We start from the raw sequence: 61,197 nt of genomic DNA, 5'->3' as shown, positions 1-61,197 counted from the left end.
ACGTAGAAAAATCAAATCATACATACCAAAAAAGAAGGATGGTAAATAAATACTAAAGAAAAAAACGAAACTAAAGCCGAAAAATAAAGTCCACGCAAGGACGAGTGGATAGTTCACAGAGCGGGCACGAAATGGACCTCAGCCTCTGGGCGCTCGAGTTGGGGGCTGCGCCGCGGCTCTCGGGCTCCGGCCTGGGGGCGGAAAAACCAAAATCGGGGTCGCCCGCCGACGAAAAACTCACTTTTTGGCACAGAACTTTCTCAAAAACCGGAGAGAGGACGCGGAGAGCGGTCTTGGGAAATGGTCGACGCGGAACTACTTTTCGGGCGGAGGGTCACCGGTATCTGATACGAGGGCGGCGGAGTGGAGCTCGGCGAGGAAAATCGATTGAGGGGGTGTGCACTGTGCGCCCTCTGGGCGGCGCTGCCGATCCGCCCCCCCCGCGCCGCTCCGAGGCGGGGTTTAAACGCACGGGGCGGCAACGTAGCGTCGGCCGCTGTTCCAGCTAGGGTTGAGACTCCCCGAAAGCTGAGCTTGGCTGCGCGGACGAGTGCGGCGGGTAGTCTACTCGGAGCTTTGGCAGGCGCAGCTCGTTGGCCCTCCAGCCGGCGAGGCGGGTCCCTCGCATGGATTCAGGTCGGTAGTTGCCCACCGCACGCACTTGCCTGCACCGCCGCACAGCGCTCTGCACCAAACTTCTCGTTGCACCCAGCCGCAGTTGCCCGCTCTCCCACTAATTATCGAAATTTGCATCCAGATCGCACAAAAATAAATTACTCAAGTTTAAAAACTGATAAAACACAGCCAGCGAGATTAAAATCCGATTGAAGCGTCCACTAAATATAATACCACATGGTGCGACAATTTAAAAATCCGCCACACCTCTCTCCACTGTTTTTTATTCTGGTTCAAAAAATTGTTTGAATACTATTCAATGACTAAATAAATGGAGCACCTAAAATACCGAAATTTGATTTTAAAAATCCAGATCACGCTCAAAAATTGAATACTAGACCGCAACTCAAGTTTAACAACCAAAACACAGACTTCGAGATTAAAATCTAATTGAAGCGTCCACTAAATACAATGACTACAGATGCGACGATTTAAAAATCCATCACACCTTTCTCCACTGTTTTTTGTTCTGGTTTTAAAAATTCTTTAAATAAAATTCAATGACTACACAAATAGAGCCCCTAAAATACCGAAATTTGATTTTAAAAATCTAGATCACGCTCAAAATTAAATATTAGACAGCAACTCAAGTAAAAAAACTAATAAAACACAGCCTTCGAGATTGAAATCCAATTGAAGCGTCCACTAAATATAAAACCGACTGGTGCAACAATTAAAAACACCCATCACACTTTTCTTCAGTGCTTTTCATTTTGGTTCAAAATATTATTCAAATAAAATTCAATGTCCTGGCGATTGGCATATAAAACACCGAAATTTGATTTTAAAAATAAGGAGCGTTTTGTATCATCAATGATTCAACTGCAGACAACATAGACACGCACCTCAAATGGGTTATTGCTAAAGTCAAAATTATAAATATTTATTTCCTGTGCGTGCTTCTCTCGGTAATTGTCCATTTAATCGTGTAATTATTTGTGAAATTATCATTCATTTTTTCCACGGACCAATAAGACATTCTACATAACATTTTAGAGCGGAATCTTTAATGGGATTCAGAAAATTCACTTAAGATCGTGGAAGGTCTCTTCTATCGCTTTCCGTAAAAATAAAAATACAATTAAATGCAATAAAGGTGACAGTCAAGAGTACAGATATAAAAGGAAGAAAATGAATAGAAATAAGTAAAATGAGAGAGAACGCAGATCACAAATCAGCGAGAAAATAAGTATTACGACAAGTGAAGTATCGCATAAAGTATAATGACTTCACTTTAGCACGTGTTATTTCACTTATTCAATCTGCGAGGCTGACTGACGTTAACGAGGACTAAAATTATCACAGGATGAGGAGGGGGAAAAAACAAAATAATTTAAAAAAAAAAATAAATAAATAAAAAAAAAACACGGTTAAGTGGTGTTTATGCAATTGAAAATGTTCACTAACAACCTCCAGACTTTTACAAATTATTAGTCCATCAGAGGATGATCTCCAACTTTTATTCATCGATTGATTATCTATGCATTTCTTGACTTTTTGGGATCGAAAAGCGTCGAATACCTCTCTTTGGACAAGTGCTTTAATTGCACAAGTACAGCAGATTTTAAGTGATAGCTTAAATTGCTTCGTACACGATAAAAGTGTTCTGGTGCGTATCTACAGGGTGTGCCGACAATTTCTCGCTGGTTATCATGATAAGTAAAGTTAACCTCCTTAATTAAACAATACATTTTTATTTCGCTCCTACTTTATTTGGTCAAGGCTGCAAATCGCAATGACATGTTTTCAATAGAGGCTAATTGGACTGCATTTTGCAATTTGGAGCTATAAATTCTGGCTCTTCTGGAAAAACACTTATGTGCATAGGGAAACTTATGGCACATACGTTGTTTTCAAATCGGGCTAGAAATTATAGTTCCAAATTGCAAAATGTAGTCCAATTGACAACCCTGCGCTGGTGCCAACGCCCCCGCGAAACCCGCTACGCACTCGCCTATAGTAAGAGCCCTTCCCATTCCGCTGTTCTCACGCGGTAACCCCCCCCCCCCCCCTCCCCCTTAACTTCCTCATTGATATGCGATAGATTAAACTGCCCTTTTATTTTAACCCTTTGTCGTCGCCTAACTAGGCGCCCGCTAGGCCCATTCAGGGAATATTGTTTTTTTTTTTTCACTGGCCATATACGTGCTTTATGAGAATTCGATTATGACCTAAAATTACGGAGCTTTAATGGTGGTCCTTTGTGCCAGTTTGAATGAGTTGGAGGTATTGAATTTTGATTTTATCATCAGCATCTGGAATATTTTTGAAAGTTTATACATTTTCTGTAGCGCTGAACGCCTTTTTGGATCGAAACTTTTTTTCAATTTGTAGGGGCGCGAAAAAGTTGAGGAACCAACTTTAAAAATAAATCGAGGAATGCTAGAACTGCAGAGTCTATGTAACATCGAAAAGGCAGCTTCTAAATCGTTCCTGTATTAGGCTTTAGGGAGTTTGCGACAAAGCATCAGAAAAGAGGACGAAACTGGTAATAATTTCATAATACATTACTAAGCGGGAACAGGGGACCGTCATAATCTTTTACAGACAGAATAGAAAATCGTCAAAATGCGCACCTTTACAGTACCTGAGTACCTACAAAACCTGTGTTTTTACAAATTCTTATTATTGAACTATTTTATGTCCGACACAAATTTCACTCGAGTGCGACAAAATACGTATTCAATATACTAGCATTAATCCCTTCTTCCGTTTTTAATTTTTACAAAAAAGAAAAAAAACACCGGGACATGAAACTTGCATTCCGTTAAATGCGTTTTTAAAAACAGAGTTACAAAATTAGGGACAATTATTTTAGTCAGGTAAGAACTAGTATTATTACGTCACTCGTACCTATTATTTTTTAAACAAAAATAAGCTCGCACATTCAAGGTGCTGCCTTACATGTCATTAAAAAGGCAATTCATTACTTAACATACTAACCATGACTATATTTTCAAAACTGTCGAGTTTAAAAAGAAAGATCGACGGAGAACGCAGATTTCATCTCAGTTTCCTTCCCTTAGATCTTACACAATTAGATGCGGTATTTAGGAAAGATAATTACTAATTGGATCGCATTTAGCAAGGAGGAACACTGGAAAAAAGTCGCTTGGATCTAGAGTCCAGACTCTTGAAAACAATGACAAGAAAAAATATTCTTGATTCAATCGGATCTGTGCTTGAATCAAAAGGAAATCCACTTAAACTAAGAGGCTTGGCTCTCGGTTTAAGCAAAAATCCGATTGAATCAAGAGTATTTTTTCTTGTCAATGTTTTTAAGAGTCTGGACTCCAGACCCAAGCGACTTTTTACCCAGTAAACCAGCACAATTACTGTGATGTAAAAATGTTGCTTCGTCATATTTTTCAAAAAAAATTCCCAGAATAGCAAATAGTTTTTGCTTCCCAACAAAAAATTAATAAATTTAAATGAGTATAATTGTGTACATTTTAATATTGTACATATATTGAGTATTTTTAAAAGGAAAGAAGACGCTGCGCGGTGTTGGAAACACTGTGCTCGCGCTGGTTCCTTTTTGCTGAATGCGATCCAATTATTGGCTATTCAAATTGTGGCAAATTGCCAAGTTTGCAAAAAAACAAGGAAACAGCAATAAAATTATGTCAAAATAAATCTCTTACCGTGTTAACAGACAACAAAAGCGCTTTGTATCCACACGTGAATCCTCACTCAACCAATATCCACCACGGGCTGACCCGAGAGTCAGAGACCCATACTTAGAAAAATATTATTGCACCCAGTGAGAGGTTGTCAAAATAACGTAAAAAGTCCCCGATACTCGACCCAAAGTTGCATAAAAAAATGAATCTGCGAACGACTCGGCACTTACGCTGTATTGAAATTAGCATAACGACTGACCACGCGACGTGGGCACCGCCGGGAGAAGGGACGAAGGGTGATTCGCCCTCTCACCCCGATCGCAACAAAAGCAGCGTTGCCAATTCGTAAAGATTCATCCGAATTTCTCGTATCCAAACGCCAAGATTCGCGAATTGCGACATTAAAACCGGCTACATTATCTACGAATTTTGCCGAAATTGCGTAGAGCTCCCTGCAATATTCTGTTAAGTTCTGCGAGGGATACGCGAATTGTGATGCACAATTTGAGAACCCTGCGATTCACGTCATGGCAACATGCGATGTGTCGATTGCACGCACCGTTTTTCTTTTTCTGACGCGCACCCTAGCTGCACTTTTTAATTAATCCTCTAAATAGTATTGAATAAATATTCGCCCTCGCGACGAATGGATGAGGAGTTTTGAACCGTGAAAAATATAATGCAATAAATGCCCTTCTAACAGATGTGACCTAAATTGGTTAGCGCTCTGTAAAGAAGAGGCATTCCTATCTGTCGAGGTTTTGCGCCGATTGGTCCGGTTTTTCTCATGCGATTTTTTCGATTTGGATGCATATAAAAAAGTCCTCCAATTTATTGGGGAGAGCCTGTTCTCCGCAATTACTTGGCTACTTTGTTAAAGTATTAAAATTGTTTTTCCATGTCAAAGTTGAAGACGCGACCGAGTTAGCATAGAGTCTATTTACGAGTCGAGTTCGACTATATTTCATTTCATTATACTCCAATATACTCTAAATGACTCTTGCTGCACCTAAAAGGATTGTTGACACTAAAAAACTTTGATTGCCCTTAAGTGAGGAGGACATTTGACTCGATTTACGAGTCAATTGACTCGTGATTTTTGTCTTTCATTAGGGGAGCAGAATAGTATTGATAAGACGGTGCAGGTGGACTCTCTCCAGATCTGTAAAGGTCTGGAGTCAGTTACTTTTGAGTTACTCCTCTCAAAGTATCATGCAGAGGAAAGGAGTGAAGGAAGATTATACATCCAGAAAATACCCCTTGCCTAGTTTAGCACCAAAAACACATCTACATTTGACCAAATTCTGCAGAGCGGACAAGCACACACCTAGAAAATTGTTGTAAGGATGCGGGGAAAGACTCATTTTCTCCTCTCAAGGGTCTACCGCTATCGAGCGGCTGTTTACGCTCACAACTTTTGGGGACGGTGGGGCCTTCTGGCTTTTTGGGACCCCCCCCCCCCTCTTAGGACCCTTTAGCAGTGCCTGCGAGAATGAGACAAACTTTTTGGAACTTTTTTTCGTGGGGTATCTTTTAGTGCCTACCCTCGAAACCTTCCCTCGAGGAAATGATGAAATTCGCGTACTGCGTTTTTACAAGTGAGGTTCAAACGTGTTTTTTCCTTTCTTCGGGGAAATTCAGTCCAAAATTATACTTTTTATTTTTCAGATCGACACCCACGGATGCGATAAAACATCTTAGAAATAAACATCTTAAATGCGCGTCAAAATGTGACAAGCAGTTGCAGCGTATGTAAACCTTTACCCAAGACTGGGTTAAATTTTTATGGAGGCGATAGGCTTTAGTGACTTAATGGTTCGAATATCGCACACATACGGAGCCACAATTGACGGGAATTCCATCGTAACTTCTTCAGTTTTTAAACTATTTTGAGAGCGATTTTTTCAAACAAAAATATTCCATATCACATTAATTTTTACAAGGGGAAAAAATCAATTCAAAGAAAGTTGAAAATAATACTAACAACAAAAATTTCCTCATGCATACGAATATACTGCTCTAGTCACGCTTTGCACACATTAAAGCTCCATAGAAAACTTTGATACATTTCAAATTTTTGGGGCAATTCAGCTTTTTTTGTGGGAGACCTATTAAGTTTACCCTAGGCTGAGGTCAAATAGAGGAATAGGCTGAGCTACTTCATAGGGGATTTCTACATTTAAGACAGTGAAAATTTCTTCCTCGTGAAACCACAAATAGATACGTCATTTCATTTTAAAAAAATATTAATACGAAGACGTTCGTCGAGTCCAAGTACTTAAAACACGTGTAAATGTCTCTGGTTGTTGTACTCACTGGGCCAACTTCCACATTTGTGTTATCTGTTCGTGCCTCTGAACATAATTAGCATGAGGCACTATCGGAAAAATTTCACAAAAACAGCGGAAAATATTCCGCAAAGGCTTTAAATAGCCTGTATTGAGGTAAAAAATCCTACATTTGTTTACAGTACACTTAAAACATAAGAGGGCAAACTTTAAAACATAAAGTTCAACGAAGCCTATATGGTGGACTTTCGACCTAGGCCTCCTAAAAACGGACTTTTTTATACATTTTGATTCGAATATTTTAGCGGAAAATATAAAATTTGCATGTACCAATTCGAATGAACACTTTAATTGAAGCAAGGGTTATGCAAGAGAAACAAAAAACCAACTTAGGCATACAACAAAGGCATTTTCCAAGCGATTGAAGTGTGAAAAATAAGGGGTAGAAATATCAAAATTTTACCTTCTCAACGTCAGCAGGCGGGGAGACATACTCGAAGTTCGTCATCTTGGCGGAGGATGTATGTCACAAACTTAATAATTACAATAAAATAAAGAAAAGTACGGACGAAGGTGTCGGAAAAAGGGACGAAGCACAAAGCCGAACGTGATCGCGGCGCGAAGACACGAGAGTGTGGCGACAGGCGGTCTGCAACAGGCGTCCGGATCGGTCACTTGCGGTTCAAGGTTAAGGATTCACCTGATATCGTGATCATCGTGATAACGCCTTCGCACGCTTCACCTGCATCGGGCTATCGGGTTTATCACCGGAGGAGCTGGCGGGAGCTGGTGGTCATCTTTCTGATTTGGCAGACAGCGCGGTGCCTGTCGGCCCCTTGTTGCCGTTCCGGACCAGTTATTGCCGAAATAAATTTTTCCAAGAAAGGAGGGGTAGTCATTAGAGGCCAAAATCGGCCCCAACCTAGGCCCAAAGTATCTGATCAGCTTTGGAATGCTGGTAACTCTATAGCGTTTTTTACAGTCGGAGGTTTATTCGTATATAACAAGAGAAAAAAAAAATTAGGCTTATCATTAGATCCTCGCAGTGAGCCATTTGGCCATAAATATGAATCTGGAAGCCGACGGTCATCACAGCCATGGCCGGATTTGTCTTTTATCCGCTCCTGTGTTGGGTTCTTCTAGAAACATCGCGATTTTTTTGGAAGAGGAACCAGCATTGTCGTTGCTGGAAGTTTTGGCGGGCTATTCTCCAAAATTGGTCTCCTCTGCCAACTAACAAATATCTAATACCTAATAACTAATAATTAATTTTTTTAAGTCTCTTCCTTTCCTCTACCATCTCCTTTTTTATCTTTTTGATCTAGGAGAGGGACAATTGCCCCCTTCTCCCCTAGAATTCAGCAGAGTGAGTTATACAGGCGTAGGCGTTGATGTTCGCCTCCCGTTATTTTTATCACTTAATCGGGATTCGAGCTCTGATCACCCGCAATCAGTAGCCTGTTTACATCATGTGGTTAGAAATATCTGAGCCAAAGCTCATCAAACCATCAGTGAAGAATTTAAATGTTATCACTGTGAGATTCTTGCTTTTTGTCAGTACAGGGGACTGGAGGATCGTGAAAGCTTTCGATGGAACACAATCCTATAAGAGATTGTGTTATTTTTAATCGGGCTGAGCTTTTCACCTAAAAATTGCATTGATGTAGCAATATTATTATGTTGTAAAATAGAATTTGAAAATAGAGAAGAAATCTTCGCAACGGTGCTAAATATACCCCCCTTTATATTCTTGCGTTTTTAGCTAACAAGTGTTTACCCTGAATGAGGAATTCAAATAAGGGTGAGAAACATGGGTGGATCTAGAACGTGGGCCGGGGGGGGGGGCGCTTGTTCCCTCGAAAATCTACTGAGCCCCTCCAAAAAAATGTGAGGTATTTTGCTAGGAAAGTATGTGACATATCTTTCATCTTTATAATTGTGATTGGAACAATTTTTCGGCGAGAATCGAAATTGCTCCTGAGACGACTCAATTTGTCAACATTTTCCCGGGGAGGCCTCAGACTCCCTGAAGATAGGGAAATCCTCTGCCCCCTTTTAGAGCTGGGAAAGTCCTACAGATCCCCTCGGTTCGTGGTCTATTAGTGCCATCCTCAGCCTCCCTTAATTTATTGATAATATGCCTCTCTGAGCCCCCACAAACATTTCCTAATTCCACCCCTTGTGAAGGATTATACAGTATTCCGAGGGCTGATATCGGCTGAACTCTTACAACAGAGGTATGAAATATGAAACGAAAATTGCAGAGACACACACTCAGTTTTTATGACTCCTCTTTAAATTGTCTTTCTTTTTTTTTTTAAAAAAAAAAGGTTCAATGACATCTCGTGAGTGCTTTTGCTTTCTCGAGGTGACAAATATTCTTGTCATCATCATTTATTTCCGAAATTTTCGTTGGACTGGTAGAGCAGTACTCGACGCTTCTCATAATTTTTGCGATATTGAACGCAACAAATTGAATCTATTTCATCTTATGCTGTTCCTCCTATTTTATACTTCATAGATAGCGAAGATAGTGAAAATGAAAGCGGCCTCGGAAACGTCACTCGGGTGGTCATGCGACCTCCAGGTCACAGTGGGAAGGCTAAAAGAGGTCACCTCTGTTTCGATGCCTCCTTTGAAACAGGTAAAATTGCATGGGTTTGCAGTAAATTGATTTCGAATTTAAGACCTTGCTTTAAAAAAAGGTATACACTGAGACGCTATTCACGAGTTGGCGAGCCTAGTGCTGCTGTATTAGTTTCTTATACCACGGTCTAGAATTCTAAGCAAGTGTTATGCCCCGTCGCACAGTGGATCGAGTCAATTAGAGAGGTCGGACAAAATTTTAAAACTTTAAACGGTTATAACTCCGTTTACACAAGACTTTGGGTTTCCTCGTGAAATGCTCCTTTTAAAGCACCCATTGAAATTTAAAATGTGACGAAATAAACATTAGAATTTGCAGTTTTAGGGGAAAATTTCATGTCCGACCTCTCTAATTGTCTCGATCCACTGTGCGTCGGTCAAATTCCCCGGTCCGCAGACTGGGAAATTTTTTTGGCCCGTCCGTAGATTAGCCATCCCCATTGCCCAGTTCGCGAACTGGCCGATGTTTTTGTCCAGTCCGTGGACGAAGTTCCTGGACTGATCGGTCTAAGGTTTAAAAATTATGCCAACGAGGCCGATTATCAATTTTAACTGCGATCCATTCGCTAATCAAAGAATATTCTCCTTTGACCAATCTATGGCGAATATTTGTCGAGATTTTTAACGAAACTTACAAATATCGAAATAAAAATCAATTTAGACAAATTTACAGGTTACATGAATCAAGGTAAAATCAATTTTTTTCAATTCATTTCACGAGGTTTTAATATAAATTTACGAGTTTTCCTACAAACTCGTTATTCGAGTAAACGAAACGATCAATAGAAATTTCCATTAGAAATATTCAAACATAAACAACAACATTTCATTTTTTTAATTCTCTATTAGAAGTATCTCCGAAGAGGCGAGAAAAGCGAAAGTGCCTGCAATTTTGAACACGCAACACGCATATCCATGGAACACGAATAGTTGCACCATGCAAGGCGCCGCAACCAACTCACAATCAGTGCAGTATTCGTAGGTTGACATAATCAACGATTTGAATCGGCTAAGTGCCAAAAATTATAATACGACAAAAACAGTAAAACACTTTTTAATAGACCCGTTCTAAATCTCACCTTGGTAAAAATTGGCGATAGGAGCTGCGTTTCAAAATATCATAGGAGTTCTTATAGCCGACTGAAGAAGGCGATAGAAAATCATATAGCTGGCTGTAGAAAGTGGAAAAAATCATACGGCCGGGCTACACGATGCGATAAAAAATTAAACAGCCGGGCTATAGTTCCTGTCGCCGGGCTTTACACTTTATCGCCATCGGCTATAAAAGGCTATAAGAAATTGTGTAGAAATTCGTGTGCTTTGTAAATCCGCAAGTTTGTACGGAATCACCATAATATTTACAAAACGCACATTATATTTTCCTTTACTACATATTTGTTTTCATCAATTAAAATGAGAATAATCCATACAGAGTGTGCAAACATTTCAAAGTCATGAGTTGAACACCGCTGACTCCACGAGATTAAATATTAGAAGCCTAACACAAAGCGGAGCGGCGGCGCACTGGCGCCTACAAACCTAACAGGGATACTTCACGCACTGCGCAATGCGTGAAGTATCCCTGTTAGGTTTGTAGGCGCCAATGCGCGTCTTGCGCTAGCTGCCGCTGCCCGCCCGCCGCGCTGCGCCGCAGCGTACCATTACCACGGCGCTTGAAGCAACTATTTCACACCAGAAATTGCACAGTATCGTACGACATTGAAGGCGCTCCAACATATTAGGAATGGCAGGTATCCTTCAAAAGTACGGAGCTTCCCTCGCAAAATAAATCAAGATACTACGGCCCAAAAAGAGAGCGGTAGTCCAAAAACTCACTAAGTCCTAGCATCCGTAATTAGTAACGGATAGCATACATTTTATTGGCAGGCTGTTAATCGCCATCGGCTAAAAAAGGCTATAAGAAATTGTGTTGCCGGCTATAGAAGCTATTGGAAATCTTACAGTCGGCTGTAGGTCTATGGTATTTTGGAACACAGATTCTACTGCCAATTTATACCAGGGCAGAGCTTTCAAATATTAAAGTGATGAATTAATTAATCACATTAGTATATAGTCTACGATTTAAAACAGGCCTATTATATATGATGTATAAGTATAACATATATAGATATTTTTGAAATTTTGAGCGAGATAGATGTACAAATTCACACGAAGCTCACGCTATAATAGTCAGGTTTTTTTCGCAGGTAACCTGGGGCGTGTGGACCTGATAAATGAATACGAGTATGATTTGTTCATCCGGCCTGACACTTGCAATCCTCGCCTTCGCTTCTGGTTCAATTTTGCCGTCGATAACGCACGCATCGACCAGGTAATAGTAATATCAGTACGTTGCCGGGAAATTGGCCTTCTGGGGCATAGTGAGCCATTCGGTAGTTAAATTGTGAAAAGTCTAGAGAGATTTCCATGCTTGTCCTCTAGATTGTATACACCACTTCCCGCGATCCATAGAGAAAAAAAAGGAGGTGTTTGCATTTCGGGCATCTTGGAATTTTTTGATGACTTGATGACGTAGGTGGGTACAGGCGACGTTTTTATCCTATCGATTTTCTTGGAAATGGTGTAATTTAAGGAAAAAAGTCATTCTATGAAAAAGTGCTTGAAATTATATAATGAGTTGATTTAAGTAAAAAAATCGGACATTACGGTCCGTTTTTCATATTTAGCTAAACGTCGCTGTACCCACCTACGTCATCAAGTCATCAAAAAATTCCAAGATGCCCGAAATGCAAACACCTCCTTTTTTTCTCTATGCCCGCGATCACTCATTTTTTTCCCTTCACAAGGACCATGGCCAGATTTTTACATAGGCCGTCGAGGCCACGGCCTGGGGCAGAAAATTTTTGGGGGCTTCACAAAATTTGGAAAGGTGAAAACTAAGATAGAGCATCGACATTGCCGCACCGCCTCTCCGGCGCGGCGGTACCAGAAGCATTATATGCAAAATTATGACTAATATGTGTGGACTGAAAAGTACCTAAGTGATACGAAAGGCTGAAAATCTGCATAAGGCAACCCCCCCCCCCCCCATCTTCTCCTCCGAAGTCGTGGGGACGGCAAAATCTTGACGGCATAAGGGCGGTATAAATAATATATACATATTTTAACTTTTACATGTTGCTTTTTTGTTTAAAAAATAAATGGAAACGCAAACGTTCGCAACCTGCAATGCAGTTACGTGTTTTCGGACAATCAATACTGTCAGCGCGTGTGCCAGCACCGTGCATCCGAGGAATGGGGCGTTGCATCACAACAAAGTCGGCGTTGCCAATATAGTCTATAAAAGCTCACCCCGCTTTTCCCTGCAATATATAATGACAGCTTTGATGATCATGAAACATTTTTAAAAAAATCAAATTTAAGTCATATCACACTTGTCGGTTCATACAAACTCAAAAGAAACGAAGCTAAAAATAGAATAAAATTCTAGAAATTCCCCCACGATTTTTCTGGCGCACGAACCGGCAGCCGCGTTGAAGACAGCTGACGCATAAGGTCAACGGCTGCGTAGAGTAGACAGATCAGCTGAGCGGCTTTTAGCGGAGGGTGGCCTAGGGTTGGCGACGGAAGGAGAGAGGCGAGGGGTCGGGGCTGAAGGGACTGCGGAGGGGGGGGGAGGGCTATCTTTTACGCGAGAACATGGCGGCGCAAGCTCGGACCCGGAACCGCGGGCTAGGGGTGGAGAGGGTGGAGTTTCGGCGGATTCGCGGTGCATCGCCACCCCCCCCCCCCCCCACCCCCTGCGGGCCACGATCCCGAGTGCAGCGCAGCATCCGTCTCGGGGCGTTGTCGGGGCATGGGAAACTGCGGAGACGCAATCTCCAATCTCAGGACACGCGTCCCCAACGAAGCAGTGGCGTGGCGTGAATGATCGATTATCGATATTCCCCCATTTGAATCCGTGGTAAAGAATCGATTATTAAAGTATTCGCTGCGAACACCCTGTGTATCGATCCTTTTCCACAGATTTAAATGGCATAACAATCGATAAATCGCAATTCACGCCACGCCACTGCAACGAAGAGCTTTTGCCTTTGCTGTGGTTTGCTCCGTGCGAGAAGGATCTTGAACCGATGCACTTTGAGAAACTATGCACACGTTTTTAGGTTTTTGAGGCTTCGCATTTTGCGTGTTAATTGACTAAATTAAATTGAAAAAAGAGAAAGTCTTGCCTTTGCACGCTATGTTGTTTACCATGTTGTTATATGAACTTTTGATGAACAACATAGCGTGCAAAGGCAAGACTTTCTCTTTTTTCAATTTAATTTTTAGGTTGATGTACGGATTCTGCAACTTCTGTCGTTATGAAATAAATTTGAGAGTCTAGACTGCCGTGCTTAGGAAGAACGCTGTATGAACCTAAAGAGGTTGCCAAATTTCTTTTGATAAAACTCGAATTTCTTGGGTAAACATATGAATATTTTTCTTCCAATTTTTCAGATAAGTTTGATCGCAATCTCGCCAAAAGTTCCTGAAAGTTTCAAGGGAAAATATTCGTAACTTCCCTCAAAAATAAACGTTTAATTGGAGGAAATTTGGCAACTATCGAATGTTCAAACGACGTTTTTCCTTAGCACGGCAGTCGGAATAGTCTCGATCTCACCACTTTCACTGCCGCATTATGAAAAAAAAGATTGAAAGAGTGTTACAAAAGAAATCGACTCCGTACGATAAGTTTACCTTTTCAAATTCGTAGTTTTTGTTTCTTTTTACCGAATTTACCGGGAAAAAATTGCCTTTCCTTGGCAAATTAATATGCCTTTGGTTAATTCGCATAAAAGATATCATCGATTTCTTTATTTCTATCGTACCGTTTTAATGATGGAAAATAATTTACCTACAACTCACAATACTTTTAACTTTCCTTTTCCTCATTTTCTCATTATTCCTAAATCCATTTGTGTACCTTCTTCATTTTTTTTTCCTTCTCCTAAAATTAGTTTTGTCCCTATCAAGGTTTTGTAGTGTACCCACGCACGTAACTCCACCAAATCTTTACATAGCATCGTACATAAATCAGATACCCTGAGCAATCAGGAACTGGTTTCAGTTTACCCAAGCAAATAAAAATCTAGGAAATGCCAGACTTTGAAGAGATGCAGAGACTACGTGGGTACTTATTTAGTTACTTACTTACGTACTTATTTAATTGCTGACACGACGATAATGAGACAATAATAGCGCACCATCTCTTCAACCAGCATTAAATCCCCTTCAAATCGCGACGATACCAAATTCGCTACACCTCGGTGGAACTATGAATTTGGCACAACAGCGCCTATCGTATCGTGACTTTCAAGGTAAATGATGTACAATATCTGCGAAAAAATCTCTCATAGAGTTCTTTCAATTTAAACTCTTCTCATATATCTCGATCAATAATATTTACCCGCTACTCTTTAGTATGATATGACATGAAACCGAGAAGCTCAATTACATTGTCTCAAACTTTTTCACAGCATCTTACGTTATTTTATAATGAAACGGACGGCAACCCTCATAAGACAAAGATTGGAGAAGAATCGTTTTCCGAAACAGTTTTTCAGTCGATTTTTTGCACGATGAACCACAGAACATTCGCAACGTACGTTGTATTACACGTGACACGTGATTACTTTTACGTTCATTTCCAGTCACTGATCGCATGGCTTCGTCTCCTTTTACAACCTCAGAAAATAGCTCCAAACGAGACATAGACACTGATTTAGATCGCGGTTCGTGTAAGCTTGCTTGCAAGATAGCTTTCGCGTTTTCAATCAGAGCTGTCAAGTTGCATTCCTTTCTTTTCTTCATTCTGAATACAATACCTTCTCGGAGCGGAATTGCCACAATGTGTACAAAACTTTGTCCTTTTTCCCACGCAAAATCACACAGTTTATTATTTCATTCAGCCTACATGGAAAATTTCCGTGATTTGATAATAATAATTTCAGAATAGATAGCGCCCACCATTGCGTTTACCGCCACAAAACTTGAGATTTCGTAAGTGTAATTTTTTACAGGAGTTTGCAACTACCTGACTCGTATGATTTATACAATGCTGTTTGAAAGAAGCCAATTTCCAAAAGCGCGAGGCAGCAGTGGATTTCAAGTTCAGTAGATTTAATCGTGAAATTTGTCTACTTCAAATGAACGTTTATAGAGATTGATGCATGAGATTCTTACAGATCGATGAAGGTGCATCAATGCTCTGCGTGTCTTAACTTGCGAAAAGGAGCACAAAGTCATGTTACCCGATGAAATTGCTCTAGCGTTGCGTACCTTTCACTGTCATGTGATGAGAAACAATTCTGCTCCTGCTTTTTAGTAGCAATTACGTGGGAGAGAGAGAAAAAGGTGGAAGCGATGAAGACAGAGAGAAATAGTTGAAGTATTCGACAGTTTCATTCCATTTTGTTAGGCTACATTTCAAAGACTGTAGAGAAATGATTGAAACATACTCGTAGACCGACTGATTTCGTTATCTCCTCTATACTTCATTTGCCCCTGTCAAAACTTGTGCAATTAGATCGGTTTGGTAGAGTGACATGAAGCCACAAACTTATTATCCTGTAACTATACAGCCAGGGCCGGATTTACCTACTTGCCGCCATGGACCGCCTGTCTTTGGCCGCCCCCTTCTTTTTCGTTTTGAAACATCCATAAAAACCATCACGTGAACGTGCCGGAGGAGAAGGAGTGCATAAGACGCGTTTACTTGTATTGGGCAAATTTTTGTGCAAGCCATGTGAACACTACACTGAAAAAAAAACTGCTAAAATCAACACACGAAATAGTGAAAAAAGGTGACAACTCATCAAAATAGATTAAGAACACCGGAGTGATTTAACTAATTTGGTGATTTGCCACCGTATTTTAGCAATTTTTTTTTCAGTGTAGCAAAAGTTCTTGGAACTCTGCGCGAAAATTAATTCCGTAAACCTCTCTCAGTGTGGACGAGGCCTTCCATTTTCTGATATGAACGAAAAATGTATGGAAGAACGAACATAAATGTGGTTTAATAATTTTAACTTCCATCGCCGCGCCGCACCGATCGCACAGTGTTTTGCGCCGCGCAATGCGTGTAGTATTCTTACAGTCTTGTAGGCGCTATGCGCTTCACGCCGCGCCGGCCGTTGCTGCTGACCTCACAATGTTTGACGCAATGCGTGAAGTATTCATGCAGTCTTGCAGGCGCTAACATGTGTTTCATGCCGACCGCGCGCCGCGCCGAGGGTTCCTCTTATTCATCTCAAGTCCTTGTCATCATTGCTTTCTACGCTGCGCCGTACCAGGCCAAATTGCGTGTTTGGTTTCTATCTTAACTTGACTAATTAAAGGGGCTGTCTTTTTTATCACTGAAAGACGACATAATTAGAAATTACTATACTTTCACTCTCAGAAAATGAGAGATTTTCTCGAGTTTTCTCGTCAGTGATTTTTTTTTCTGAATCCGATTTTTTTTTTATACCTACTTTTAAAAAAATTGCCGCCCCCTAAATTTGGCCGCCATGGGCCGCAGCCCATGTGGTCACCTCCTAAATCCGGCCCTGACTGCATTACATCAGCATACGCTTAAATCTCTGCGACGAAGACATTTAGGTGTTCCTCCAAATCTTAAGGATGATTTTTTTTTCTCAATAAAGGATGAAAACAATATTTTTCTTTTCATTCTACTGCTTCAATCTTTCTCACTCACATACTATTCTGTGCATGAACAATGACATAATTTACTTACAGAATACGACATTTGACCTGCGTGACTGCATTTTCCGATAGCTATGATTGTGACAACCCTCCGTTCATTCACGTCAGACGCGTAGTTTTTTCTCCACACATGTACCCATTTGTCATGATATGGTTAGCTTCTATAATCGGGATGTTTTTTCCTTTTTCCAGCATGTCATCTTCAACATAGTCAACATAAGCAAGAAAAGGAATTGTTTCCAGCTTGGTATGACGCCTCTAATAAAATCGACCAGCAGAAATAAATGGTTTGTATGAAATCAATTTTTATATTAGAATGTTTCGCTATTATTGAGTTGCTGTGAGGACTGTGAGGTTCGTCAATCAAATATCATAGCAACCTCAGCGTAGGATCTGTCCCTCCCATTTTATTTAAATGAAGTTTTCGCACGCGAATATGATTCCCTAAGTATGTGTACGAATCGCAGGTAAGGTAAAACGAGAAGCACTCCCCACGGATTGCGATGTCGTAATCCCATGGCACCGCAAGGAAAATTGGAGGAGAATCATACCTCATAAAAGCACCCTTGTCCTTTTTACTCTCTCCGTTTTGTTTTAAGAATAGCAACGGTGGAGAGATACTACAGTGTTTTGCGGTCATTTTAAACAGTTCGCCTTCAACATCATGCATAGGCAAAGGGAGCTGCTTGAAGCAGCAATCTCTCAATAGTTTGGCCATAATAACTCGGCTTCATTCGCTTCAATTGCAGTTGCCCATTACATTTCTCAATTGTTTGCTTCCAGCAAGTTTTGTTTACGGCGTCTCAACTAATCGCGCGTGCGTTTTTATGTACTGCCAGTTTTCGCTGCTGACGAATAGTTTCTCTTTGCATCATTACTTTTTACTCTACTCACTAAAAAATACCCTTGAAAATGAATATCTCATGATAGAGTGATAAATAATAAAAAAAAAACTGTTAATAAATCAAAACTTTAAGAAAAGAGGGAAGACGCATTGTGTACAAAATGTATCATTATTTTAACAATCCGTCAGCTTCAGAGAACGCTCGTGACTTTAAAATAACAAAGTAATGTTTGTTTTTGATTTTTATTAATTTCCCACAATGTATGAACTATTTTTTGGGTCGGTAGAGTGGCGTGCCTAGCGATATATCGAGGGATCTGACATTTAAACCTATGGAGGAGAATCGATGAGCAGGGTGTTCGCAACGAACGCCTTAATAATCGATTCTTTACCATAGTTCTAAATGGTGAAATATCGATAATCGATCATTCACGCCCCACTACTGAAAGTGCATATCCTATTGATTTTGGAAAATTAATCGTTGCTGTTGGATAAGGCAGAGAATGCCGAACAAGTTCGTACATTACCACCGGTCCATCTACCACCAGAACAATTACATCCTGTCCTTGATATTTGGGTTCGACCGAGAGGACGACAGCTACCAGTTTGCGCTTACGTACCCGTATTCATATTCCAAATGTCAGTTGCACCTGGAGCTAATTGAGAAGAGGAAAGTGCCCCACTTCACACGGGAGCTACTTGGCACATCCGTTGTAAGTTCCATGCTCAGAATTTGTCTTACAGTTTAATTTTTAAAATAAATTTCGGAATTCTTAGTAATCGTTGTACTAATCGGCTTAGAAACTAGAAAACCATGCATTTACGAGTGATCTAGACTTTTTGGATTTGACTACACTACTCTCATGTAAATTAACACAATAGCTCATAATATTACTTAACATACTTACTTTACATAAATCAAAATTTATACCCTGGAGGTGATAATTTTCGACAGTAAGAAGGTTGTTATTTTTTTGGGGAAGACTTAAATTAAGAGCGGAGGAGGGGGGGACCGCAACGTCATTATTAGGGGTCCCGAAATGTAAAATTGACACGAAGTTGGGTTCGGCATAATTTTTTTCATCTATGAGGGTGTGTACATGCATGGCGACGGCGTAAGTCTGCAATCACATATCGACGGTGAAACTACCAAACCACGTATCTCGTTTGCGGTGTTTAAAAATCTACGCTCACATTTTATTTTTTTGAAGTAGACCAAATTAATATCATTCCTTGAAATTTTGCACGGAATTTTCTCCGCACAAAGAGGAAAAATCACAGAAATTTTCAAGACTGGATGTTAAGTAGTTTTTCATTTAAAAAATAAAGTATGACAGGAAGTCTGCGACGTCGCAAACCGAGATACGTGGTTTGGTAGTTTCACCGTCGATATATCGTTTGCTGCGATTGAAAAACTCCGCTCCCATTTTATTATCTTGAAAGAGAACGAATTAATATCATTCCCTAAAGTTTTTGCAGAATTTTCTTCGCACAGAGAAGAAAAATCACGGCAGTTTTAAAGAATTGCCGTTGAGTAGTTTTCTATTTAAAAAATAAAGTATGATAGGAAGTTTGCAACGTTGGAAACTGAGACATGTGATTGCCGACTTACACCATCGATGTGGTCCTTTGATGAGCCGAAGAACGCTGTATTGAAGTAATGAGTGCGAGAGATAGCAAAAGTTGTTGTTCACTACTGCATTCGCAAAAACTCTGGGCCCGGCGGCGTGTGTCGTTGCATCTGTGTGATTGTTCACGTGACGAGGCTACCTCTTAACTCCCAATTTAAATTATGTTAGACTGGTCTGGCTCCCTCCTTTCCATTTTCAAAAAATAACGGAGGGAGTCCCTCCAGGAAATAGCTATTAATTTTTATATAGGAATAAATCATTTTTTTTTAAAAAAAGAAAGGAAGGCTCACGTAAGACTAGCCTTAAGCCCCCATCTCCATTCCTCTACCCCCTCGTAAGACCTTGCAAGACAACTTCAGAGCCGCTGGTAACTTATTTAATAAGGCCCTGCGTGTTCATGGTTGCCGATTTTAGTCAACCCAGCGGACTGTTTATTGAAATTTATGGACAAAGCTTTAGACAAAGAAGATATAGGGAGTATGGAACGATCCTATTGGTTGAAATGGGCGATTCCTATAGACAAAGGGAGAAAATGATGGACTAACTGTCGGGTCTCTAGTGGGTTGCCGTTAGTTAGTCGATTACCTACCTCCTTCGTCCATTAAAAGCACCCGCTTCCACCAATAGGATCTCTCCATATCTCTTTTGTCTCCTTTGTCTATAGCTTTGTCTATAGATTTCGAGGGCCGGATTAAGGGGGTGGCCACATGGGCCGCGGCCCATGGCGACAAATCTATAGGGGGCGGCAAATTTTGCAATTGTTTTAAATGTAAGTATAAAAACAATTCGGATTCAGAAAAAAAAATTACAAACGAGAAATGGCGACAAAATCTCTAATTTTCTGAGAGTATAGTAATTTCTACTTTTGTCGTCATTCAGCGATACAAGAGACAGCATCTTTAATTAGTCGAGTTAAGAGAGAAACCAAACACGCAATTTGGCCTGGAACGGCGCGACTTACCTAGAGAGAAATGATGACGAGGACTTGAGATGAAAAGGAAAAGCCCTCGGCGCAGCGATCGGCATGTAACACATATTAGCGCCTACAAGACTGCCCGAATACTTCACGTATTGCATCAAGCACAGTGCGGTCATTGCGAATACCTCACGCATTGCGGCAAACACAACGCGATCAGCGTAAGACGCATAGCGCCTACAAGACTGCGTGAATACTTCACGCATTGCGTCAAACACAGTGCGGTCTGCGAGGCGCGGCGGCGGAAGTTAAAATCATTAAACCACATTTATGTTTGTTCTTTCATAATTTTTTCGTTCACTTCTTATGAATGGAAGGCCTTGTCTCTACAGAGATAGGTTTACGAAACTTAACTTTCGCGCAAAGTTCCGTGAACTTTTGCTAGTAGTGTTGACAGGGCTTTCCTAAAAAATGTGTTCAACACCAGTGAACGCGTCTTATGCACCCCTCCCCCGCTGGCACGTTGATTTGATGGTTTTCATTGATGTTTCAAAACGAATGAGAAGGGGGCAGCAAAATACTAGCGGCCCATGGGCGGCAAGTAGGTAAATCCGGCCCTGTAGATTCCAATAATCGGCCCGCAGATCCGTTAGTCAAGTTGGATCATTTAATTTACTTATTCTAATATAATGGAATTTGAAATCGTTTCCATTTATCTTTTTTGCATTTAACTTTGATAAATTTTTCTTCCAGCAAAATCGAAGGCTGGATCTACTGACAATCACACACCCTAAAAACATGGTGGCAGCTGAAAAATTGAGGGTCATAATTATCTTGGGTAGAATACACCCCGGAGAATCGCCTACATCATACGTTTGTCAAGGTTTGATAATTTATTTATCCTGTCGATGCCCATTTCGGGACAGGAGAATCAATAACAGATTCTTCACGATTTCCAAACTTTAAAACTAATTCTTTTTTGTCGAAAATAGTCGCCATCGGAACACGCATAGTGTAATCAAGTTTAAGAATTAAATAGGCTAGAGGATAAAAGGCACATTACAATGAGATTCCTTCTTGTTTGACTAGAGACTAAACTGTTTCAATTTTTTCCTCCTTGTTTTTTTGTTGGGGGGGGGGGGGGGTTGGAGGATGAAGAGACTTTGACAAATACACGTTTTTCATTGTTCTTCGTAAGAAAGTTTTATTTTTGTAATAATTAAGCTTTCTTACAAGAGAAGTAACGGCATGTGACTTATTTTATGTGTCATTTGTTATTTAAATTTTTTTCTAGTTCGCAAAAGACGAACTTGTGGAAAATTTTTCTAATTTTAATCATATAATACAAATTACCTTCAAAAATGTTCTTCATGAGTTAATATGAGTCTTGTTTACTTCAAAGGGGTAACTGCAGACTTTTATGGGGGAACATGTATTAAATTTACGGTAATCTGCGACCTCAGCAATGAAATTTTCATGTTTTTGACTCAATTTTAATGTGCGAGTACAAAATTATTATAGCGCAGTTTTCATGGTTTCTGTTCACTCCGTTGTTCTGTTTGCAGTTTTTTGTTGTACGATTGTAATCAATTTTTTCAGGAATCATCGATTTCTTGATTAGCAACCATCCGATTGCGCAGACTTTGAGAGAGCATGTTGTTTTCAAAATCATCCCCATGATGAACCCTGATGGTGTCTTCCTTGGAAATTACAGGTTCGTTGTTTACAACTATTGATTCGATTTCATCCAGCATTACATTTACGGATGCGCTGATTTTAAAATCTCGCTAATTTTTTTCGTAAACTCTGAGAAGTTAATAACACGCTAGTAATTTGAAATTAATTTGCAGGTCAACTCTGATGGGCATTGATCTAAACCGAGCGTGGCATCAAGTCTCCGAGTGGATTCATCCGACTCTACACGCTACTCTTTCTTTCATCAATTCCTTGCATCAAGACAAGGTATTCACCCCCAACTCCTCTCTTTTAAACTAAATTTCATGGCATTCAGGAATAGCATATAGCAAGATAATATGCACACAAGAAGTGTAAGAAACATTCACCATCGAGCTTTATTTTTATAATTAGAAAAATAAGAAAGATTAAATGGGACTCAGCAGCACAAAATGTGCGTTAAAGTTGAGAAAATTAATTAATTACAAGGAGTACTAGCAGAACTATTTCATCGAAATGACAGACTTATCTTTCACTCGCAGGTGAGTTCTGTGTAACATTTTTAGTTTGGAAATAAGAGCTTTAATATCAGAAATCGATGGTTCATCTATTTTTCTATAAATCCCCATTACGAAGTAAATTTTTATTTCTTTGCCATGTATTTTTATACTCTCGCAATTTTTTTCTTTCCAGAATTTGGAATTAGATTTCATATTGGACCTGCATGCTCATTCAAGTTTGAAGGGCGTGTTTGTGTACGGGAACACATACGATGACGTGTACAGGTATTTATGTCGGCTTATAGGTACAATGTTTTTAAAGACGAGATGAAGAATCATCGATATAAAAAACTACGAGTTGAAACATTGAGATTGCATTTTGCAAACATTCATTAACCTCAAGTTACGAGGCAATTTGAGATTTACACCTCATCACGCATTATAATGACAGCGCACAAATACAATTAATTATTCGTGCGTTATGGATGTCTGTGTTGCGCCTGCAAAATTGAAGGCGCAACACAGATCTTCGGCTGTGTTGATTACGTAGCCTTTGAAGCACCACTAAAAATAAGACAAACGAAACCAACATATTATGGAAATGTAATAGAGCAAGGGAAAGGATGCCGGTTGATGACGGCGCAGACATACAACTATTCAAGCGTGATGGATGTCCGTGTCGCATCTGCAAAATTGAAGGCGCGGTGGTGCGAGGCGTAAACTCGCAATGCTCCACCCTATTCTACTGAAAGACGCGTCACTCAGATTCGGGAATTTTCCTCTTTTCCGATTAATGTTTGATTCTTTTTTTACGATGCATTTTAGATCTATATCTAGATCTCTTATGAACCGGTCCATTAAATCTGCGGTGCACAAGGATTTTTTAACACGCGGGATTTTCAGGAAGCCGCGGGTCAATTTGACACGGCTTGAGCATCTGGGGGTTAATTAAATGTGTTTTCGTTTTTTGAGCTCGTAGTCAATTCATCGAGAAGAAAGAAAACTCAAAAAATTTGCAACAGACCCTCTTAGTGTCATATATTTTTTACAACAAAGTTTATCCATTGATTTTTGCGAGATACGTATTATTGCGGGAGGATTTAATGCACATTCATGATTGTTATGTTTCTTCTCCAAACTTATTTAAATTTAATTTCATTGAATTCAAACGTGTCTTGCTTAATTTTAATATTAATTACTTCCCTTAAGATCTTCGACCATTTAAGTTCAAGGGGACGGGGTTGATTGTGTCATGAAAATGTTTATTCCTATAGGAAAAGTAAACTAAGACATTCCACGATACAAAAAACGGAACCCAGGTGAAATTCATGATTAATGGTGAAAGGTTGATAGGAGTGCAGAGGAAGGGCGTTCAGTCGTTTTGCGGTCTTATCTGTTTTGAGCGCACGCCAACTTTCCGCTTCAGTGGACTTCATTCTGCATGCAGCAATGGCTTGGATCAAAATTTGAAGGAAAACTTTAAAGATAAACCCGAATGCCAACATTTTTTCCAACCAAATTAGCTCAATCAAACCGTACAGAAAATAAATAAATAAGAAGCGATTTTTGCAGTTTAAAGTTTCAAACACTTACAATTTTAACATACATCGAAACTAAAGGGGTAAGAGCCAGAATTAATTGCACTGCAATGTCGCGAAGTTTTCACTAAAACATTATTATTTTATTAATCAATAGGGTCGTGTTTGTGTATTGGTTTCAAAACATTTTTGCCAAATGACAAATAAATAAATAAAAAAAAAAATTTAGAGAAAACATTCCTCCGCTCTTTCCGAGGGAAGGAGGTAGACTTGAGCGATGTTTCCGTTCGAATGAGAAACTTTCCTTAATTGTACAGAAAAATAAAAGCAAGTTGGCTAAAAACCAACTGTCCTGATGGCTTGTGTATTAAAATGGCCCATGATAAGCGGTATTTGTCCTGATGGAAAAGGAAAATTAAATATAAAATTTCAAACTTCCAAAGGTTTCATATTCTACAAACTTGAAAATAAGCTTGACAATGAAGGATATTGCAAAAATGTAAGACAAGATGATAGAGGCTAATCAAAAGACTCCAAATGTATGAACCTACAATTTTCAATTCACTCAAATACAACCCGCAATGGCTCTTTGGTCTTGGCTCTCAAAGGTCTCTCAACTCAAAAGTAAGAATCCCCATTGAAATTTAAGTAATAATATCATAAGATCATAGGCCAATCATAAGCCTATGTCTTAATATGTCTTTATTATTATCAGTTGCTAAAAGAAGGAAGAAAAAATCAAATCATGTAGTGTACACACGAGCGTATTGCTAAAACTTGATCTGTTCATTTTGCCATTATATTTTGAATAATTTGGCATCGATAGCGGAAAGTAATAATTTTACCTCACTTTATTTCCTTTCCCATGGAAAGTTTATCTGGAAAGGGGAGTCAAGAGCAATTTTCCTCGGACGCGTCACATTAATCATCTCTATTATTCATCCTAAAAGACCAAACTCGGCGAAGGGTATTGGAAGGAGTTTCTATTTTCAACGGAAGCGAATTTTAGAAGAGCAGGTTTACATGAATGGGACAAACAAAATAAGCGCACAGATGTTAGTGATTTACTTACCATAATATGAGATTCATTGATTAGAATCAGCATCATTGACCTTCATCGGCCTCAGACCATTATTTTCGTTACTGAAATTTTGAAACACCGCAATGGAGATACGTGGTTTCGCACTTCAGTCGGTGCGATACGGACATCCATCAAGTTCAAAAAAATGCATCAAGTCCCCGTCACCGCCGACCAACGCGTTTGTCCATCGAATCAACTACAGGTAGTATGAGCAGGGAGTCAAAACGCCTTCAATTTTTTGAACGCAATACGGACATCCGTGGAGGTTGTATAGTTGTATCAAGGCGCCGTAGCAAACGCGTCCCATTGTTTATCGTTACAGACGAATATAAGTTGAGAGAGGAAACTCATAATGCCTTCAATTTTATACATACTTATTTTGGGGCAAAATGAGAGACGACGTTCCTCCATTTGCGACGTTGTAGACTTCCTTCAAAATTGTATTTTCCTTTCGAGAAGCCGGTCAACATAAAACTTAAATTCTCCATGATTTTTCGTATTCGATAGCAGAAGATTTGGTTCAAAGTTTAAAGTTAATGGAAAGAGAAAGGAGGAGGAGAATAAGAAGAAGAAGAAGAAGAAGAAGAGGAGGAGGAAGATGAAAGAAAAATATGAAAGAGGTTGAATAGTAGTATCATCGTGAAATTGCAAGCGTACTCGGAACATTTATTCCAAAGGAGGACCTCAAGTCTTTAGAAAGTCCTGTAACTTTTGAACGATTTCAGACAAAGACTCGGAATTTTTCCGCAGTCCTTTGACCTTTACCACAGGAGCAGTAAGTAACCTTAGGGTGGTAGGTAGCAATGTAAAACACTCTCTTTTTTCTTTTTCTTATTCCTTTTTTTCTCCTTCTTAGTTCTTTTCTCATCTTCCTCTTTACTTATCTTCCTATTCTTCTTCTTGCTCGTATACTCTCATTCCCTCATTTTTTTCCATCTTCATTCTCTTCTCATATTCCTCCTCTTCCTCTTTTGTTCAACTCTTTTTCCTCTTCGTCAAGTTCTTCCTTCTCTTTTATTATTCTTCTTTTCTCTCGTTCCTCCTTTTCATTCCTCTTTTCTTATTCTACTTTCTCTATTCTTCTGTTTATTATTTTCCTCCAATTTTATCATTGTATGTCCACAGAGACTGTCGGACCATTATCGGAAAGATACCACACTAAAGCGTTTATGTTGCTTAACTTGAAAATTAAAGGCAAACGGACATGACGTTGAAAATATCTCTTCCCGTTTGATAAAAACTCTCATTCGTCTGTGACTCGAGTGAGCGTGCCATTTCATGATGATGCCACTATTCGACCACGCAGGAGCTTATGTTGCCTACACTAAAAATTGAAGACAAACTGACATGGCGTTGCCGCAAACTGCAACCTCTTCCCATTTGATACAAAGAGCTATAATTTGTACCTCAACTCGTTGCTATGAAATAATTTAATAATTTATCTTCTGCAGGTTTGAAAGGCACATCGTGTTTCCAAAACTTCTGGCACAAAATACAGACTGTTTTGCACCTCAGAATACTATGTTCAATCGGGACTCCAACAAAGCAAACACAGCAAGGAGGTGAGGAACTTGAGTCAGTTTGATTTCATTACCAATAAGCATAACCATAATTAAACCATTGCGATCTAATCCTCCTTATAGAGTATCCCGCTTGTCGTCTCTGTGTTCTTTCTTTTTATCAGATGCAAATCGTGTTCACGAGGTGCAAACTTATCTGCAAACTAAAAAAAAACTATAAATTTTGCTGTTATTTTCCAGGTATCTCTGCGACGTCCTAAAGGACAGTGTCAATTGTTACTCAGTTTTGGTTTCATACTACGGCTACAACCACCCTGTCACCAATGAACACATCTCTTTCACAGAAGAATCTTGTATCCTTTTATCAGTCATTCTTGAGTATCATCTCCCAGGTTAAAAATAGTTGTTGCTCAACTTCAATGTCAATTTTTTATCCTGTTGTCACAACGCTCTTGTCACATGCCCATGGCTCATGAGTTAGCATATTTTGGCGCTTAATTCCTTTTGATTTAATGTCAAATCCCTCTTTTCCATTTTGCCGAAAGGAATCACTCCCACTTTTACATTGTTCCCTACAGGGCCGGATTTACCTACTTGCCGGCCATGGGCCGCCTGTATTTTGCCGCCCCTTCTCATTCGTTTTGATACATCGATACAAACCATCAAGTGAACGTGCCAGAGGAGGAGGGGTGCATTAGACGCGTTTACTAGCGTTGGGCCCAGTTTTTGTGTCATCACTAGCAAAAGTTCACGGAACTTTGCGCGAAAATTAAGTTCCGTAAACCTATCCCTGTGTGGACAAGGCCTATGCGTGAAGTATCCCCACAGCCTTGTAGACGCTATGCGATTCACACGCCGACCGCTGCTGGCCACACTATTTTTGACGCAATGCGTGAAGTATTCATGCAGTCTTGTAAGCACTATGAGTTTCACGCCAACCGCTTCTGATCGCAGTACGTTTGACGCAATGCGTGAAGTATTCGTGGAGTCTTGTAGGCGCTAATATTGTTTCATGCTGACCGCGAGGGCTTCTCCTTTCCATCTATCTCAAGTCCTCGTCATCATTGCTCTCTACGCCGCGCCACTCCGGGCCAAATTGCGTGTTTGGTTTCTCTCTCAACTTCTGTCTCTTGTATAACCGAATGACGAACAAATTAGAAATTACTGTACTTTAACTCTCAGGAAATGAGAGATTTTTTCGCCTTTTCTCGCTTGTAATTTTTTTTCTGAATCAGATTTTTTTTCTTGATACCTACATTTGAAAAAATTACAACATTTGCCGCCCCCTAAATTTACCGTCATGGGCCGCGGCCCATGTGGCCACCCCCTAAATCCGGCCCTGGTTCCCTATGCAGCTTGCACGAGTCAGTGGCGAGGCGTGAATGATCAATTATTGATATTTCCCCATTTGAAGCTATGGTAAAGAATCGATTATTAAGGTGTTCGTCGCAAACACCCTTTTTATCGATCCTTGTCCATAGATTTAAATGGCAGATTAATCGACACATCGCAAAGTACGCGACGCCATTGGAGCATATCTCATATTTCACACGTCTCTAGTTCCTTTTAGCATAAATAATAGGTCCAAGAATCAGGCGTAAGTCATTTTCGTATCAGAGACCCAAGTAGCACAGTGCAACAAAAATATTGAAATTAAATTGCTATTTGATTTCAATAAAATTGTCATTTTTACCATTAATTTGCAATATTTTTACATTATTTAGTCAATTTTAAACAATCAACAAAATGAACTCAATGTGTCAGAAAGATAGGCAATACGCAGTGCGATGAAAAATTGCAACCTACTTCAATTTTATTGCAATAAGTTTCAATAAACGGGGCCCCTTCAAAAAAAAGCTGGGCAACATACACAACGCGCAGTGGAATTGCAAAATGCTTACAATGCAATTGCTACTTATTGCGATCTGTGCTACTTTGGGACAAGAGTTTCCATCTCTGCCGTGATAGCGAAGAGAGCCGTAAGTGCAAAAATGAAGTATAGAGAAAACGGGCTCAGAAGCCTCTGACAAGAACATTTTATTGAAAGAAGCCTCCGTTCTTTGTCAAATTGCCACTAATCGTCCGGAAGACTCCTAGAAATCGTATGGATGATTAAAAATCGACTGATTTTATTTCCATTACATAAAAAGGGTATTTTTCATTTTCATGCTAGGTTATCGTTAGGCAAGACAGCCGTAAGTGCTATCTTCTGCATGCTTTCGTGGTTGCGTTTTGGACGCGCAACAAACACATTTTCAGGTTAGAAATTGGCAGAAAAGGGCGGCACTTTACTGGAAAGAACTGTTCTCATTGGCTCTCATGCATCTACGGCTGTCTCGAAAAAAAATTGTGTCATTTTTTGCGCACTTACGGCTTTTACATACGTTTCGTTTCCATTAAATTAGGATGAATTTTGCTGTTTTAGCTGTCTCAGTAATTTCATCGAAAAGAGTTTGGTCGAATTTTGAAGAAAACTCGATTTCGAAAATTTTGCACTTACGGCTCTCTTCGCTATCACGGCAGATCTGCTAACCCATGAATTTTTTTCTTAACCAAGACATCAGACTATCGGCTCGGCCGTAACATCGTTCAAACCTACCTAGAATACTACAAAGTAACCGGCGTGATCCACGTGACGGAGCAGCCCAAGACGAAGGTCAAAGTTCGCAAATCCCCTCTACGATTCGGCCGGAGCTCGCACCGGAAGTCCCGGACGCGGAAAAAGAAGAGACACCTGAAGCCGGAACCGAAGAAGAAGGAAACTTCGGCGAGCGACACGAATGCGACTTCTGGAGACGAAAATGAAGCTTCCTGCAGCAGCAGCAGCGAGGATGACGGATCCCCAAGCGCGGTTCCCTGGCGCCCTGTTCCCCGCATCAGGCCACACACGTGTCTCCCCCCTCGACCCCCGAAAATGGAAGTCGAAGAGCCCCTGAGAACTGCTGAGCTGCCGCCTTTGTCACCCCCGAAATTGTCTATTATAGATTTCAATAATCTTACCAGGCTCGGTGTGGATAGGGCGAATGGGAGAGGCAAATCCAGGAAAAAACGCAAATGATCATGTTGCGAAATATAGTTATCAGGTCACTGAGAAAAAGCTATGGCTTATAAACCGATTAGTGGTTCATGTGGAATACCACTAAAAGTAGTAAAGACGACATAATAATAGCACGTTTACCTCAGTGATGGTATTTATACCTTAGTATAAACCTATTACCTATTTATACCTAAGTATGGTTCACAGGCCGAGAATCATTATATGTAGTTCATTTACGACTTCTATTGGTGTTCCATATGAACTACTAATAGGTTTACAAAGCCATAAATTTTTCTCCGTGTAGGGTACGCTCCAAATGGACCCGTTAAGCAGAAAAGAACCAAGCCACATCAACTATTGCCAAATTTAATTAGGCAATTTAATTTTTTTTCATGAAAATGGTTGTGCGAATTTTTGTGTAAATTTCAGTGAATTTTCTACATTTTTGAAAGCAAATCTATTAAAATTTCCGAAGGAATCCGTACAAAAATTACCTTGTAAAAAATGAAATTGCCCAGTTATAATTGGCAATAGCTGATGTAGCTTGGTTCTTTCCTGCTAAACGTGGTTCAAATAAGTTTGACCCTTTTTATAGCTGGGACGTCCACCATGTTGATTCTTGTTTTTTCTTCCAGCTAAACTGAGACTTGTAGATCCTCTATCCCAGTCTCAAGGTTGTTATGTACATTTATCGGTATGGACTAAAAAAAGAACTGACCGTCAGAGATTGGAACGAAATTCGTCGCTCCTTTGACGTGAGGACTTATCTCAATTTCCACGTAAGCCCTGGTTTAAATATAAATCCATGCTTTCTGGGGCTCACGTGCAAAATTGAGATACGTCATTGCGTAAGAGGAGCTACGAACTGCCATAATACGTAAATACAATGAAAATGGTAAACTTTTCACAATGCTTGATCGGGAAAATTTACTATACCAGTACAGAATATACCCACTTCATGCGTAAAATGAGTTTCAACTTAATGTGCATCTGTGATGATTAGTGATGATTATTATACTGAAGATTCACTGGTTGATCGAGTAATAGATGGTTCCTAGTTTTTAATAAGATTTTGTAAAAAAATCCCTGCAACCTAAATCACTCTACACTCTACAGTATGTCAGGCGTATGCATGTTTTGATCAATTTTGAATTAAATTAAGAAGTAGGTTCCAATTATTGCGAATCATTATTCCCTCTCGATGCACTATCGTAATAACTTTGGCCTTAATTTTAGAGTTACTTCAGATCATTCAAGCATCAGTTGACGTTAACTCATGATTTTTTCACTTTTTAAAGAGTTGTCCGTCCTTTGCGAAAATAATTTTGTATGTTTGTAAGCAACAAAGGGGGGTGGGGACTTACGTTTCTTCCAAATAGTATTAGTGAACTTTGATTAGTGAAGTGAAATTTTGTTTTTTTAAAAATACATCATGTGTTTTTTATCATGTCTCGTTATTTTTTTTATGCCTTGGAGATTCTTCGATTTTTTTTTGACCTAAAGCCGGCTGTAAGATTTCCAAGAGCTTCTGTAGCCGGCTGTACAATTTCTTATAGCCTTTTGTAGCCGATGGCGATTAAGCAACAGCCAGACGATAAAGTTTATGCTAAACGTTACTAAATACGGATACTAGGACTTAGTTAGTTTTTGGACTACCGCTCTCTTTTTATGCCGTAGTATCTTGATTTATTTTGCGAGGAAAACTTCGTACTTTTGAAGGAAGCCTGTCATTCTTAATATGTTGGAGTGCCTTCAATTTCTTATGATACTGTGCAATACCTCTGGTGTGAAATAGTTGCTTCAGACGCCGTGGCACGCTGCGGCGCGGCGGGCAGGCAGAGAGCGCGAAACGCGCATTGGCGCCCAACAGGGATACTTCACGCATTGCGCAATGCGTGAAGTATCCCTGTTAGGTTTGTAGGCGCCAGTGCGTCGCCGCGCAATGCGTGAAGTATCCCTGTTAGGTCTGTAGGCGCCAATGCGTCGCCGCTCCGCTTTGTGTTAGGCTCTAATATTTAATTTATTTAGAGTCAGCGTTTTTCAACTCATGATTTTGAAATGTTTGCACACTCTGTATAAACCATCTCATTTTAATTGATGAAAAAAAAATATGTATTAAAGAAAAATATAACGTGTGTTTTGTAAATATTAAGGTGGTTCCGTATCAAACTTAATGATTCCCAAAGCACACGAATTTCTACACAATTTTTTATAGCCTTTTATAATAGATGGCGAAAAAGCAACAGCCAGGCGATAAAGTGTAAAGCCCGGCGATAGGAACTATAGCCCGACTGTATACTTTTTTATAGCTTCGTATAGCCCGGCTATATGATTTGCTCCGCTTTCTACAGCCAGCTATATGATTTTCAATAGCCTTCTTTAGTCGGCTGTAAGAACTCCTGTATCGCCAATTTTTACCAGGGCGATAGGGAAATCTGTATTTTAGTTACGTAGGAGAAGCAAGCAAATCGCCTTTAGTTAGTGTCGAATGTGAAGAACACCATCACTTCATTCTAACCTCTGGATGCAACTGGTTGGGCTCCATGCTGCCATGCTAAGGAAGAACACCGTATGAACATTCGAGAGTTGCCAAATTTCCTCCGATAAAATGTTTAATTTTGAGGAAAGTTATAAATATTTTTCCTTGAAATTTCCAGACAATTTAGATCAAGTTATACAAACAAAATTATCTGATCAATTGGAAGAAGAATATTCACAAATTTTCCTGAAGACTATTGATGTGTCCGAGGGAATATGGCAACGCCTGAAGGCTCATACGGCGTTTTTCCTTAACACAGCAGCATGGATGCCCGTGTTGCATTCGGACACGGGAATGAAAGCGTTTTGGCTGTCCAGGCACGCGCCACTTCATCCGCCAATTGAGGGCTTTACTGCGAGGACCCATAATGGCAGAGTGCTTCCAATTGTTTGTTTGTACTACAAAAGATATGTCTTGACACGAATAGTTGCACGCTGGCGGAGGATATGAGTGTATTTTGTGTTTCATTGCATCCTTTTTTGAACCCTCTGTTTTTATCTTAGGGTAATATTTTGATGATCGTGTAAAATTATCTACGTCACGTCACTGTGATAAAATGGAATTAGCTCAATTGAAGTGGGCACTGGCAACATGTGAAAAATTAAAATTCAATCAAAATCAATTTTCTTGTTCATCAGTATATATCACTTAAATATTAGTCAGTGATTGTCTACTTCTGCATTTGCGCGGCTAAAAGTTCCTTAAAAACTTTGAATGCAGCACATATTCTCAGGTATGAGAAAGTGTATCTTCAGTAAATGAAGGCGCTTTTTATTCCACATGGCGACGACGACGCGACATAATGCATCGCTTCGTTGGATTGATCAACGCGACGCGACGTGACGGTGACACGAAGAACTTGCAGGTAGAATGTGATCTGTTGCTTTGCCTTTTAGTTTTCCATTCTTTCTTTTGTCGTAAATGAGAACGGATATTTTGAAACAATGCAGACAACATACGCGTTTTTCCATTTTCATCGTCGAGAGAAGATTAGACGCTCAACACTGTGTTAAGCACGGAATTAGTTTCAAGATTTATCGCAGCTCATCAATTACTAATAACATGTACTTTAAAAGCAAATACTGGGGTTTCCCAGTCTTTAACTGAAAAAGCGCCCGTATAAAAATGCGAAATGTTTTATAAATCTTTCGTCATGTTGAAATTTTTAAAGATCAACAAAATATGTGGACCTTTCCGATGGAAAAGCAGTACATACATCTTCGTTCTAGTTTCTAAAATCGCACATTTCTCTTTTATTTTTACACACAGACTATTACTGTTTGCGCTTATTTGTAGTATGTATATATATTCCCAGTTGTATTAATAATATTTTAAAGGAAGATCTCATAAGCCCGTTCGTTTTTTCATCTTGAAACTTCTTGAAGAACGTCTTGCTTTTTTACTTGACATAAGTTCTGTCATGTATGTACTCTTATGTATCTCAAAGCTCACAATTAGATCACATAGTAGTCCTTTTTGATTTAAATAAGGCCGAAAGTAGACTCACCGAGGCTCCAATAACTGTTAGCTTTCTCTGCCATTATTTTAAAAAATTGTACTGGATAAGTATAAGGGAAGAGAGTCAATAAGATTCAAGATGGTTTATGTTGTTTGTCCTGGGTCTCCCCAGCCTGGTGTTGCTGGAGGTTGATCGGTTTTTCCAGTTAAAGAAAAGAACATCAGTCATCAGCTGCCACTTAAGTTGTAGGTTTGTCGATTATTGTTGATTTGCGAAGTCCATGCCAAATTTCCGAAACAGAGTGCTTAATTTTGCTGTATTTATTTCTTTCGCATGCTAAATCACATTAAATTTTTATAGAATAGACGGCTAAGGAAAGAAAAAAGTGCCAATTCATCCTGGGTGATGATGTAATTTTTGTTGTAGAAAATCCTAAAAGATCCTCTCAATATCTAATGAAGTTTCAATGTGGCAGTATGATGTCATTGCAACGCAGCAAATATCCCAAGGCATCGTTCTGTGCTATCACTACAGAAAAAAAAAAATTACATACAAGAAATGCAGTGAGCAAAATTATTCAGACCGCTTGGAGGGGTCTGGATGCTGGCTGCTTGTGGCATGGTACAAACTTTTTCGTGACAAATTTTGATTTATTCTTCAAAATTTAAGTGCCGTAACGAGCTTTTAAAGAAACCCCCGAATTTATGAAATTATTCCGCATCAAAATTTCCGGTCATCAAAACTTCATGAGGAAAGAAGTCCAAGTAGGTACGGGTGCAGATGTGTTTTAGGCACGTTTTGCAGGATAATATTTATATGGTACGTATATAGAACTAAATAATCCCTGAACATATGTACATAAGATGCTTGTCTCCTCCCTGTGAAAGCTGATGCTGGGGAAGCATTTTTAAGTTATTTTTCATGCTGAGCAGAGGACGTCAACAGCCACTGATCTGAGACTGATCTGCATACACGATGTGCCTATTGTTCGGTATTGCCAACTGCTAATTGTTCGCACAATTCTCTAATTTTTTCCTCATGTTGACCGCAATTTTTTGTGAGGACGTAACTTTCCCGACATTTAACAGATGGTTAATTAACGATTTAAAGCTCCCAAAAAAAAACAATAAAAAAAAAATTGCTGGAAAGCTACTGGTTAAGCTTTCCTCTAACATAAGCAGAAAAACTAAAGGAGATTATGAAATATGTATAAGTGAGTTTTTTGTATTTCTTTGGTATTTACTTACATTTTTTTTTTACTTTTATTCTTTCGAGGTAACGGTGGTATTGAATGTCATGAAGTACTGATGTTTTAAACCCTAAAATTCTGCGGAAGGGGAAACAATTTTGCAGCAGTGACACATGTGGAAAGAGAAAACAACCTAAAAACAATACCGGAAACATGAAAGTCTGATCAAAAACGACAGCCCTGAGGCCTCTTTTAAAAAAATTGAATTTCAGGAGTTCCTTTTTTTTTCTTGAAACAATAATTGCCTCTAAATTTCTAATTGCAATAGCTGGTCTCTAAACATTTCAATTTATCAGTTAGAAAATCTCAGACTTTAAAAATGTCTAAAAAGTTACTCAGAATGCCGACAAAATTTGGATAAACCGCGGAGGATGTTCTCATTCATCAGTGCTTTGTATCAATTTTAGAAATTTTCCCTCGTTGTAGTGCCTCAGATGGTAAATTTTTTTTACCAAAACTGCGAATAGAATATTTTTAACTAGTTATTTTTCCTGCTTGCTTGCTTCAAACTAGTAAAGGCTACTATACGAAGTTATCCTCTGATGCGGAGAAAGTCAGGCGTGAAATTTTGAACTAGAAATCTGATTTTTACTTTTACAACCAAGCGCCTGGAGCGCGTTTCCTCCCGTCTATCGGCAAGGTGATTAGCTATCGAGAGAAGTGACGCCTACTGATCAAGATTGTTTCCATTGAAGAACATTCAATGCATAGTTGATTACGATTGGGTCAGGTGCGCGTTGCAAATTTCTTCGCACAGTGATTGGACAGGTAGTGCAAATTTAAACATTTTATTTATTAAATTTCAAAGAACCTATGATATCGTACGTAGAAATTTTCGGTGTGTCCCAAATATCTTTATCAAGATAGTTGAGTAATTGTCGTCAGTGTCTCGAGTGGTATTCCCTGCTTATTGGGCTTTGATATTTGTGAGTTTTGCGTGCTGAAACTTCAAGGTGCAAGTACCAAACCGTGTCTCGTTCGACAGTTTGGAAATGTATGCTTTTATATTTTATTTTTTCAAAAAGATACCGCTTAACATATTGCGCGAAATATTCAGAGAATACTATTGAAAGAACAAAGAAAAACCAAACGAAATTTTGTGCAAAACGATGACTAAGGCCTCCTCAAAAAATTCAAATTTGACAAGACCTTTGCAAACCAAGATACGTGGTCTCGTACTTATACCATCGATTTTAAATCCTAATTATTTTACATTTAAGTGCTTCACTACATACGTATTTACTCTAGCTTTGTTTTTTTAGCGTAAATTTTTAACGAGTCCATTTAATGTTACTATGACCTATTGAACGGTCAGTTTGTGCATGAAATATTTTTTTCATCTCTAACAAAAAGATCCCCCTCCCCTTCGCCACTTTAGTCCATGAGAAAGTCCAAATTGAGGAGTACGTAGAAATGTAATACATCCTCATAAATGGATTAGCCTTCAAATGAAGAAGCAGGCAAAATTAGCATTCACGGTGCAGCAATAGTGGTATTTCAATAATGAATATGAACCATGATAAATCCCAACCATGGACATCGTTCTGTGCAAGATGGATTCTTTTAACGTTTGGGCGGACTTTTTATTTTGGTTTTCAAATGTGTACATATGTATTCCTGTTTCTTTATTAGATTTGAACCGAAGACCGTTACAAATATTTTTAAGAAAGTTGAGCATATTCTTTTAACTTAAACTAAGGATTCATGAGGAAGATGTCTAATTACACGACACCAATGGAAGACAATGAGTTCATCATTGTAACTAACATAAACATAATCAACTATGGGGGAAAATCTGTTTTTTTTTTCGATGTATTTCAGAATATCGAAAATGTAGAAACAGTCCTTTATTAGGTACGTCCTAAATATTTCACTTTTTCTTTAGAGCCTTGTGAAATGTTACAGATTAACTGAAAATGAAAATTAAGTCTGAGTTTCATCCTGAGGCAAACTATTTTACATTTGCTCTGGTGTTAGCGTTTTATAGCATCTCCGCCAATGCAGCCGTAGAGTAAGTATCTTCTTATCACTTTAATTTTCTACGACATTATAAAATCCGAACGCTTATCATAGGGCCAGTATGTATGGTCAAGATTCAGGGCCGGATTTAGGGGGTGGCCACATGGGCCGCGGCCCATGGCGGCAAATCTAGGGGGCGGCAAATTTTGCAATGTTTTTAAATGTAGATATAAAAAAATCGGATTTAGAAAAAAAATTACAAACGAGAAAAGGCGACAAAATCTCTCATTTCTTGAGAGTATAGTAATTTCTAACTATGTCGTCTTTCAGTAATACAAGAGACAGCACCTTTAATTTGTCGAGTTAAGAGAGAGACCAAAAACGCAATTTGGCCTGGAACGGCGCGACTTAGAAAGAAATGATGGCGAGGGCTTGAGATGAAAAGCAGAAGCCCTCGGCGCGGCGGTCGGCATGTGACATGTTAGCGCCTACAAGACTGCATGAATACTTCACGCATTACATCAAACACAGTGCGGTCATTGCAGTCAGCGTGAAACGCATAGCGCCTACAAGCTTGCGTGAATACTTCACGCATTGCGTCAAACACACTGCGTTCAGCAGCGGTCGGCGTGAAACGCACAGCGCCTACAACACTGTAGGAATACTTCACGCATTGCCCCGAACACAGTGTGGTCTGCGCGGCGCGGTGGTGGAAGTTAAAATCATTAAACCACATTTATGTTTGTTCTTTTGTAATTTTTTCGTCCATTTTTGATAAATGGAAGGCTCTGACCACACAGCGATAGGTTTACGGAACTTAACTTTCTCGCAAAATTCCATGAACTTTTGCTAATAGTGTTGACAGGGCTTTCTGAAAAAATGTGTCCAACACGAATAAACGCGCCTTATGCACCCCTCCCCTCCCCCTACGGCACGTTTACTTGATGGTTTTTTATTAATGTTTCAAACGAATGAGAAGGGGGCGGCAAAATACAGGCGGCCCAAGGGCGGCAAGTAGGTAAATTCGGCCCTTTCAAGATTTGTGGCAGAAGCAAAAATAAAGTTTTTAAGGCGAATCACTTGTACAAAAGCAATTTTAAGAGAATTCTTCAGCATCATTTCTTCCGCCCCTATCATAAAGTAGGTACTATGCATTTTCTCATGCAGGGATTTTATTTACATTCTCATCCATTATTTCGCTCCTTTCTTTTCGAACCTTTTCCTTGGCGAAGTCTCTGGCCCTTTTTCTTTTTTTCCAACTTTGAAGCTCTCTAAGCCACTTGTTGAAATTGTTGAGGTGTTCATCTCTCCTGGTTAGCCAAAAAATGTGAAGTTGTTTGAAAAATCATCACTGCAGTAATTATGTAGACAAATTCTGACTAGATAACATTCACTTGTAATAATAGAGCATAATCTTACTCAACGAGTTGTTATTTCTTTAATCAGAAAGTGCATATCGATTGTGAAACTGCAAAAATGTGTTTCTCGCGGCTTGAGGCATTGTAGACTTCCTCTCACACTCCATTTTTTACGTGAAAAACTACTTAAAGTCACTCTTCAGAGCTTTTTTTATTTTTTCTATGAAAATTTCAAGCCTTGATAATAGTTCTTCTTGTTAAAAAAAAAAAAAAATTGGAGCGGAGATTTTGAAACATTGCAACCATGATACGCATTTCTGCAGTTTCAGCGTGGATATAGCGGATGCATGAAGGTATCTGCTCATCGAGAGTTGTTGGCGTAGGATCTTGCATTAAGTAACTTTAAAAAAAAAAAAAAATAATGAGATTTAATTTAAGATCCCGCATTTTAAATTCGTCGAACCGAAGGATGATTACAGCTCGCCCTGATTATATTTACCGTGACATGTTATATACCGATTGATTGGAAAATGTACAAAGTTAAGTCACATAAGGAAGCTATACTTGTAACTAATCAGATCGCTGAGGAGTGGGACTTGGGATTTCATTCATTAGAGAGAACTATCAAAATCAAGTTGTATTGAGAAGTTTGCAAAAAAAAATAATAGAAAAAATAGTTAGAAAAAAAAAATCACTAGCATAAGCCCAGCCCCATGTTCCGTAAAAATCTGAGATTATTGCTTAGCTGTATTCCAACATCAACGTTATAATTTCAAAAGCAGTCAGCCGGCTGTGTTCTGTCCTGTCCCCGCACTTTTTTTTACCTCCAGAGAGCGGAACAGTATGCGAGTCATTATCCGCCAAATTCCAAACGCGACGCAGTATCAGATACTGGCAATGCTATGCTGTGTTTACGAAGTGAGCTATTGACGCAGGAATGATTCGCTGGTTTGTATTGTAGAAACTTGGCTGCAGCTCTCTCATTTTGTGTTCTTTTTTCTCTCGGTGTCAGAACTCGAATGCATGACATGCCGTAAATTTTTCACCTAAAAGCTTGCCAATTTTTTCGATGCGGACCTTTTAATCGGGATTCCATGCACTTATCGACGCCCAGAAAAATGATTTCATCGTATTCACCCAACATCCGACAAGTAATGGACATGATGACCATTTGGAACATCGAATTATAACCACATTCGGGAGTTATGCTGCTATGCCCCTTGGCCGCTCCGCGGCCCAACCCCCAGTCGATCGTGATTTTATGATTGATCATGATCTGTTCATTTTCATCAATAGTAGATGGTCATATTTGTTCTCGGCCGAGACTGTTTTGTTGAAATTCAAGTCTCGCGCCACAGTTATAGCGTCGGGAATTAAAAATCTGCATTTCTCCCAATGGGGTCGGCAAGAGCATGCCATACAGCATACCTACGTTTTACTTCCCTCGGGGAGAGGCAACAAAAAGTGGTACAATCACAATTTTGGAAACGCACCTTGACAAACAATACATTCAGGGTTAGGGGACTCCAAAGCAATGAGTTTCAGGATGGGAGGGACAACAGGGACATATTATGAAGTCTTCTTAAGGGGACCTGTCTTGCAGCTCACCTTCCTGGCACGTGCCCCTTCAAACATGCCCCTAGGTCCTGGATCTGATTGTACGTGAAGCGTATCGCATCAATTAAACACGGTTTCAGGGACTCCATTCAGTCCTCCGATCGTCAGGTGCTTGTGACAAAAATAGTTTATCAAAATAAGCTTTAACTTGCTGGAGCGGCAATTTACGAAACGTGTGGTTTATTGTTGACAAATGGTCGACTTTCATTCACAGCAGTGACTTGTTACGTTAATGATGAACCTCCATGATTTGGAAGTGGGATACCAAAATGATGGCAACCTCCCGTGCCATACAGGTCGGTTAGGTTTGATAGTTCGGTTGCATGAACCGAGGGTATACAATTTCATGATTCGAACAAGACTCATAATATAAAACACCTGAACATACGACATTCCATAAGACATTTCATGAGACAGTTCATATGGACTACGTTATGCAATAAGGATGATATAAGGATTTTTGATATGGAATATTGATTCTGGCTCAGTGTTCGAAACTCACAGGCGCCAACGCGCCAAATGCGTCTAAGAAATCGGTTACGGCGCCTAAAAAATGAAGGCTCTGCGCCGTCGTGGCCCCTAAAAATTGCTCCCCCCCCCCCAAAAAAAAAAATCATAGTTTTTCTGTTTAGTGATTTTTCGAAATTTTCCCCAAGTAACAGCTACTGGTTCTGTAACTAAAACATGATGCGTTTAATTTGTCACTATATGCGTCGTGAAACATAGGCAACAAGTCAATTTGGCCCCTAAAAAATCTTCAATGGTCCCTAAAAATCGAGCTTGATGCGCCACATGGCTCCTGAAACTCCAAGGTGCGTTTCGAACACTGTATCTGGCTCATCCATAAAATCACCTAACTGCACAGAAGAACTAATAGCACATATGTTGCTTCTTAAATTGACTAAAAATTGTAATTCCCTATTACAAAATGAAGTCTTTAAAACAGAACTTTCTTTTCTCAGTGGAGGGTGGTCCAATATTATTGCAGATGGTGCATTTTATGATTATGTAAACTTCTAATTCCTGAAATAATTGTTACGTTGTTTTTCCCCCAAAAGTCATCAATGGACGTGGCACTGTCAAGCGGGAAAATGTGCGAAAACGCGGTTGGACCAAACGAACGCTTCCCTTAATATGGTTGGCCCAAATCTCTCTGAAAACCAATTTAGCATTAACGCCTGCAAGCTGGCCTGCGGACACTACAGCATTCTCTGGCCCAAACCCACAGGATACGTTCAGATCAGCTCAGAATTAACTCACATCGACCACAATAATATTTACTTCCAGAGCTTATCGGAGATGGGTGCGTAGATCCCTTATTTTCCACAATATTTTAACACTATGTGAGATCTTGATCCAATTAAGGAGAGAAGAGACGAGTGCGAGGTACCTTTTTAGCAGTTTCATCGCACAAGAGAAAGATTAGATGGAAACCCATTTTTCATTTTTTTCCACAATGAAAAGGGACGATTCTATTATTTTTTACTCAAAATTGTCCCATACCGAAAAGCCAATTAATGATAGAATATACACTAGAAAAAAGTAGCTTGGATCTAGAGTCCAGACTCTTAAAAACATTGACAAGAAAAATTACTCTTGATTCAATCGGATTTTTGGTTAAATCGAGAACCAAGCCTTTTCATTTAAGGAGATTTCCTTTCGATTTAAGCAAAAATCCGATTGAATCAAGAGTATTTTTTCTTATCGATGTTTTTAAGAGTCTGGACTCTAGATCCAAGCGACTTTTTTGCCCAGTGTAGGTCCAAGGGTGGACTAGTTCAAAACTTTCCAGGATGCAGGGACCAAGAATTGAAGCCATTCTTAATAAATGAAGAAAAGGTTCAAAAGAGGCCCTAAGAGGCTCTGCGAGTTTTTTTTTTTTTTTTTAAAAAACCAAATGAAGCCCCAAATTTTATCAAATGGGGTGATCGCACCCTAATGCCATAGGCCAATCCGCCTCTGAATGCTTATTGCACCCCACACATAAAAATGTGCTTGTAAGTAATACCTATTCTATTCCTTTAAAACTTGAGTTAATTAGCCTCCCTCATAATGCTCAGTGGCGTGTGCTTTGCGCCCACTGCACAGGAAAAAAAACACATTGGATCTGGAGTCCAGATTCTTAAAAACATCGACAAGAAAAAGTACTCTTGATTCAATCAGAATCTAGCTTAAATCAAGAACCAAGCCTCTTAATTTAAGCATATTTCGTTTCGATTCAAACAAAAATCCGATTGAATCAAGAGTATTTTTTCTTGTCAATGTTTTCAAGAGTCTGGACTCTAGACCCAATGTGTTTTTTTCCAGTGTGGTCAATAATTAAACCTACGTAAAAGGATAGATTATCAGGATGTTCACAACAACCACTTAAATAATCCATTCTTTACTCTAGCTATAAGGAGAGATTTATGACTTATCGATTATTCAAGCTTCAACGGTGATAAAGTTGTTTTATTATTTTAATTCAGTACCTGACTTTAATCTTTTGCAGATTTGCCAGCCGAGGTTCACCACCTGGTACAAGAGCTGGGGAAGGTGTTCATCAAGAATGTCCACGCGAATTTGGTGGGGAGGTCGCGGATCGCTGAAGGAGGTCGCAACCTCCACGTCTCGATCTCCATCCAGAACCCATCCGTCACCTCCTTCACCAACGAAGCCGACGAGAGCTACGAATTGACAGTCTCGGAGCGGGGATACTCGGTACGAAATGGACTGCATTTTGCAATTTGGAACTATAAATTCTGGCCCGGTTTAAAAACAACGTATGTGCCATTGGTTTCCCTATGCACATAAGTGTTTTTTCAGATGAGCCAGAATCTATATAGTTCCAAATTGCAAAATGCAGTCCAAATGTAATTTGGAGCTATCAACCTCTCGACGAGTCTTTGTGTTTGTCTACTACGTTTTCGCGAATTAACTTATGAGCACTAATATGTGTGGAGGAAAATTTCGTTTAGTAGATAACCATACCATGCCGTTGAAGGATTGATTCTCTATAGTTCAGCGCAAGGAACACATAAAAATGAAAAAAAATGACTCTTTAGCGGCAGTTCAAGATGCGAGGATGAAAAGTGGGTATTTTGTGAAAGCAGCTATGTTAAAATTTAAACATCAAAACGCTGTTGCCAGTCATATGGAAGCTGTTCCATCAACACTTACAACATCATTAAGTTGCAAATTATGGCTTGAAACTTTGTATCAATGTTCTACAGAGTATTGGAAATCAAAATAGTAAAACCGCACTAATTGGATCCATTTTTTTTTATTTTTATTTTTATTCTTTTTTAATTAGGTAAAGCAATTAGGGATATTTTAAGACGTTGCATTTCGGTGCAGTGACTTTCACTACAAATCATTTCGCTCATGCTATGCTTAAGCTTAACACGATTGATCGTGGCCATACTGCTGCAAGCAACTATATAATGCTCCCGAACAGCTCACATTGCATACTTTGATTGATGAAGGCGAAGTGGGCAGATCAAGTGCGCTGCTCAAAACATTGGATCATTCCGATGAAATTAAGAGAAATAAGTATGCAGTTTAACAAATAATGTTAAATTGTTTTATTTTTTTTTAAAAACTAAAATTTAAGAACCAATTTGCTCCTTTGCAAACCGAGGTGCACGTTTCACTTGTCTAGAAATTGAAGTTCTGCCTTGCTGACCACGCTGCTTACGGTGACTCGCCTGACAAGCCAACAAAAATAGCCTCAATTTTCTACTTTAATATTTACTATCTCTCACTTATTTTGCAACTTATTAATATCACATCTTAACGATAATACAACCACATTTCTACAGGTGGCTGCGACGATCAAAGCAGAGACCTACCTAGGTGTGCGCCATGGCACAGAGACCCTCTCGCAGCTGATCATCTTCGACGATCACGTGAAAGAGCTGATTATCCCTTCAGTGGTGACAGTGCAGGACCGGCCTGAGTTCCCTCATCGTGGGCTCCTCCTGGACACAGCCAGGAATTTCTTCTCCGTCGACAAGATCCGCCGCGTCCTGGACGCTATGGCCGCCTCCAAACTCAACACTTTCCACTGGCATATCAACGATGCCCAGAGCTTCCCTATGCAATCCGTCGCTTTCCCTCAACTTACCAAGTACGGTTCATACTCCCCGGAAAAGGTGAGTCATCGGTAGTGCTCCCATTCCATGACCGTCAAAAGTTCCGGGATTATTTTTAGAATTTCTTCAAAAGTTCCGGAAAATTTCAGGAAAATCTCAAAAGTTCCGGCACATAGGAGCATTCGTTTTTTCAAAAGTTCCGGGATTATTTTTAGATTTTTTCAAAAGTTCCGAAAAATGCAAAAGTTCCGGAATCATTCGGGAACTTCAAAAGTTCCGGGAAAATTCCAGGAAAATCTCAAAAGTTCCGGTACACAGGAGCATTCGTTTTTTCAAAAGTTCCGGGATTATTTTTAGATTTTTTTTCAAAAGTTCCGAAAACTTTCGGGAATTTCAAAAGTTCTGGGGAAATTTTGGGAAAATCTCGAAAGCTCCGAGACATGGGAGCATTGGTCATCGGCATTTAAATAAAAATTTATTTTTTACTTTTTTTTAAAAATAAATCTTATATCCTTCATTTTTCATTAAAATAATGAGTAATTTTAAGTCAACCATTCCGATGAACTGGCTTGAAAAAAAGTAACCGACACATCAAGCACGTCATGATTAGTTAATCGAGGTTGGTGACCTGCGCTGCGGTCAGTGGTGACATCTTCCCAAAAATTAATGGAAGAGGGATCCCTATAAATAGCTCTTAAAAATAAATACCTAAAAATGACCTCACATACATATATCCAGAGTTTGGAGGAATTTTCCGAAAAATATCAAACTCTAAGCTGTGATCATGTTCGGACGCGGTGAAGTAATGGAAACGAGATTTTGATTTATTTCGCATCTCCAAATTTTATACCTCTACAAAATAGGTAAAACTGGGTTAAACACGAATAAGTTGGATTGTTTGAGGATCCGGAGAACTCATGAATGTGTATTTACGCACGTTCTTTGCTAAAAATACATCATCTTCTCTCAAGCGATGTTGATCACACAATTCAGAGCTGAGTGGTGTGGGGAGCGAGAATGTTCGGTTCTTCGTTTGAATCACTGATCCGGTGGAGATGGAACCAGTTCATCCTGCATTCAAATTAGTTGACGCATGAAATTCGGATGTTAACACGTTCACGACGCGACGTAAAGCCGATCCCGCAAAGCTCCCTGAATAAAGCACGCTTATCCAGTACAACTATCTTTGCGCTGGTTCAATCCATAAAGCTAACTCTCCTCACACTTTAAAAGAAAAATCACGATAATTAGTTGATTCAACCCTCGTGTGATTAATGAAATACATTGTTTGCGGAAAATAAGCGTTAAATGTCCCGGCCGTCGAAACGCCAGCTTTATGAACATATATTACAGAAAAAAATCATGTTAGGTGAAAAATCTAAGGTTATTTTTAAAAATTACACAGGAATCTGCGAAACCCGCATCGTAATTTTTGGCGTGGGACTAGTGTAATTATCTCCCTTGGAAAAGTACCAAACGCGTGAAATATACCCAAAATTTCAGGTGTTTTTTTATGTAAAATATCGCAAAAACGAATGTTGGATTACCATCTCAATGGTTCTTTTGCCTGACTTTCATTGAGAAAAAAAGGAATGTTGGATTACCATCTCAACGGTTCTTTTGCCTGACTTCCATTGAGGAAAAAAAGGAGGCGTTTACATTGCGGACATCTTGCATTCTTTTGATAACGTAGGTCGGTGTGCGGACGAGTTTTATCATCGATTTTCTTAGAAATGGTTTGGTTTATGGAAAAAAGTCATTCTATGTAAAGTATTTGAAATTATATCATGAGTTGATTAAAGCAAAAAATCGAACGTTATGGTCCGTTTTTCATACTTCAAATTCCGGATTTTGCCGGCCAGGTTGTACCGACCTACGTTGCGGAGTAAACAATCCTCAAGATGCAAACACCTCCTTTTTCTTCTCTATGCCTGACTTCGTCACAATTTATGACCGATTTAAAGCCTCAGTAGAAAATGCTTACCATAAATTCTCTGGTTTTGTATGACAGGTGTACAGCCACGACGACATCCAGAGTATCATAGAGTACGCGAAGGTGCGAGGAATCAGGGTGATCCCGGAGCTGGACGCGCCAGGGCATGTGGGCGAAGGGTGGTCGCACCTCAACGACGGAAAACCAGAGCAGGACCTCTTGGCTTGCTTCAACGCCCGCCCTTGGCAGCAGTACTGCACGGAACCTCCCTGCGGGCAACTCAACCCCACCTCGGAGCGCGTCTACGACATGCTCCTCGACATCTACACCGAGATGGGACAGCTCTTCGAGTCCGATATCTTCCACATGGGCGGCAGCGAGATCAACATCAACTGCTGGAACTCCACGAACTCCATCGTCAACTGGATGAAAAAGAGGTACCTATACATTGGCGTAGCTCTAAGGAGTGGCGATTCTTGAAAGTTGGCAACATTGTTTTCTCTCTGTTTAAATGTACGTAAAATATCGATTCTTGGTGAGGCGGCTTACCTCAACAATCGATATTTCCAATGGAGTGAAATTGATGAAAAATATTGTTGCTAACTTTCAAGAATTGCCCTCTACTCTTAAGGGGTTAGGATGAACAAGGCTCCCCTCAGGGCCGGATTATTGGGATGGCCACATGGGCCGCGGCTCATGGCGGCAAAATGTAGGAGGCGGCAAATTTTGCAATTGTTTTGAATGTAGGTATCAAAAAAGAGAGAAAAAAATCTGATTCAGAAAATAAATTACAAACAAGAAAAGGCGACAAAATCTCTCATTTCCTGACAGTAAAAGTACAGTGATTTCTAATTTTGTAGTCTTTCGGTGATACAAGAGACAACACCTTTAATTAGTCGACTTAAGAGAGAAACCAAGCACGCAATTTGACCTGGAACGGAGCGGCGCAGCGGTCGGCATAAAACGCATAGCGCCTACAAGACTGCATGAATACTTCACGCATTGCGTCAAACAGTGTGGTCAGTAGCGGTCGGCCGTGAAACGCACAGCGCCTACAAGACTGCATGAATACTTCACGCATTGCGCCAATACAGTGCGGTCGGCGCGGCGGTGGAAGTTAAAATTTTTAGCCACATTTATGTTTGTTCTTTCATAATTCTTTCGCTCGTTTTTTATAAGTGGAAGACCTTGTCCAAACAGGGATGGGTTTACGGAACTGAACTCTTGTTAATGTTGACAGGGCTTTCACAAAAAATGTGCCCAACGCGAGTAAACGCGTCTCATACACCCTTCCCCCACCGGCACGTTCACTTGGTGGTTTTTATAGATCGTATTCGACAGATCACTCAGAAGAGATTATATTGATATCGATTGATTCAATATGTAACCACAGCCTCAAAAGTCAATTCAGAAATTTGAGGTAACGGGTCTTATGTGGTCGAATTTTTATTCTCTCGAGTACCAAATGGCAATGAAAAGTGAAATTGTCAGGAATTTTCTCATTTTCAGATTTTCTAAATTAAATCCTAATATGTTCTATTGTTTTGAACCAAACGATACATCGATCCACTGTCGAATACGATCTTTTGATGTTTCAAAACAAATGAGAAGGGGGCGGAAAAATACAGGCGGCCCATGGGCGGCAAGTAGGTAAATCCGTCCCTGGCTCCCCCAGAAGATCCTAGTCTTCATCCCAGTCGATGTAATGACTTTTCTTCGAAATAGTAGAATCTGGTTTCTTCCAGGAAAACTGCAAAATGTATAAAAACCTTGAAACCGGTGCATTTTCTCGTTTCAATGCATATAGTGATGAAAAAAAGGACAAAGTCGTGAAAAGTTTTTTGAGGAGAATTGGTAGAGCTGAATCTTTAGTTTCAGACGAATATATTTCGCGAAAGATTAGCCTTAAAATGCACTCGAGACAGAGAAAGAGGTCAATTTTCCACAATGTTTCCCAAGGAGGCCTAACTCCCCTTCCCCTGATGGTCCTTTTCTCCTTTCATAATGGAAAGAGCCAGATACCTCCCGGAAAAGCGGGAACTAGTTCATCCCTAGACAATTGCTCAGCAGTATCAGCATCAGAAGATCCACGTAACATAGCCACACGGAAAAGAAAAAAAAGGAATTCTACAAGAATGCTACATGAATGAAAAATTTTCAGTGACATTTACGAGATTGAATTTATAAAAGCATTGCTAAATACTGGTAATTTTATCTGTTCTTTCTAGCGGGTTAGGATTGAGCGCCGAAGATTTCTTCGAACTTTGGGACATTTTCCAGCGTCGCGCATTGGAGCGGTTAGAAAAAGCCAACCCGAGAGTGCGACATGCGATGCTATGGACTAGCTCTTTGACACTGAACCCACGGTTAACGAAGTACCTGGATCCTGCAAAATACGTAATTCATATTAACACCAAGGCATCTGATAAATCAATCGGTGATATTGTTGCAAACGGGTACCCCGTTGTCTTCTCCAATCAAGATGCCCTGTACCTGTTTTGCGGGTAAGAAAGAAGTAAACATTTAATGTATATTTACAAACGAACGCCAGAGCGAAACTAAAGATTTGTAACCCAAAATAAACTGGAAAAATGGACAAAAAGAGACAGTTGTCCTCGATATACTGCCTCACTGACCTTACACTCCAAAAGAAATGACTAAAAGCGATGCGTTGAATAGCTACATCCTCACAAACCAGAGTAATCCGCACAAGTTGCGGTCCGTGTGCGATTCAATTTCGCATAACAAGTGCGGTTTTAAAATCATGCTCTGTAACTTTTGAATGGACCCAATGGCGTAATGTATTCTGGTTATGATCGATATTTTCCAAATTTTATCCATTTGGTGATTTTGGAAAAATTGAAGTAGCAACCCCTTGATCAATTATTAAAAAATGCACATGCCAAAACTCAGCTTTCAATTTTTCCCTCCTTTTTTTCTTCTTTTAAATAAAGGCAAAAGTAATATATTAAACCATTGATATCGATACACTAAAGTATGTTGCAAGTTAGGGACGGTGCTTTTGATGTTATTTTCTTTGATTTCGGAGAGTAATTTTTGACACGAACATTCCTTAATGATTGATCTAGAGACTAAAACTTCGATATTTCTAAATTAATCAACCGAATGGATGGAATATGAAATTAATCGATCGTCCCTAAAATGCATCGAGCCAAAGCCATAAGAGAAAACTTTCAAGGATAATATTTCCTTGGTCGTCCGTTGCCCTCCAATATGAAAGCGTTGAACTGTCAGAATTTTCATTTGCGTTCTCCAGGGTGTTTTGGAGACATAAATCATGATGACTGTATTTACTAAATTCGGCAGACCTTTGAAATATTATTGGCCACCTTACTGACTTTTGCCAAAATTTTCATGCGTCGTTTGATTTATTTTATTCCGAGAGGCCGCTCAGGTTTTACGTAACACTAGCTGTTCTCTTGTCTTTTTTTAACGTTCCCGCTATTGCTTGCGTAACGTCCGTTTCGCAAATCCGATTCCCCCTCAGGAATCACGTAACGATGGATAAGCTACTCCCTCCGGTAGGGCTGCTATAAACTTTGTTAGAGGCGAATTCCATGAAAATTCCCTCGCAAATCACAAAGAGCGATCAGGCTCCGATGAGTCAAAAATGTACATCTTGCTACATCTTGTATCTTCTTCGACTGAAATTACCGCTTTGCTTTGTGATGAGCTGAAACTAGTCGGAGGATGATTAAAAAAGCGATTAAAACACGGTATTTATAAACAAATGTTTCATCCTAATAAGATAGAAATAATGTATCTTCGACGTGCACACTATGTTATATAAAAGACGGGTAACCAAAGTAAGCCCATTTTTGGGCTTTCGCAGCCCTAAAACTCAACGAGCTTAAAAAAGTATTAATGTGGTAAAGTATAAATAAATTAACAAAAATTCTCATTGAGAATTTTGGACTAAAGCCTCTTTTCTCGCCAGTAATCACCATCGTTCACACCTTTATTTTCTTTCTTTCTCTTCTTTTTTCTTTTTCTTGAAGTCCTTTCAAATTACATCGCAGAGTGGAAGCGAGTTACTATTTATGAATCGTAAGAAACTGGGATCACTGCGGAAAGTTTGTGAATAAAGGCGTCGCGTCGCCTACTGTGGTATACATTGAACATAATGACTGTGAAACTCCAAAACCACGTATCTCGCATGCGGTTTTTAAAAATCTGAGCTCCGTTATCATTTTTTGTTGGAAGAACAAATCGGCATTATCCCTTGAAGTTTTTTCAAGAATTGCTCCCTACAGAGATGAAAAATCGCAAAAATTGTTAATAGTTGACTTTGAGTAGTTCGCCATTAAAAAAAAAAAAAAAAAAAGAATGACAAGCGGTCTGTGACGTCGTAAACCGAGATAGTGGTTTGGGAATTTCACCGTTGATATTCTCCTATATCCCGTAACATTCATAATCTGAATTTCTTATCATTTTAGGGTTGGATCCAAGAGCGCCAAAGAGGGCGAATGCTCCCCTTACGTGAGTTGGCAGAAGATCTACGAGAACAACCCCTTGACGATCTTGAAAGAGCAAGGCGTGGACCCAGCAACCGCGAAGAACCTGACGTTGGGCCAGGAGATCTTGCTGTGGTCAGAGCAAACGGACGAGAAAGACATCGACGTGAGGTTGTGGCCCCGTGCGGCCGCTATGGCCGAACGCACTTGGTCTAACCCCCAGGAAAGCTGGAGAGTGGCCAAGAGCCGCTTTCTGCATCACAGAGAAAGGCTCGCCCAGAGAGGCTTCGGAACAGAGTCCATCGAGACCGAGTGGTGTTACCAGAATGAGGGCGCCTGCGAATTCGAGTGAATACCACCTTCAGAACGTGAATCACACCTTTAAAGAAATATTTATACTAAGACAACACCTCAGCAGACAACTTGAAGACGGTGGTTCTGTATTGTAAGGATACATCATTGGGGAGTTTTTATCGACATTTTGCAGACAATAATAAACGGCGCCTATTAATTTCTTTCACCTGCGATGATACAGAAATATGAGGCGAAGATTCCTGCAAACATCAACTTAGAAGAAGGAGAGGCTATAGTTAAATTTGAGGCACAAAACACCTGGAATAAAAAATGGTTCGATTTTGTAAATAGCTTTGTGAAATAAAATATTGTCATCCGTGTAAATAAATTAACCGATCAACTTACGTGTGCCAATCATCAGTGCCAGCCATGAATTATTATTTTTCAAAACGCATTTCTGGAGAACATCCGTGAGCATTTCACTCATGCATCGTGAATATACTCAGGTTGTCAATATACTGCCCCCGGATATTTTGATCATCTATGGATGAAAGTTACGAATATGAACTCATCAAAAGTGAGTTAGTTAGTTATTTTAATGATAGTGTTAAATGCAATGAGATCAAAGCATTTATTTGGTTCTAAGTGTCTCGAGATGTGAGAAATTTTGATTTAATCAGTCTTTCTTGTTATCCTTTGTCTTGTTAATTCGTGTTTATTAATGTCATGACTTGCCATCAATTTTTCAACCAAAAAAATAGTTTCACGATGGACGCAACATACAACGTCACATGTCAGATCGCAATTTTTGCATATTTCTCCAATGATTCTCGTTAAAAATTTCAGTAGCTTGAGGAAAGGCTGCGGGGTGCAAATGCTAATTCACTGTTGGCTCTTTTGACTAGGCACACGCAGCATTTGATTATAGATGATTGTTCGTCACTTCCGTCATTAAGTAGAGCTTAATTTCTATGTCAGCTCTGTCATTAAAAAGAGTTTAAAATATTCATATCAGAATGGGAAAAATCTTTCAAGAGGTTAGGTAGAACCATTTGTTCGGATAAAAAGCAAATTATCAGAGAAGAAAAGGAAGTTAGTTTCGTCAGTCATTAATACTTATAAAATTTATTGTTTTGTAAATTGTGCTGTATCTCATGGATGTAGTGTGGGAAATAAACCCTCAATAATGATCCAGAGTCTGGTTGGTTTTATTTGAAGGGGTTCGCCTTCAATTTTTGTATAGGCAACGCAAGCTCCCTCGTGTTCGAATAGTGGTATCGTCATTAATGGCACGCTTAGTCGTGACGCACACAAATAAAACCTTTTCATCAGTAAAGAAGAGGTTACTTTAAAGTCATGTCAGTTTGCCTTCAATTTCTAGTGTAGGCAATAAATGGTCCCACGTGGTCGAATAGTGGTATCATTCTTCCTATGATGAACAGACAGTCTCTGTTGGCGAATTCGTTGTAGACAAGGATAGGCTGAGAAGAGGAAGAAAAGAGGAAGGTGAAAAAGAAGAAAAAAGAGAGGGAAATAAAAAGAAGAAAATGAAAATGGAAAGAATATGTTATCTACTCGATCAAAACAGATAATCATAAACCGATCGACAACGATTCTATCTGGAAGTAAGAAAAACGGGTTTCATTATTTTTTTCTATCGGACTGAGTTGATCGAAACAATCCTGGTCTACACTGCCCCGGTAAATTTCAGTAATTTACTCAATTAATGAAGTGATCAATTATTAAAATTATAGTTCATGGTGAATCATCGAGACTTCAGGGCTTCAATCAGGACTTTTCGCTGGTAAAGAGATAGTCAGGTAAGAAATATACTGCACTTTCTCTCTTCGGAGTTGATTTTTCAAATTGTTACCGATATACAGGTGATGATATGGCAAAAAATTGCAATTTCTTCATTTCAGCGATCATGAAGAGCGATCATCAGCAAGTTCGAATGTCAAAGAAGTCAGTTTTGGCTCTCAGCGCATAGACAAAGTATAAAGGTACTGAACCACACACATGTATGAAAATACTGAATTCCATGGACCACATTTTGCAATTTGGAGCTACAATTTTTAGCTCACTTTAGAAACAACGTATTTGCCATACATTTCTAAACGCAGATAAGTGATTTTACAAATGAGTCAGAAATTAGTTCCTAATTTCAAAATGAAGTCCATATAAGAGTTAAAAACGATCCCTCTAATTATCCCTCCGAATCATCGTCATTTCCATCATCATTTCATCTAAATAATTTCCTCTAATAGTCCAAGAGCCCGATGGCATTTTGCGACAAACTCTTAACACAAGTTTTGACCACTTAAATCAATAGCTTTACTCCAATTGACACTGGAAATTATCATTGGCCACGTTGTGGGGTGTGCCAACACGTGGCAGACAACCATTTTCCGTGTCAGTTCAGATTCAAGAAGTCAAGACTTGTGTCCCGAGTTTGTCCCAAAATGTCGGCAGGCTCTCGGACTATAAATCATGTTAGCTTGCAAGGCTGGATTAAGGGGAATCTAGAGGGCTGCAAATTGTGCAATTTTTTTAAATGTAGGTATAAAAAAATATCGGATGTAGAAAAACAAAATTACAAACGAGAATAGGTGACAAAATCTCTAATTTTCTGAGAGTATAGTAATTTCTACTTTTGTCGTCATTCAGCGATACAAGAGACAGCACCTTTAATTAGTCGAGTTAAGAGAGAAACCAAACACGCAATTTGGCCTGGAACGGCGCGGCGCACTATGGTCCACAGACCCTATTTAACGGAACTTTAGTCAAATTTTGAAGGTGGGAAAAATTAAAGTTTGGCACTACAGTTTTATCATACATACTCCCATGGATCGTCACCTAAGTTTTCATCGACTAATAATGATTTATAAGATTGTGACGGACCCTAACAACAGAGCGCGCGACAGGTCTTCATTAGCTGATTGTGGGCCGCATTCGGTGGTGCGTTACAAGGTGTTTATTTTACCGAGTTACGCATCATCTATGTAAATTTTTGGGCAACATGGTTCCACCTGGTGGCAAGTGACTTCCTTTTCACCCAGTTTCATTAATTTTGAACTGAAATTTGTATGCTTTTTAACGCTGCAAACATACGCCAAAAAATGATAGAAATCAGTGAAATTCGTAATTTTTAGGAAGCTCCAACTTTTTTTTAATTCTAGTTAATGCTTTGCGGATTGAAAAATCTTGTTCTACATATCCTTAAGTTTAAAATGAGGCCAATTTAAATGTCGCCTTTTGTCGCCTAATGGTCGAAATGAATTTTTTTCGGAGTGCACCTCCGTGCATCAAAATGTGGAATATTCCATGCATTTTTGGCGTTTTTGCGACTGTTAAATTTTTTATCGGTACAAAATGAAAGTATTCCGATATATTTTGATCTACTGAGTCCGAAAATGACCTTGGTTTTTTCTTATAACCTCTCACTTTTCCGAAAAAGCGACTTTTTCCCGGGAAAATGAGCAAATTTGACGTATTTTTGCCATAATTGCAATTCATGTTGATAAATTATACTGGACCCGCGGTAAAGAGATTCTGTTATGTATATTAAGCTGCTAAATCCGAATATGACCTAGGTTTTTTTTTATCACCCTCCAGTTCTCCGATAATGCCGATTTTCCCGAGCCTTTTGGGTAAAACCTTTTCCGGACTCTAAGTGTGTTAAAAATACATTTTAAAAATGATTTCGATGTGCGATACATCGATTCTTATGCATTCTGACTTGCTAAACCCGAATATGGCCTTAGATTTTTCCTATCATCCCTCATTATCCCGGAAAATTCAATTTTCCTTGGAGAACGAGCTTTTCCGGGTAAAATCGGTTTTTCCGAAAAATTGAAGGGTAATGGACAAAAACGGAGGTCATATTCGGATTTACCGCCTAAAAATACATAAGAATAACCTAATCTCGACCGACAGACATTTTTGTTATTATTTTTATACATGTCAAAATAGGGTGGAAAAAATCTTCAATCTTAAAAGCGCCAGAAATTACATTTGAAGTTAAGTTTCTCGGTCAGGATGTTAATATTTTGTTTAACTAAGATGTAAAATGAAATCAGCGACCCAAAAATCATAAGATCCAACACCTTTTATGGCGGTGCAGTGCATTTTCGAATAAAGTTCCGTTAAATCCAGTCTGTGGACCATAGTGCGGCGCGAGAGCAATGATCACGAGGACTTGAGATGAAAAGGAGAAGCCATCGGCGCGGCGATCGGCATGTAACTCATATCAGCGCCTACAAGACTGCACGAATACTTCACGCATTGCATCAAACACAGTGCAGTCATTGCAGTCAGCGTGAAACGCATGGCGCCTACAAGACTGCGTGAATACTTCACGCATTGCGCCAAACACGGTGCGGTCTGCGCGCGGCGGCGAAAGTTAAAATCATTGAACCACATTCATGTTTGTTCATTCATAATTTTTTCGTTCATTTCTTCTGAATGGAAGGCCTTGTCCACACAGAGATAGGTTAACAAAACTTAACTTTTCTTAGTAGTGTTGAAAGGGTATCCCCAAAAAATGTGTCCAACACGAGTAAACGCGTCTTATGCACCCCTCCCCCGCTGGCACGTTCACTTGATGGTTTTTAGATGTTTCAATACGAATGAGAAGCGGGCGGCAAAATACAGGCGGCCCATGGACGGCAAGTAGGTAAATCCGGCCCCGTTGGCTTATAGTGAATTTCACCATTTATTCTGGAAACTTTGGAGAACAGCGAAAAGACCTTCAGGTTCAAGTGAAAGAGCGCTCTTCGAAACATCCCTGTTTTTGAGGGGTCCTCAGTTTTATTGTATCCAAATTTTAACAGCCTAAATTAATGAGGGAACGTGCACAGCGTGGCTATTCACCATTCACCGCACGCGTTGATTATAGTAATGGATACGCGATACATTATATAGTTGCTATCTCATTCATCAGTGGAGTACATCTCACAATCGCACCCATCGCAACTTATAAAACTGATGAACATATCCGTTTCTCATTTTGGAACACCGCATTACTCACTGAGTAAACCACACTAACGGCGGCTTAAAGAGGATGTATTATTTATGTTACATACTGTCTGCTTTTTTTCTTTTATCAGATTATTTATAAAGGTTTAAAAATTTATTTTTTTCTAAAAATTTATCTATTCTATTTAAATTATCTATATTATTATTATAAATTTATCTATTTATTTTTTTCTAAAGGTTTAAAAATTTATTATTTTCTAAAATTTATTTTTGACTCTAATTTTAATTTTTGGTATTTCTTGGCTTTGTTTCCCGCGAAATGGTGTGGACCCAGCACCATTTCTCCACCTTGTTACATACAGTTTCGGGCCACTTTTAGTGTTTAATTTTTTAAAGGTTTAAAAAGAGTAAAGATTCGTATCCAAAATGTACACTGCAAGTGTTGCTTTAAATTACAGTAAAACCCTGACTATTCGGCCTGAAAAGCGACATAAGCCTTGTCCTCTATGTATTCTAATGGATCTCAGAGCTCATGCTAGAATATGTATATAGCCCCTTTTGATATAAATGCATCCAATTTGATGTCACCATAATTACATATTAATTTGCATGAGACTTTATTAACTGACAGTGTTATCAATGTGACTTCATATTAATGAGGAAGATACACTTTACTGAGATGAGTATTTATGATATATAAACTATACCCTAAGTTGTCCGACAAAACCGACTTCTATTAAACCGCATCGGACTTTAGAACTTATACACTGCAAAAAAAATCTCAGTGTATTTACCAAGAAAAGGGTAAAATTACCAAGAATTCAGGGTTCTATTTGATACCAATTTTTTCTTAGTAAAATTACCATTTATGGAATTGGTAATTTTACCGGGAAATCTCTGTAAAATTATTAAACTTTCTCGCTAATTTTACTGGACCTCGGTAAAAACGCCAATCTTTTTTATCGACTGTGGTAGAATTACCGAGATAACATGGCAAAGTTACCGGGAATTGATTACCACTAAAAGTGGTATTCTTACCTGAAAAAAACAGTAAAAATACCGGTTTTTAGGTAAGCTTACCAGTCTGTCTTTGTGAAATTACCAATAATTGGTAAAAAAAAGTGAGATGGTAAAAGTACCAACGGACCTTGGTAAAAACGCAGAGAATTGTTTCTCAGTGTAACAAGACGTAATCTCTAATTTCCATCAGCTGATCAGAAGGTTTGCTTGACCTCCCGTGAGTCCCGGTGTGGGGTTCTATTCGCTGCGTAACTCCCCTCCCGAGTCTGAGATCCGACCGCTTTTTGCATGTATTAAGAATAAAAATGAAAAAATCGAAAAGAATAAAATTAAAAATACACCTAACGAGCCTAAAGGGACGGGAGCGGAGTTACCGAGGGGGGGGGGGGTAGAAATTAGTAAACCTGGCTCCGGTATCGGAGGCACGAGACCCTCCCCCGTGCGGACCCTTTTAAAATGCCAAGAGCACGAACAGCTGTGTCGCACGCGATGCGTTTTTGTCAAAAAACATACACTCTCGGAGTTTTTTCCCCCCTCGCTCCCCCCTCCGCGCGGCGGGCTCTCTTTTTTCCAGTAAAATGAAAATTTATGTGTCAATACGTATCTGGCAGAGCGAGAGAGAGGATTTCGAGGCAGTGGGTCTTTGTTAATCTCTCGGCCCTCAACAATAAGACCTTCCCCCTAATAACCGAGGGAAATTAAAAATTGTCCCCGCGCCGCGTCACTCACGGGTAGCGCGCTGCCGAATCGCGGATTCCCACCCCATTTTTCGTGTTGGTTTGCGCCTTCGATAGCGGGAACGGCAACACCGCGTGACTCCGGCGCCGCCCGCGGGAGGGAGGGGGTCGTCTGGGGGTGGCGGTGCGTTCTCGAGTGAGGGGAGGACACGAGCAATAATCTCCGAAAATATCGGTTTTGTGCAAAATAAATTAGTTGGGCCCGGGACGATGAGGAATCACCCGAGGGTTGCCGATCTGTTTTTAAACTATTTCTGTCTCTATATCCAATGTCAGTCTTCATCCCTTGTGAGGGTCTCGAGTAGTACGCTGGTTATTTGGGGACTGTCCAAGCGGTCACCTGAAGACGAGCCGCGGGGTATCACCTGTTTGATCTTAATGAGTGATAATAGGTTTGCTTTCACGGTTTCATCTGGTTAAATTTGTGAGTCGTTACCGAGTTTTTACATGTTTTCTTTCGCTCGGATCATTTAGTGGAGGGTATGGATTCGATCGACTATATCGATCGAAAAATGAAAACGTGAATCGATCGACATGAATCGATTGACACCGATTCGATCGAAAAATTATTAAAAACCGGTGTCGATTCGATCAACATGAATCGATCGAAAAACAAGAACGTGAATCAATCGACACCGATTCGATCGACAGTTAATTTAACAAAATCGGGGTCGATTCCATCGACATGAATCGATCGAAAAATGAAAACGTGAAACGATCGACACCGATTCAATCGACAACCGTGAATCGATCGACAAGCCCGTGAATCGATCGAATCGGTGTCAATTGATTCCCGTCGATCGATTAACGTTTTCATTTTTCGATCGATTTATGTCGATCGAATCCATACCCTTATTTAGTCGAGGGATCCACCAGATCCGCACTGAGACCTGAAACCGGATCTTCAGCTTTCTTAAGTACCGTAAAACGATCTAGAAATTGATGATTCCTGGGTTTAGGGACTTTTCTCCGAGAATCCTTGACCTCCACGTATCTCGTCGCTCCTCTGATGTAAGGGCAGAAGTAAATTTCCACGTACTGTTTCACACATAAATCCATGCTTTCTGATTATGCTCGTGCGAAAATCGAGATACGCTCTTACGCAGAGGAGCGACGATTCGAACGCAAAATCTGACCGTCGAAACACTCTGAAATAACTCTGAGAGTATGCGTCCAGAGTGAATATTCCAAATCATTTCGTCCGTCGCTTCGTGACATTCCACGGAGCATATACTTTCGGAGCCATTTCAGACTATTTTTTGGTAAAAGTTTGTGTGGAAGTGCCTGTTGTACTTAAGCGTGATGCAACATTCAAGTATTTTTTTTTTTTTTTTTTTTTTAAAAAAAAAATTATTTAACTTCAATAATTATCAATCGATTGAACAACTATCGAACTTCTTCGGCAAAGCGGAAAGTAATCCATAGTAATACATTTTGTAATAATTGAGGACTTTTCAAGTAAAAGAGCGTGTAAAGAGGCTTGCAATGTGGCTAAAATTGAGCAGTTTTACAATTTTGCATCCATCTTACAAGTTTTGCACTATTTGCTGAGCATTTTTAGTGGGAACCGTAATCATATGCAGTCAATTAATTTATTTTCACGAGAGAATAAGAGAAAATTCAGAGCTTATTTTGGTGAACGTGTGTAGCATAGTTTTTGGAATAGTCAGTCTCCGTAAAGAGGCAAGTTGTACAATCTTAACAGCACTGCAGGGCTTAGTACGCTCCTTTACAGGAGAAATCCTTGATTCCACCGGATATCTTTCTTTTTTTCTCTTTTTTTCCATTTTGACTTTAGGCCTCAAAAAATTGACCTCCAATACTGAAATCTGATACCCCATTTTCGTTATATTCTGTAACATTTCAAAAGAAGTTGATCTAAAGATGTGGAGTATTTAGATGAGTGCTTCTAAACTATTCAATGAAAACGTTCATAAAACTATCACTCTGAACACTTGTATTACAAATCGGAATCCGAGCTACCCTCCGGACACCCAGCGCAAAGCTGCAGCAGGGCCACGCTTCAGCAGCATCCCTCTCGCCTCACCCTCATTCCCGTTTCAAGGTGTTTTTTTCAGACCCCCGAAAACGCCGATGTCGCCGGGACGGTGCGACGAGTGAAAAATTTGTTTATGCAAATTCGCCGGGTCAAAGAGGTCGACCAAATCGAAAAACCGGGAGTTCGGAAAGAACTAATTGCTCGCGCGCTGTGTAACATTGTCCCGCGACAACCCCCCCTCCCCTCAGCGCCCTTGGCGGCGGCTTTTTTTGTCCGAAACGGGGAAACGGTCCCGCGTCCGTCAACCTGGCCCGACTCATAAAATATTCCCGGACAAAGGGCTCGCGACATCATATAAATAATTTGAATAAGGGTGCGATTTTGAATACGAGGGAGCGAGGAGGGTATGTCCGCGCACTTAAGACAAAAAAGCGCTCGCTCGCGAAACGCGTGTCGAAAACGGCGACATGCGCGCGCCGTTTTTCCCTCAAATTTGAGTTTCAAAGGCCCGCTGGAGAGGAAGCCCTGGGGGATGTGCGAAAGCTGATTGATTCAAATTAAGCGTTCAAGCCGACGTCAATCATTCCGAATTAGTGACCGTTTTTCGGGTTCTCGTCGGGAGGGGACAACTGACCGCTTGGTCGGTCCCCAGGCGCACTTCTTACGGTGAGGGTTGTCCCGGGAGCCCGGATTGCGCGATATTTCGCTTTTTTTCATTGCGTTCCTCATTTGTCCCGAAAAAAGAAAGATAAAAAAGAAAAGAAAGTAAATGAAGGACAAACTCTTGAGGATAAGAAAAGAAACCTTGGTAGTCCGACCTATAGGAGAATAAAATCGTTTTATGATTTTATTCGGAGAGATGAAAGTAGCAGGGATCCAATTCTTACTGTATAATAAATTTATAATGTTTTACATTCTTAAATTAATTTTTGTAAGAAAATGAAAGCAGGCTTTCTTAAGGCACAGACGTAAAAGAATATAGGAAACTAAAAAAATTTCACTAGATAGAGGGATTTAACAATAATCAGCCTGACTACATCTAACTTCGTCTAATTTACTCTCATGCCTCAAATTTCTATAAGGAAACCAAACAATATTCTGACTTAGAATATTGCGAATGCATTTCTTATTATTTATAGGAAATTCGCACTAAGTTTCAAGGCAATAGATTGTTTACTTCTCTGAAAAAAAAGAAAAATAAAACGCGAGAGAAATTTAGGCCACATGGAATGCAGCTATGAAGGCTGATAATCTGCCTTAGTGATCTAAGCGAATGTTTCTAAGAGTTTTGAAAAATCTCAATGCATAATACATGTGTTCTTGGTAGGAATACGAAAGGATAATAAACTAGTAACTTGTAGGTAAAAAATGTATGTTTAAATTATGATGTAACTTCCATAGCACTCAGTTTTGTGCACTAATGGACTATGAAAAAAGATGTGAGGGTGGGTACCTAAAACACTTATCAGAAATCATCAGAAACATTTTTGACATCCAAAATACTGGGTGGATATATTTTATATTTTTAAATAATTCTAATTATAATTTGCTCTCATTCACTATCAATTACATGGTATTTTATTTTCAAACCAACTACGGTGCACTCGAGCATTTTTCATTTATTTTTTTGCTCTGCTTCTGACTCTTTAACCACGAGGAAAAATGATTTAAGGTGTATACCTAGGAAGGTAGGTCGGATGACATCACCTCGATTTTGGGTAGGTATCTGCCTTTTAACCGGATAAGTGCCTACTGCCTAGTCTTGTGAGGGTAGGCTGGTATACCGACTCGAAATCAAGGAGTTGCCACTGTACGGCCCAACCCTTGA

At 39.6% G+C, this 61,197-nt stretch overlaps 2 protein-coding genes across 3 annotated transcripts; both read left to right on the top strand.

Moving 5' to 3' along the window:
* Positions 1 to 552: 552 nt before the first annotated feature.
* On the top strand, positions 553 to 31,480 carry LOC109042419 (cytosolic carboxypeptidase 6). The gene is made up of 12 exons (XM_072305971.1): positions 553 to 636; positions 9,108 to 9,230; positions 11,440 to 11,564; positions 17,132 to 17,226; positions 18,280 to 18,496; positions 21,084 to 21,213; positions 21,930 to 22,044; positions 22,181 to 22,292; positions 22,698 to 22,789; positions 26,575 to 26,685; positions 26,884 to 26,996; positions 29,208 to 31,480. The coding sequence occupies exons 1-12, from the start codon at positions 627 to 629 to the stop codon at positions 29,699 to 29,701; spliced, it is 1,737 nt and encodes a 578-aa protein (XP_072162072.1). The 5' UTR covers positions 553 to 626; the 3' UTR covers positions 29,702 to 31,480.
* A 4,076-nt stretch (positions 31,481 to 35,556) lies between these two features.
* LOC140225926 (chitooligosaccharidolytic beta-N-acetylglucosaminidase-like) lies at positions 35,557 to 51,832 on the top strand. 2 transcript variants are annotated; one of them, XM_072305969.1, is made up of 8 exons: positions 35,557 to 35,695; positions 36,833 to 36,938; positions 40,920 to 41,164; positions 42,353 to 42,561; positions 43,662 to 43,994; positions 45,946 to 46,304; positions 48,096 to 48,371; positions 50,325 to 51,832. In XM_072305969.1, exons 2-8 carry the CDS (start codon positions 36,844 to 36,846, stop codon positions 50,692 to 50,694), a joined length of 1,887 nt encoding a protein of 628 aa, XP_072162070.1. In that variant the 5' UTR covers positions 35,557 to 35,695; positions 36,833 to 36,843; the 3' UTR covers positions 50,695 to 51,832. The 2 variants fall into 2 exon arrangements, with proteins under 2 accessions (XP_072162070.1, XP_072162071.1); XM_072305970.1 differs by lacking the exon at positions 35,557 to 35,695 and adding an exon at positions 35,724 to 35,921.
* Positions 51,833 to 61,197: the final 9,365 nt, after the last annotated feature.

Source organism: Bemisia tabaci, unplaced genomic scaffold (assembly GCF_918797505.1).
Source record: "Bemisia tabaci unplaced genomic scaffold, PGI_BMITA_v3".
Taxonomy (NCBI): Eukaryota; Metazoa; Arthropoda; class Insecta; order Hemiptera; family Aleyrodidae; genus Bemisia; species Bemisia tabaci.
Note: the sequence above shows the minus strand (reverse complement) of the source record. Positions and strands in the feature narration are given on the sequence as shown.

Coding starts and splice junctions, on each gene's coding strand:
- LOC140225926 (XM_072305969.1), top strand. CDS start 36,844: ATGAAAATTAAGTCTGAGTTTCATCCTGAGGCAAACTATTTTACATTT. Junction 43,995..45,945: donor GTTCATACTCCCCGGAAAAG/GTGAGTCATCGG, acceptor TTTGTATGACAG/GTGTACAGCCACGACGACAT. Junction 48,372..50,324: donor GCCCTGTACCTGTTTTGCGG/GTAAGAAAGAAG, acceptor TTATCATTTTAG/GGTTGGATCCAAGAGCGCCA.
- LOC109042419 (XM_072305971.1), top strand. Junction 11,565..17,131: donor ATAACGCACGCATCGACCAG/GTAATAGTAATA, acceptor TCCTTTTTCCAG/CATGTCATCTTCAACATAGT. Junction 22,790..26,574: donor ACATACGATGACGTGTACAG/GTATTTATGTCG, acceptor TATCTTCTGCAG/GTTTGAAAGGCACATCGTGT.